This window comes from Lygodium microphyllum, chromosome 26, assembly GCF_053477565.2.
Source record: "Lygodium microphyllum isolate KBCC chromosome 26, Lygodium_microphyllum_v1.1.10, whole genome shotgun sequence".
NCBI classification, from domain to species: domain Eukaryota; kingdom Viridiplantae; phylum Streptophyta; class Polypodiopsida; order Schizaeales; family Lygodiaceae; genus Lygodium; species Lygodium microphyllum.
The window spans coordinates 23,342,642-23,414,730 of record NC_141160.1 but is presented as its reverse complement, the minus strand read 5'-3'; the positions used below and the strand labels follow the sequence as shown (position 1 = coordinate 23,414,730).

The following is a 72,089-nucleotide window of genomic DNA, read 5'->3' as shown; positions in this document are numbered from 1 at the left end:
CCACCCACCTACCTGTTCTGCCTAACAGCCGACCTAACTAGCCACTACGTCCCACCACAGTGCCATGGGACTGACACTTGGCTAGGAGGGGGTAATGTTACCGTGTTCTCGCAGCACAGAGGAGCGAAAAATGAAAACAAATGGAAATAGCAAAAAAGGCGCAGGATAAAAGTAGAAAAAGGCGCCTTGACCGGTACCCAGTCCCTGAAAAATTCAAATGTTCGAGCACGACCCTCAGAAAGCTTCAGTGTCGGCCCGAGGCAAAAAAATAATTAAAATGCAAAAGCGCCCCCGAATCTTTGTAAAAGAGTGCCAGGCTCGCTCCTGTGCAAAGTGTACGCATTAGCCAGGAATAGGATAAATTAGAATGATGGGAAATGGGAAAAAGGGCCTAGGCTACGACCGGCCATATAAAAGAGGGAAAAGAGGATGATCGCCCAAGAAGGATTTAAGGCTTTGTATATAAAGTTGGAAAGTGAATGAGAAGCTCATTCTTTGGTGTGTGGCAAAAAGAGTCTTCTTCTTCCTCTCTTCTTCTCTCCTTCTTGCTTGTGTGTGCTCTTGAGAGAGGGAGTGTGAAAGTGTGAGGGAGTGAGTGTGTGTGAGAGTGAGGGATCAAGAGGGTGAAGCTCTTCACCATCTCCTCTCCTCTTCTTCTCTTCTCTTATCTTCTCTTCTCTTGCGCGTGCGGCTATGGAGGATGGAGCTTGGAGAGGGAGGAGGCTTGAGGATGCTTGAGCTAGCGTCAAGAATCATGGAGCTATCGGAGTGCAAGAGAGAGAAGGGTACTCGATCGAGCATCAAGGTAAGCTCACTACACTCGTAGGATCGATAGCGCGTCGGCTAGGTGAGAGATAGCCATTAGAGCTTGCTTGGAACGCTTGAAACAATAAGCGGTCCGTGGGTCTTGGCGGTTGAGCGAAAGCTCCCACAGTGCAAAATCTATGCACATGGCTAAGCCATTAATCTCAAAACTGAAAAGAAACCATAAATCTTCCCCTTAGTAATGAACCGATTCGTTATCTTCATCATCTTCATCCATAACTTCAACCATTATACCAGAACAAAAGGGAAAAGAAGAATTTGTGCACAAAAGACAGGAGAGAGAAGAGAGAACAACTTTTTGCACCACCAAAAGGAGAATATGCAATTGGACAAGAGAGATAAGGGAAAGAGGCACATAACCACTCGTGCACTCCACCCCACCTCTTCCCCAAAAAGCACACCCCTTCGTATTTTTATTATTTCTTTGACTTTGATACATTTGATATTATAAGACCTTTGACCTTTAATTTTAAGTATTCCTATCCTTTACAAATGCATGCACGTAACACTTTTGTGTATACTATTTATTTATTATGGATGTAGATGTGGATGTGGATGTGGACGTGGCCCCCTCAAGTAAGTGTGTATTTTAGTGATTTTGGAACAATGTACTTGTTATCTTTTTTACAAAAGATGAAATTATGATATATACATGGACATTTTTATGCCTTGTTTTTATGCTTCTTTTGGTGTCATCATATTCCTCCCGCACTGAAACGTGAAGCGTCCTCGCGAACCTTGTCAAAGAAGAACCACTGTCTAACATAAACAACTTTCAAAATTATTAGTAAAACAACTTCGATCATAAGGCCTAGCCATGGTAGGGTATGGGACTCCAAATCCATGACCACCAGAGTAAGGGAACTCCTGCCTCAAATACTCCCACACTGAAAAGTTTGCATACTTGTCAAAGAATAGGGTTCTGTCTTCAATAAGGGATCATAAGCACAACTCCTCGGTCCAATAGGAAAAGAAAGATGATCCCATCATGTATGTCCAAACACACTTGACATTTTATTAGCATTTTTAGCTACGATGATAAAATTGTTTTAGCTAGTTATCCCCTTGGAAAAGGGTTTGCATTGTGATTGCTAGTGATAGGTATCACAAGGATGTGTTTTTAGAATTTTAGAAGATGTGCTTAGGTTTGATGTTTTTAGCTTTTTGTTTCTTTGATAGTGTTATGTCTCAATTTAAATTTGTGACATTATTTGTTCTTTAAAAGGGCATTGAGGGTTGGCTATGTGGACATAAAGATCAAGAAGGGAAAGAGGGGTGAAGCTGTGTTGGCAAAATGGTGAGGGTAAATATATGAGGCCCATGGGAGGGTTTGTTAAGGAGGAGGCAAGGCTAAGGTTAGCCACACAAAGCTTTGACTATGTGAGACAAGTAAAAGTAGAGCATGGGAATGATTTATGCTAACCTTAAGTTCAAACCTGTGAGTGGTTTTGCAACTAGAGGACGAAGGGGTGCAGAATCCAAATCTTGGGTTAAAGTAAGAGGCATTCGAGAAAGTTGGGCAATGGAAGAAGAGTGGATTCTTTTGGACAATGAGGAAGAGGAGGTCGTTTTGATTGCCTTGCTCATCCTCTTCTTCAACAACCCCTACCTCTACTTTTTTTTCAACAACCCCTACCTTTGCCTATGCCTTGTGCCCCCCTTCTCTCTCTTTCTGTTCGTATGTCCTTGTGTCTGTGTGGTGCTTCTTCTTGTCATTGAAATGCCTAACTGGAGAAGTAGCGCACCACATCGACTAGGTTGCCCCTCCATAACGACAATGTCCCTTCTTGTCTAATAGTGTGGGCAAATCAATCGTTGATGCCCTTATATGGCTTACTCAAGCAACTAGACTTGACAATCTTGTCTTGCGTCTGCACAAGCAATTTCATGCACTTGATGGGTGTAGCCACTACCTCATCCATGGTGGACAATACCCTACCCATCAGAATGTCATCCATGAAGGCAGACCCACCCTTCTTCTTCTCCTTGGTCTTGTCTTGCTCAGCAGGGGTGGCCGCAAATACTTGCCTTCTCTCTCTCTTTCTGTCTGTGTGTTTGAATGTTTATTTTCACTTTCATAAGGCCGAGGGGGTGGCCCATGGAGATGCTAGTGAATGCAAAGTCGAGGCAGGAAGAAAATATCAGGGAGGTTAGGGTTTTGCAAGCAAGAGAGAGGGATGTAGGTGAGGCAAAAGATTGGCTATTTCTTCAGAAGAGCATAAGGGAGCCATGATTTGATTCTGAAACGACCTCTCTCTCTTTCTCTCTTTGGAGGAGCGTCTAGGTAGTTGCAGCAAGCCTGCGATACTGGGAGGGTCTAGTTCTACGATTGCGTAAGAAGAGGAAGGAGAAGGTGCAGGCAGCCTTCTTCTTCTTTATCTTCTTCTTTATCATCCTCATTTTCTTCTTCCTCCAAGGACGTCTGCACTGCATAACGTCGATGGTGCTTGAAGTTGGAAGAAGACAAGGGCATGAGGTTGTCACACAAGTTGTTATGCTCACAAGAGTAGGAGGACCACTCACTACGTTCCACTTTTTTCGAAGAGGTGCCACGAAGGTGCCTCGAGGGAGCCAAACTCTTCTCGAATTGATCTACTGTTGACACCTCCCACAGGTTCATTCGTGCAAAGGGTAAAGGCCTTTGTTGGGTCGAGGATATGATGACAATTCTCTGTACTTCCCACCACTCCTCGAGGACATTCTCTCTCTCTCTCTCTCTCTCTTCCACTCTAATCATGGTGCATGCGTGCTAGGAGGAAGAGCCATTGGAAGGCTTGGGGAAGGTAGTTCACCCTTCTCTTCTTTCCCTTCGTAGCATCTCTTTCTTTCTCTTCGTCTTCTTCTTGACATCTTCTTTGTCAATATAAACAAATTGCTTGTGGACTACACGCTGTCATTGACAGAGATCGAGTCGTGCCTCACAATGAGGGCACATGGTGTTGGATTGCAATCCTTTGTCAAGCATCCAGCGAGGAACCTCTGGCTATGTCATGCAGTGAACACCTATTCTCAAAGCTTGCATAGAAACATGATGCACTTCACCCTTTCTTCTTCTCACTGCGACTGAGGATTCTGGATGTCATTTGCATTTAGGGTGGGGGTGGGTCTGACATGTTGTAGCAGGGCACTGGTTTTAGTAGTACAAGAGGGATGCAAGACGTTCCAAGAGGAGGGGCGGGCATAAAGTTTTGTGTTTCTCTTCCTATTCTCTCTTCCATTATGCTCTAGGGCTTGTCCCCCCTGTCAAACCAGAAGTACTAGCACAGATACAGGATCTTGTTGTCCTCTTTTTCTGGATCACAAAAATTGGATACTGCTCCGCCGTGAATTCTCAACACTAAACAAATACATCACCACCATAGATCTTGTGGTTCTTCTTCTCTTTCCCTCTAACGTCTTTTTGCAATGCATATCCTCTGTACATGCAATTTCTCCTTGGATTGTTTTTGTGAGGATAAGGAAGAGGAATAGGGACATGTTGCAGATCGAGATGAAATGAAACATATGCCCAAGGAGGAGAAGAAAAAAAATCTTCCCATGATGTCTTCTTTCTCCACTATCATTTTCTTCTTTACCAAATTGCAACCTCTTGAAAATGCATCCTTTTGACCTTCTCGTTTTAGGAGCATGTACCATGAATAGCCTCAATCAAGACTTGAGATCAGCTTCGTTCCCCGGCTACGCACCAAAATGCAGCAACTCTCCCACATCAGAAAATGAACATGAAACCAAGGTAGAAGCGTGCAAAATCTATGCACATGGCTCAGCCATTAATCTCAAAACTGAAAAGAAACCATAAATCTTCCCCTTAATAATTAACCGATTCGTTATCTTCATCATCTTCATCCATAACTTCAACCATTATACAAGAACAAAAGGGAAAAGAAGAATTTATGCACAAAAGACAAAGGAGAGAGAAGATAGAACAACTTTTTGCACCACCAAAAGGAGAATATGCAATTGGACAAGAGAGATAAGGGAAAGAGGCACATAACCACTCGTGCACTCCACCCCACCTCTTCCCCAAAAAGCACACCCCTTCGTATTTGTATTATTTCTTTGATTTTGATACATTTGATATTATAAGACCTTTGGCCTTTAATTTTGAGTATTCCTACCCTTTACAAATGCATGCACGTAACACTTTTGTGTATACCATTTATTTATTATGGATGTGGATGTGGATGTGGACGTGGCCCCCTCATGTAAGTGTGTATTTTAGTGATTTTGGAACAATGTACTTGTTATCTTTTTTACAAAAGATGAAATTATGATATATGCATGGACATTTTTATGCCTTGTTTTTATGCTTCTTTTGGTGTCATCACCTTGATTTGAATTTATGATCCTAGTAGTTAATTATGGGCATGACACTTTGGGTGAAGATGAGATGGCTTTTTGACCCTATAGGGATATGTAGAGTAGCACATGCCAAAGGATATGCATGTTTGGATGGGGTGAATGTCATGTGGTTATACGTTCAATGCAAGAAAGCCAAAGAAAATACATCTATATAAATACTTCAAATACATGCTTATGGGATACTAACTTGGGATGCAAACTGGTGTAACGGATCCTCATGCAAGGATAGCTATTGGCTCATATGCATGTTGGGAGCACCCTTTTTTTCATCAAGTTTTTGGAAGAAAAAAAAGGTAATGCATTAATGGATCATGCATCTATTTTTCCTTCAGCATCATCCATTTCCCAAATATTCCCATTGTTATTAGGCTACGTGAACTAGAATTACATAAGTGTGATATTAGTTGGAGGTCAAAAAAGCTTGAATCAAGGCCAATGCAACATAGCAAAATGAAGAATTCTCAACCAATATACGTTGAGGTAAAGGTGTTCATGCATCAAGCAAAGAAGAGTCCATCCTTTTTTATTCATTCAATTCCAATGGAGAAGCCAAATATGTTTTCTTATGCATAATGACAAGGTACGTGTGCATGTATTCTTTTCTATGTATGATGTTGGGATGAAAGTGGGTATGTTTGATGGAACAAAATCAAGTATGTTGCTACTAGTCAAAGGGATGTGGAATGTTGCAATGATCCCACACGATCGAGGTGGATTTGCACATTCTGAAATGCTGCAAAGTTTTGATGTGCTGGTGTTACTATTTTATCTTAGAGGGTCTATTGGTTTTATGGAGTTGGATGCCAAGGGTTACATGCTATTTGTGATGTGTGAGCTTTCAATGCCTTGTGATTGAGGTGGGAGTGCTCTAGATAGCTACCTATTTCTAAGGATGATCATGATTTGGATTTATGATCCTAGCAGTAGCATAATATTGGCATGACACTTTGGGTGAAGCGCATCAAGCAAAGAAAAGTCCATCCTTTTTTTTAATGCAATTCCAATGGAGAAGCCAAATATGATTTCTTATGTATGATGACAAGGTACATGTGGGATGTATGATTTTTAATGTATGATGTTGAGACAAAAGTTGGTATGTTTGTTAGATCAAAATCAAGTGGCTTGCTACTAGTCAAAGGAATGTAGAATGCTGCGATGATCTCATATGATTTAGGTGGATGTACATGCTCTGAAATGCTACAAAGGTTTGATGTGTTATTATTACCATTTTATCTTGGAGGGTATATTGGTTTAATTGAAGCTAGATACCAAGGGTTACATTCTATTTGTGATGTGTGAGCTTTCCATGCCTTGTAATCAAGGTGGGAGTGCTCTGGATAGCTACATGTTTCTAAGGATGGTCATGATTTGGATTTATGATCCTAGAGGTAGTATTATTATAGGCATGATACTTTGGGCGAAGATGAGATGGCTTTTTGACCCCATAGGGATGTGCAAGGTGGCACATGTGAGAGGATCTGCATGTTTGGAGGGGGTGAATGTCGTGTAATTATACATTCAATACAAGAAAGGCAATGAAAAGATGTCTATATAAATACTCTAAATACATGCTTATGGCATATTTACTTAGGGTGCAAACTAGTGTAATAGATGCTCAAGCAACAATAGCCCTTGACTCGTATGCAAGTTGGGACAACCCCTAGTTCCATAAAGTTTCTAGAATAAAAACAAAGGTGATGCGTTAATGGATCGTGCATGTATTGCATCCTTCAACATCATCCATTTCCCAAATATTCCCATTGTTACTTGGCTTCTCTACTTAGAATTACATAACCTTGACATTGATTGGAGGTCAAGAAAGATTGAATTGAGGCTAATGCAAAATAATAAAAGGAAGAATTCTGTAATATACATTAGGGTAAAGTTGTTCATTCATTAAGCAAAGAGAAGTCCAACCTTTTTAATTTATACAATGCCAATGGAAAAGCCAAATATATTTTCATATGCATGATGACAAGGTACATGTGGATGTATGCTTTTGTATGTATGATGTTGGGACAAAGTGGGTATGTTTGATAGGGACCAAAATCAAGTGGGTTGCTAGTAGTCAAAGGGGTGTGGAATGCTACAATGATCCCATATGATCCGAGCAGATTTGCACATTTTGAAATGTCGCAAAGTTTTGATCTACTATCATTTACTATTTTATCTTAGAGGGTATATTGGTTTTATGGAGTTATAGACAAAGGGTTACATGCTATTTGTGATGTGTGAGCTTTCATTGCCTTATGGTCTAGGTCGGAGCGAGGATATCGTGTATTCCAGTTATCGTCAATATTTTGATGGGTGCATACCTTAGGCATAGCGCCTACATTTTGTCGCACCTATTTATCAAGGCGTTTGATATTTATTTATTATTTTTGTATGCGCATGGGCGCACGATTTAGATATTTGTATTTGGACATTGTATTGGGTACTCCTGACTTCTTGGGTGCCCACCCATTAGCTTTATTCTCTATTTGGCACAAAAGCAAACTCAAAAGCCAAAAGCATGCTATTTTGTAATTCGGGCTATTATTTGAGCTTGAAGATGATTAATACATAAAATACATGCTTTGTGGAGCGCTCACACAAGGCATGGGGAGAGATTGCACCCAATTTGTCTCTTGTTCATGTCGTGCAAGTCTTCTACATTGATTTGTGTGTAAAAAGTAGAGTTCTTTTGTTCTTGGGGACCTTCTGACGCTCACTACGCGCGCTTACGGCATTCGATCTGTGCACCAGTTACGTTGATGAAGAAGGAAATTTCCACCCCCTTGCTCCTTAACCAGCTCATTAATAGTTCAGGGGTATCTGTTGCCCATATCTCTTCTCCCATATGGAAGCAACTATGTCAATTCTTACAGGACCAGTTTATGTCGACCAAGTCTGTATCCAAGTATCTGTCCAAAGAATTGTTCACAGCTTCTGTGAAGATTCTAGAGGGTGCTAAGTTCAATTGTTTTCTATTATCCAAGATGGATCAATGTTTCCAACGAGTACGAAAGGGTCAAAACAGATATGTCTCCTATGGTGCCTTATTACAGAGAATCCTCACCTTTGCACCTCCTCCTGGTGGTATTCCAGTACCCAATCGTACTCCTTTACTAGTGTAGCCTACATCTTCAATTCCTTCTCCTCGGCCTATGCAACCTAATTCAAAAGATGAAGAGTTCCCTGTTGTGTTTTCTCGCAAGAAATGCCTTCGCACAAAGGGTCCTTCCAATCCTCATATACTAGATTCCTTGGTACAAACATCCACTCCTATTGTTTCTGGCAGTGCCCTTCCTTCATTCCTCTCTTGTACCAATCTATTTGCAGCCCAAAATGAAGAACAGTTAGATTTGTAGATTCCTTCATCTTTATAAACCATATTATTTGGACCTATGCTTCTACAAATGGTTTCAAATGTCTAGCCTACTCTGGAAACCTCCCTCACTTCTTGTCTTCAGACACTCCACACAAGTGTTTACACTTCCATGCAAGACAAGGTGGATTCCTTAACCATTCCGTTGATTAAGGCACTAGAGGATCTATCTTCCCAAAGGGCTACACTCAATGATATTCATAACCAAATGACTACTACCACAGCCTTAATGGATTCACATAAGGTAACTATTCAAGAGCTGGAATCTAAGATTGCTAAATTGGAGGAGGAGAATGCATCTTTGATGAGTGATTGAGAAAAATTCTGCCCTTGAGGAAATGGTCACTTTGGCTAATAAACTTGCTACTAGTGAGGAACAGTTGTAGCACTCTTAGGAAACTGTAGAGTCCCAAAAGAAACTTATTGAAGAACTTAACCAAAGAGTGGTTGTTCTTTCTGTTTCTCCTCCCGCTCCGGTATCTTCTACTTGTCTTCCAAAGAGGAGCTTGATCAGTTGCAACAAAAAGCTAAATTATGTGATGGGTTCTCAGCTAAGGTTGAACACCTTCAGCAGCGTATGGATTGCATATATAATGATTTTGTCCATTATACTGAATTGGTGTCACCTCCTCCTTCCTTTTGGGTGAAATATAACCAACAAAGATTTGCTTTATATATATCCTTAAGCAATGTGGATTTGGAGCCTCCAGAGGATGGATGGTCAAGTCTCTGGCCTCTGCGGATCTCTTGAGAATTGTTTTTGATCGCTTTGTGGATGAGTTGATTTCCCATGAGGTCTAGTTACTATCTTTCATGTATTTTACAAGCCATTTACAAATCTCTGATGAAGAAGATTTGAATGTTTATGTGGGAGATGTCATCTTACAGGCAGTGATGTATGTGCACTCAGTTGACCTTCTGCTAGCAGAGAGTTTGCGAACCTATCATGAACAGACAATTCTATGTAAGGGACATGCTTGGCATCCACCTTTGGAGGATGTTGCTTTGGAGCCTCGTCGACTCAGAAATGTTTTTCATAAATCTGATATCGAGTCTCTACAATCTCAGTTATTGAGCTTTATTGCTAATCACCCGTTATTTACTGAGTCCTTTTTTCAAGACCTTAATTTTCATTGTTCTATTTATCCCTTAGATCTTGCAGATCTTCTTTCTTATTCCCTCATGTCTTATCGTTTCCCTCTTTATGTTTCTCTTCTTTCATCTAGTCCTGACACCATTCCTCTTTTATCCTTTACCCCTTCTTAGGATATCCTCATATTCTTGTTTTTACTACATGTCCTTTCATTGCTGATCCTACATTATCTCCTACTCCTTCTAAACCTCCACCTACCATTCCTCTTATTCCTTCTGTTTTTCCAGCAAAATCCCTTCATACCTTTTTTATGTATTCTCCGTATTTTCCACCTTCTTTATCCCTTCATTTACCTTCCTTTTATGATCTATCCTATCCTCCATTACAATGTTCCCTCTTTATTCCATTGCCCTCTCCATCCAATTACATTAACCTTCCTCCTCAGATAGTGTTGGATACACCAGGGTATGATAATGACATACTTGGTTGACGACAATGGACGCTACATGATTCTATGACAGGATTGGTGTTTAACTGGCCTTTTATTCCAGGGTCCTGGGATACCTCTGTAGCATGTTCGAACTCTTACCTCCATTTTTTATAGTACAAATTACTTCTGGGGATACCATTGTTTGCCTTGCAGCTCATTTTTGCTAGTATCTTGCTTTTATACATCAGCAGTCCACCCTGAATACTCGAAACAGTATCCCATAGTTGTTGATTAATCCAAATGAGGATGTAGCTATTGCTCACATGGATGTTCTGTATTACTTTGCAAAGGCCTTCCCTACTAGGTTCATAATTTTACTGGAAAGGATGTGTTGTCTACAGTTCCTCCAAAATGTACCTCAGTACTTTGTAGATAAGAACAAAGCCTTGGACTGTCTTAAATTTAGTATGCAATTTAAGAAAAAATACCTTCATCATGATTGTATCCTCTCTTTCTTAATGGAAACTTCTTCTTTCTCTCCAATTTTTTGGGGATTTGTGCCATTCAGACTATATTTGTATATGGGCATTTTTTGTGTTGGGTTTTTTTTGTTTTTTATATTGTGAGGAGCTGATGAAGATGAAGCTGTGAAGATTACCGATGATGGTTATAACATTGTTGCAATGAGAATGTGGATGCTGAACTCTTATATCCTTTAATAGTTTGAGTTATTTTGGTTTTATGGTATTGGAATGGTTTTTGGTGTTATTGGTTTTCCTTTCATATGTGTTTTAGATACAGGTTCTATGAAGCTGATATGTTGGGGTCGTGATAATAGCTGGTGATTTGAGCTGGATTGAAGATTCTTTTTAGCCAATATTAGAGCTTTTGTTCATTTTTTTTTAAGGTCGCGAGGACGCTTTCTTTCTAAGTGTGGGGATATGTTGAGTGCTAAAATGATATGTTTTTTGGGCTGATTTTTTGTTGTTTTTATTGCTGAATGGTTGTTTTTGGTGATGGATTGTTTGAATTTGAAGATGTTTTGAATTTTTTGGAATGGTTTAAGTATGTTTGAAGGGTTTATGATGGTTTTTTATGAGGATATATTGTTCTGTAGGGTTTGTAATTTTTCCTGTTTGATTCTGTAACATCTAATTTTCTTCTATTTTCTTCTGTTTTGTTTTATTCAAGCTAATTGAAATGAAGAAGTAGCTGATGAAGATTCACAGAAGGTTATAGAAGAACAGTGACACAAGCCAGATCTCACAAGATACTATGATGACTCTGGTGCCCTTTCATATCAGACATACCTTTTGGGAGGTGTATCCACAACCAAGAGAGGAGAATTGAGTGCCATTCTTGAGTATTGTAGTGAGGCTATAATGTATTATTAAGAGAGAAAAAGTACGTGAGAGATAGAAGTGAGAGAAACTCAGTTCTATACCTAAAAACAATGTATCTACTATGAGAGATAGAGAGAGAACTATGAAGACAATGAAAATGAATACTATGTGATTGATTCCATTCAAAGTGGTGTATTTCTTTGTGTTCTTGTTTGTTATGATGGATTTTTGAAGATGTTGAAGATTATGGTTGATTCTATCAAATCCGTGGGAGATATCTACTATGATGCTGCGTGAAGATTTGTTCTTTTCCTTGTTGTGGTTCTCTAAAGAATGAAACAAAAGCTTGTTGATGATACAAGATAGATTTTATTGCAATGGAAACCCCTTTTCCTTGGTGTCTTTCTTGAGGCTCCAATCTTAGAAGTAGAAAGCATCAAATAGTTTGATAGAAGTTGTATTATAAAACATTACTCTCCAACCAATCCAATCATGTGCTTGAAAAGAAGCATCCAACTTCCATGCCAGGGCTGTAACTATTATAGTAAAATAAAATAGATTTCTATTGCTTGAATATGAGTCTCATATTTTTTTGTAAAAGAAAATGAGAGATGGGCTAAATCTTGTAAAAATTCTTAAATCTTTCGAAGTTAAAATGAAATAGCCACAATGTTCTACAAACTTATTCATTTTTACATGCACCACATCTATGAAAAATTGGAATATAAAATAGAGTACAACTAGCCACAAAGTGAAAATGAATAGAGGGTGTCCATTTGTATATGATGGGTGATATGAGTAAATACACTTTTTGTTCTTGTGTGTAAAGTTTAAGCTTCCACTTCACTTTCTCTTCCACTAAACTTGCAACCTCAATAGCCTAAGGTGCATCACTTGAATTGTGTGGCTACCAATATCTTCTCTTCTAGTTGGACTACAATGAATCTTCTTTATTTTTTCCTTTCCTGGGTTTGAGTAGACATTGATCATCAAAAATTTGGATCTAGAGTATGAGTTGGCAATGTGAGAGCTAGCTTGAGAAATAAGAAGGATTAAACTCTTGAAACAGTAAGAGCTCCACCAATGTCCCATTGTCATGTGTAAGCCATAACAAATGTGAAAAAATATGAAGTCCAAACAAATCAATTGCAAGTAGAATAGTTTACTTTTGGAGTTTTGAATGAGGGTTATCTACATATCAAATCAACTTTTTGGAAAATGGACCTGCTCCTTTATCTAGGTTAGACTTGATTAGCAAGTTAATCTCAAAATTATTTGGCCCTCTTTCCTTGCTTTTGGCTTTGATAATAGGTTCCAATTCTTGTGTTTCGCTTTAGTAACAAAAAGAAAATAGGAAACTATAAAGCTTTGATTATTATCCACAGCATTTTGCTCTTAAGTTCCTTAGTATGATTGTCGATGGAGTTTTAAGTGTCATTATTCTATCAAATAGGACGAGAAAGGAGTTTAGACTCAAAGAAAAGGAAAAAGTTTTTCATTTTGGGAGGCAACTCTTCTCTTGGACAAATGAAGATTGAGCATACATCTCAAATTGATCACCCCCTTTTCATTTGACAATAGGAACATGTTTTAAATAGGAACGTGTTTTAAAAAGGACACTAAAAAGGGAAAAGGGATCAATGGCAACATCTAACATCCACACATTTTCAAGTCATGAATTTTTATTAGCTAATAAGGAAATATTGATGTTTCTCTCTCTCTAAGATGGGCCTTTTGTAGCTCCTAATGGAACTTTAGTGTTAATCACATGCTAACAATATACATTTATCTCATATATCAAGGTCAAAATGCCTATTTGAAGAACATAAATAACATTCTTTAAAATGTATATATTTGACTCCTATGTCCTACTTTTTTTGCTATTTTCCTTATGCAAGTAGTAGTGAAACCATTTTAATGTCCAACTATTGTATATTCTAACTATAATAAGCAATGCATGCAACAAGACATTGAATGATGGTCATCATTACAGGTGAAGCAAATGCAAATATCTCAACATAATTAATCCCATTAGGTTTAGCATAACCCTTTGGAAAATGTTAAGGAGTGTAGCAATTAATCCTAACATCCAAATGACTTTCTTTTGATTCTATAAGTTAGAGGGTCAAATCACCCTTAGTCAATGTACCTAGGTGAGAAGCACCCTTTATGGGCCATGGAACATTGGTACTTTTTGAATATCTCAAGATGTAGTTATGGAGGAAGAGTGCAATGAAGGATAGGAGAGGTTATGATGCTTGGGATTCAATGCCACACAAAAATTAACAAAATGATGATGTTGCAATTATGATGTTGTGACTTTTTTACTCTTGATTTTAAATTAGTAATACTACTAGTAATGTCAATTTGGATCCTTGATTTTAAAATGAGTAATAGTGCTAATAATATCAATTTTGATCGTGCATATTTGATTTGTATTCATGCATATTATATTTTAAATGAGCAATACTACTAATAATGTCTATTTAGATAGTGCATATCAAATTTCATATTCAAGTTAGTGTGTGCAACATGACTTGCTATGATGTGTAGTTTCTTTGCTGAGTACATGGTGATCCTACAACCTTCTTTGTAGCACATTGCAAGCTTGAAGAAAATTTCTAGATCGAGGCATAGTGGTTTTTATTTTGCAAGCAAGTAATGCATGCAATTACGGCAATTATTTCCATGACAAAAAATCCCAACACCTTGTGTGCTAAGAGGGAACCCATTTGCTATAAACTAATAGTGTTTTACAAATCTAGTGTGTTTTTCAATGTTCCTGAGACTTTGCAAATCTCTAAAAATAGAGGTTATTTTCTATAAAATTTAGAGTTTCTTGGATGCAAACAAAGCTTGTTGTATGTGCATCTTGAATGTTGCAAACAAACCCTACAATTTGAGACATAACTATTCATTGTCAGAAAGTGCAATTCTCAATTTTAGGATTTCAAGTGCATATTTTGACATATGACATTGAGGCAGCTTGCATTTAGCATCATACAAAGTAGGTAGTTCATATGTCTTAATGTCAAAGAGTTCAAGTAGCAATTCTAAAAGGTTCCTATGCTGCAATAGTTTAGGCAATCTAATGATTCACATACTTCCATATGGTGCAACAAGTTAGGCAAATGTCTTGTAATTCGAACGATTCAAGACATTTCGCATAGGCTAGACAATTCAAGCAGGTCGTGTATGACACAAGTTTGAAGTATTTCTTGTATTTAGGGACTTTTCAAAGGATTCATGCATCCAGGTCGTGAAATTTGGTTGGTTATGCTTTATTTTGTCTTGAATGGCCAAGAAGAAGAAGAAGAGGTGTCACATATGATTTAAGTCTAGGGATAATGCAAAGATTATTTAACCTTGTAAAGGAGGAAAATTATGCAAGTATTATTGCATGGTGGATCTATGCAGGTTCTATGACATTCAAAACAAGATATAGAAAATAACGAAGAGCATTTCATATTTAAATTTCAATAGAGCACGAAGCAAACTAGAACCTTTCAAGATTGTCTTAAAGAGGCATATGGATGGCATGACGATTATGATGGTGGAAAAATGAAGTCTTGCTTAAATTTAAACTATGTCAATATGTTGAAATGGTAATTTTCAAACTGCAAGATAAGTATGAAGATGAGTTGGACTCAAGTTCAAATGAAAATGATGAAGATGATGATTGGTTTCCTACTATGAGATTGAGGCTATGGAAGTGACAAAGGAAGATAGCAAAGAAAGTCAACCTTGTTTAAGTGCCCTTAACCCAACAAAGGATCCTGCCAATGGTGGAGTAAAGGATTACACTTGGCATTGGAAAATTCAAGGTATCTCTCCTAGATTTTGGTCTATTTTAAACAATCAACCTTAGAAAGTAATCAAAGAGAGATAGATAAGAGCAGTGATCAAGAGGATAAGTTATGATAAGTTATGCATTTGGGAATATGATATTTCAAAAAATGATGTTTAAGGATCATGCTTCTATCAATGAGGATGTTATTGTGGATGGACTAATATGTTCTCTTGTTGATGTGAGTAGGATAATGCAATCATTAAGTTGGATGTTAATCAAGAGGCCTTACAAGTGCAAGAAACGCCTATGCATGTAGTGCAAATTGCAACATCATTGGATTACATTTTCAATAAGCCCATGTTTTCAATATACCAAATGATATCTCAAAAGTTGGATTGATTCAATAAATTTCAAATACTCCAAACATTCAAGTCCACTATCCACATGTATATTTTGTTAAGATAACAAATTACTAGTTTTCAATAATGTTCATATTTGCAAAACTCAAAGAGATCAATTTCTTTACGTTATTTTCTTGGACACCCAAATGTCGTAGGTCCTTTAATTTGAGTTCCCACCTAAGGTGATCCCTTGGCTTTCTTCGAAGCTTCAAAGGGGGAGAAAGGTAGCAAAGATTACAACAATTAGAAGCTCTATCTATAATTCATCAGCTTCAAGAAGAGAAACCACTCTTGCAAAAAGAAAGTTTCTCTTCTCAAGTTAGGGATGTTGTGGATTTGCAATCTTCTTATTGCTTTGAGGTTATTCCTACTCTTCATGACGTTGTTTTGCAAAGAACAATGAGATTGCACATTTACATACTCAAAAATTTCTCACTTTCCATGTCAAGGCATTATTCTTGAGGATCTTTATGCATCAAATGATCATATTATTGATTTTTCAATTGAGAATCATAACTTTTAAGTTTTTGGGAAACCTGATTTGTCTATAAGTGAAGTTGGGGCAAATAAAATTATGCAAGTATCAAAAGTGGATACTTATGCATTTTGGGTTGTTGTAGAAATGTGTGAAATTCAATGTATATTACAATTGCCTAAATCATGAATATTTGAGTTCCATACCTACAAGATGAAGTCTTAGATTTTTTAGAATTTTCAAATTTGCAAGATACTACTATAATTTAGTCATGCCATGTGTCAAATATATACAAACAATTATTCAAATACTAAAATAGCAATACTAAATACAACTAGAATCATTCTAACATACAAAGGACTATAGCAACCTAAAGAACAATAGTTAGAGGAAGCTTAAAACAAACTCGAAAGTAAGCCAATTCAAACTTGAATGGCATTCCAATAGCAAGACCCACATGTGAAGCATCAATTCAAGTTGTAACAATACAAAGAATGCCAATTTGAATGGATGTTGAGAAAGGCTTTACAAATAATGTGATGTAGATTGAAGTTGTGCAAGATTATAATGCAAATGTGGATGTAGTGCTATAATTTTTTCTTTTTCACATTCTCTCAAACTATCTTGCATACACATTTGGTTATGTGATGTTTTATTCGAGATTCATATTGTATGATACATTGTCATATATCTACTATGTTGTAGATCCTAAAGCCTCATCAACAGATCCTAAGATGGAGAGGCTTGATTTTGCCTACATTTTCATTCAATTTCAATGAAGTAGAGGAAACAAAGTGTTGTTAGTTTAGGAATAATCACGAAAATATATTTTTCATTGTTAGTGGAGCAATGATTTACTTATCCATGAGGGATTCCCAACCTGGCATGTTACCCTAAAATGGATGCATTGTATTTCACTTTAGATTAAGGGATATGTGGGTTAAGGTCATGGCTATCAAGCAACTCTCCAAAGGTTTGTGCCTTTTGGATAAGCTAAAATGTTATGGAGAGAGAGCAAAATGAAAGCTAGGAAATCATGTGATGTGTGCAATTCATTGCCATACAAGAATGAATAAAATGGTAATGTCAAAGTATTCTCCATATTATATATGTCATGCTTCTCCCATTCTCTATTTCTGAATGTGTAATAATATTAATAATGGGAGTTCAAGACATGTTGATTAGATTTATAGTTCAAGTTAGTGTGCAACTACTTTGGTGTGGTGTATTAATAATGTCAATTTGGGTCTTGCATATTAGACTTAAAGTTCATGTTAGTGTGTGTAACTACTTTGGTGGTGTATAGTTTCCACCCTAAGTACATTATAGATCCACCTAATACTAATGGTCTTTTTTGCTTTAAGCAAGTCGACCAAATGCCATGTCATTAATTTAGAGGAATCATATTGATTATGATGCCATATGTCATTATTCAAGTAAGGATACATACTCATTACGCAAAGTATGTATCCAATCAACACTTTTTTGTTTCTTCAAACAAGACTAATTATTAGTATTAGCACAAATAGAAGTAACAAAAGCAATTCATCAACAAATCAAGCATGCAAAGGACTTTAAGCATGTGTCATGCTAGGCAAAGCAAAAACCAAGTCACTACCCTTGACAATCTACAACATATTTAAGCATTTGTTTTGAATCAATAAGGGTATAACTCGCTTGAATCACATAAGAGTCCATTTTATCGATCAATCAATTACTGTCAACTATCGCAATGTATAACACTTTGTAGATAGCTAAAAACCACTATTCGGAGCATGCAAATGCTCTCCATCAAAATGGACACCAACACCAACTTAAGGAAGAAGTGTACCAAAGATAGTCTAAGACACATCTCATTTTTTACATAAGAGAGGGGGCTCAACTACATTTTCTACAAACAGAGACCATATCCATACTAACAATACTATTTCACATAATGTGAAGATAAAGTATATAACATTTTCCTTTAATGCTTCATCCACAAAATTCTCTCTTTTTATCATCGTAGTCACTATTTTTTACCAAGAATCATATGTGGAATTAACATTGTGACTTAAGCCACCAACAACGAAGGCCTTCCTTTGCCCTATTGATGACTTGTAGAAAATCCTTAATCAATTCCATATAGGACAAAATAATTTTTCTATATTATTTTTTAATACAACTAAAATCAACTCATCAAACATGGCATTCAAATTGTCCTTGATCATGAGTTAAAAGTGCAAATGCCCAACCCTACTAATAGTCTTATAGGGCATTCAAATTATTGGCAACTAACATACCATCTAAAATCATTTCATCACTTGTGGCAAGCTATTCCTTCAGATCCTTGATTTCTATGGTCTATGTATCCATTGAGTCGCTTTCATATTCTCAAAATCCAATTGTTTCTATGGGCAACTTGTGTCTCATCATCTATTATACCTTCCAGATAAGCAACAGATGACTTGGGCTGCTACTTAATAATTGTAGTAACTTTTATAACCCATCGTTGACCAACATATATTCTACTATATAAGGCCATTATGAATAGTTGATCCAGATCATCACATTCGTCCTCAACTAACAATGTATTGAATACTTCATTGCTCTAAGACATTCTAATATCTCAAATGTATCACTAGAGTGCTCAACTTACACTTACAAAGAATCCCCAATTCACAAAAGCGACATTCTAACTTTGAAAACAAGGATTGGTGTCTTTAATTAGCCCATATGACAAAATTGAAAAAATGGGACAAGTATAGAGAAGACAATCTATATATCTCAAATCTATCACAAGTGTGCTCAAATTACACTTACAAAACATCCCCAATTCACAAAAGCAATATTCTAACTTCAAAAACAAGAAGGATAAGTGTATTTGATTACCCTATATAGCAAAATTGAATAAATGGGGCAAGTGTAGAGAAGACCATACATGAAAAGAAAAGAAAGTTGTTTATGCTAACAGAGTGTAGACATGACATGGAGCAACAATCAATCAATAGAATTGAAAGTTCATGCCTCACAAAGATGGCCACAAAAGTGTTGCCTAACATACCTTTGTAAAAGCTAAGCCCATATCAAATGAACAAGCAATTCAATATCACTTGCACATGGAAGAAGCTTGCAAGAGGAAATTCAAGCCAAAACACTCGTTCTAAAATGATACAAAAAGCAACGGCAACAATAGTAGAAAAGCCAAAACACTCGTTCTAAAATGATACAAAAAGCAATGCCAACAATAGTAGAAAAGCCAAAACTCAAGTTCAAAGAGTAAGAAACAATAGTACAAAAGATGCACAATAAAAAGCTCACGAAAAACTCTTTTATGATGGCTTTGCTACCTCAACAAAGTACCGATATGCCCTCTTTTCTAGCTACCTTTATCTTGGCTTTTCAACTAGGCATACTTGTAAGTCATTCCATGATCAACATTTTTGGAACATTTCAATTGCTTTAGTGCTCCAACTTATCTTACATGTCTCTCAAGTTGTCTAAACATTTTCTTGCTTGGCCATGTGCCATGGGTCACCATATTAACCCTTACTTTTCAAGTACCACTCTTAGTTTAGTTTAATTTAGTCTCTAGCATGTATGACTCCAAACATTCTCAAAAGTCGTCATCATCTAGTTCCTTGTGCTTTTCACCCTACCCATTAAAGAAATGTATGGAAGTATTTCTCCCATGGCCTTGGCTCTCGAGTTGGCTTGGACAATGCTACCAAGCCTATTGAAGAAGCCTTTAGATACATCTCACAACTTCCTAACCTCTTAACAAAGCCCAATATTCAAACCTATTTTATTACATGTCATAAAAGTCATGAATTTCAATTGAGCTTACAATGGCTACCAAATGGATGATAGGTTCATTTTTGGGTGCACTTGTATTTCATTATTGTGCAAAGGGCACAATAAAAAAAGCTCTACTCTAACAATTTCACTCTACTATGAGAATTCCACACTTGGAACTGATTCAACATGTACTGTTTTATACCCACTCCACTGATCCCGCAATCCATCCACCCCACCCCCCGGCCCCCAAAAAAAAAACGCTAACTAGCTATTTGCTTCAGGTACAAAAATATCCCCCCAGGATGGCTGCTCTCATAACTTGTAAACAAAACAACATATGGTGGACACACACACAAGAGCCAATGACAACATGCATGCATGTGTGCACGCACACATGCACACAAAGCATAGAAGTTTGGGGACAAGATTTTACTCAGGAACTTTGGCTGCTTTGATCCATTTAAAAACTCCCAAAGCTAAGCTGTGAATATCATATTGCATTTTGAGAAGCATAAACCCCATCTATAGCTTCTCATTCCTATGGTACATCAATTGATTAAAAATCATTTAAATTTTGTGGTACATGAGCAGAATATCATACACAAGTTTTAAAAACTGCTCTCAACCAAACAAACCCCCAGCGCCCAGTTCAGCCTGTCGTAACTCCCTTTTCCGCTGCTCAGCCAATGGATCAGGACTTTTCATAAGCCTCCGGGACCGTCTGCAGCAGGACAAAGACAACAAATTATTCACTTGCGTGAAAATTTTTGACTGCCATTAAATTACCAAATCAAAAGAAGCATGCACTAATCAAGTGTGCAAGAAGAAAGAAACTACCTCTCATGCTCACTGCGAGCCGGGTAGGTTGGCATCAGCTCTTTCATTTTAGGGAGTGGGACTTCTTTGAACCACTCATGATTAAGAGCCTCTTCCGCTGTTATGCGCTACAGAAGTAACAACAATCCTTGAGAAGTCCTCCAAGCTAAGAAAGAATGCTTTCCAATCCAGAAACCATATTAGCATGTACTGCTGCAGGTAACCATACCTTCTTAGGGTCGTATAATAGAAGCCTGTTCAAAAGGTTGAACCCACTCTCTGACAGAGGTGGTCTTCCTGCAAAGGCTGTTGGTGGAAACTTCTCCCTCAGCCGATTGAAACTGATCAATGCAAAACATAATTAATACACAATAGACCCATCCCTGAAAGTAGGCTTCCATTTTTCATGAAGTGTACGCATACTTACGGTTGCCTCACGAAGTTGCACTTGACACCCGGAAGTTTTGCAAAGTCTGGCCAAATGGTTTCATTTGGAGTCCCCAAGATTTTGAATATCTGCAAATACCAAAACCAAAACGAGCATGTTAAATTAGATGACAAATAGTAATTTGGGACTAATTCTTGATACACAATCCTACCATGACTGGTAAGTGCCCCCATGGAGTTCACCATTCAACAGACAAAAACCACAACTAAATAGTTACCGTAAAAGAAACAAGTTTCAAAAGTCTTTTATTTTGTCAAAACCAAGTGTATTATGAGACCTCATTACATGCTCCAAAATGAATCTGACTTCCATGGTCACAAAGGCTTGGATCACTCTCATTCACCAATCTAATGAACAGTAAAGATATGGGGTACCACAAGCTGGCACTGAAGCCATTACTGTGATTGCTACAAAGCTGACAATAGTGACAGAACACAGATCTCCTCAAATGATGCATATTGTTTCTGCACATGTGCCTCTCACACCAGTGAAGGAAAACAGAAGACGCGCTTTATGAAGTCCTACAAGTGTCTAGACTTGTACACCTCAATGGCTGCCTAGACAGACAGACATTAAGTGACATTCCAATGAAGGTCCAAACCTAGGCAATTCCAATCAATTGAGCCCAAAATGAATGCATCTAAGGCTGGATTTTAATGTACTTAATGATCCCGTCTGCTTGTGGACCAGAGCCATTTAAAAAAACGTCTTTAAAAAAACAGCAATTATGTAAGAACTATATGCACATGAATCTGTAAAGTTTGTCATCTGTCATCTAACTGCAGTGACTACACGTGTCAAATTGTGCGAAGGGGTACAATGGGTCTTTTATTGCCTCTCATGCATCAAAACAGAATTATTGGCTCAAAATTGTCCTTTCAAAAAGTGAAAACTTTATTTTTTCTTATGGAACAGTTTTAAGGTTATAAACAATAAATTGCTTAAGAAGCTACAAAAATAAGTGAGCTGGTGAAACCAGCCTTCCTGTTGGCCCAGGCATGGAGCAATTGTGCAATTAATTTAATGGAAAATGAATAAGAGAGAGACAGAGAGAGAATTAATCAATGCACAACAATACTCAATCATGAACAATGAATGATAGATCAATATTTAAAAGGTATCATGAGTAGAAATGGCTGAATAGCTTCAAACTCTGATGGAGGAATAGCCTTCATATTAAGATCTGTCAAAATGTCTTCTAAATAACAAGCCCAATCACAATCCGTGAATCCATACATAAGTGAAGAAAAATCCTTGAAGAAAAGGCTTGAATCATTGGTGTCGTTGAGGTAAGTGAAGACACTCCACTGTTTGCCAATGATTCATAAGAGGGCTGTCAATTATGATGCTTGATTGGGCATCTGAATACTTTGTTAGTGATGAATACTTTTTCCACGATGGTGGGTTGAAAGGCTTGTTCAATCGCCATGGTAGCATTGTGGTTGAGACGGCTTTGTTCTTTATGCAACAAGAGAGAGACAACCTAGTCAAAGTTGTAGGTAACTTGGTTGCCCATAGTTACCAACTGCAAACTAATAGCGAAACCTTCATATGACTCCAGTAGACCATTAAGAGTGATGGAAACAAGCTAACTATCTAGAACTTTTTCGTCAATATTCAATAATTGTTCGATAAGATCTTTGATGCCGATGAGATAGGCATCCATATTACCTCCTCCTTCCATGCAAAAACCTTCCAGTTGCTTACGTAGGTAAGCAACGCGTGCTTCATTGTGCACTTGATATAATGATGCAAGCTTTTGCCATTCATCCTTGGATGTCTTGCATGATCAGATGTATGGAATGATGGCTCTCCACAGATAAAGTAATTAGGACATGCGCTTGGGCATCATGGCCATCCCATTGAATTTGGCTTTGAGTGGGAGGTGTTGTCGAAGAAGACAATGATTTAGCATCATGAGAGCCATCTCGCAACGTGGAGATGGGAGATGGTGCTTATGTTGGAGAAGTTTGCCTTTGCTCCATGCCATTCACAATATGCCATAAATTCTTTGCAACAAGAACATGTCGCATCATGTAAGCCCACATTGGATAATTGGGGCCATCGAGCAGCGCCAAGCATGCTTAACAAATCATTATTATTGCTAGCCATGAGTGGAAATCAGCAATAACATCATATTTTCCAAGTGAAGAAAGAAAATATATACCCACCCAATAAATCACTGATAGAAAAGATGTTTGCATTAATGAAGTCAAATAATATGAAGAATAATAATTTTTTTCTTCTTGTTTTCTTGCTATGGAGAGAAAAAAATGTGTATATTAATTATTTCCAAAAATTAAATATTACCCGATCAAGACAACAATCAGCATATGCTGAAACCAAACACTAATGGCCCCAATAATGCAGACAGCAGCAGAGTATACTGAAATTTCGCCCAATATTATGCCAAAACAATAAAATTTATCTTCAATGTCATGAAAAAATAGTGCCAGCAATCAAATAATATGATTTTGGAGCACATTGAGGGCCAAGAAAATGAATTGAGGCAAAAGCCCCAAATTTTGGGTGACTTGGTGGTGGAATTGGGAAACAGCCCCAAATTTGACCCACAGATAGAAGAGGAATTAAAATTTTTAGATAAAAATTATACCCACATGTTGTCAAATGCCACGCCACAACGTTAATAGAGCCTTAATATTGATGAATTTAAGAAAAAACCCAAAAATTTCCAAAGAAATTGGAGTGAAATTGGGCTTGAATGATGAAAAGCCCCAAATTTTCTCAAAAATTTTAAGAGAATTTCAACAATTTCTATGAAATGTTTACCCAAAAGATGTCAAATGTCACACTCAATGATGGATTGAGGCTCAATGTCAATGAAGAATCCCAAATTCTCGAAAAGCCCCAAATTTGGTGACAAAATTGGAGCTAAATTGGCCAATTAGGTGAAAAGGCCCAAATTTGATGAAGACCAACAACAAATTTCTTCAATCCAATGTTGAATTCAAGGAATTTGATGGCAGGTCTTGAATTTTCAGCATGGATTGGGGCATAACTGAAAGAATTTTAAAGAAGCCCCAAATGTGGGCGAGTTAATGCTTGGCAAGGGACTAGTGTGTGAACAGGGGCCTTCTAGTTGGAATCTTAAGTGATAAATAATTAATGTACTTTAATAACGATTTGGAAAGGCTTAGATTTTATTTTTTTTAAGAAGCTTGTGTCGGCTGACAAGAGCCACACAGCCGAAAGGTCACTGACGTGGTGCTGCATCCAAGTCGGTGGGAGAGACAAGCAGTGACGTAGAGGGTTTGCCGACTAGTACGGGGTGATCAGACAACAGCATGACGAGGGTGGTAGGGCAAGACTCGTCGCCAGTGTGTCGGCTGATTGGCGCAACCAGCATGGCAAGACAAGACCAACGTGGCGATAGATCAGGAGCAATGATGCCAGGGACTAGTCTGGGAAACACTGGGAGGCAAGACCAACGTGGTGATAGATCAGCAACAATGATGCTAGGGACTAGTCTGGGAAACACTGGTAGGCAGCATGATAGACTGTAACCTTTGATGATTGTTGGCTTGGTGGAGCACGTGATAGCATAGCATGACGATTCTGCAGGAGTAGCGGATCTCGAGTGGTCAGTGTGATCAACAAGCATGAGGGCAGAGGGGCGCGTCCATTTCAAAATGTATGTTGCGAACAATAGGAAGTCACATGTGTGATGGCTAATAGAAATGGGGAGGTGAGTCATGGTGGAAGAGACCAACTAGCAGCAACAATGGCTGGAACGGTGGCATCTGACTGTCCACCACCACTCCATGTTGTTGCAGCACGATAGCAATGGCTTTGAGCAGCAGCCGACCAAGGTGTAGCACTCAATGGCAATGGTTGCATGGAGAGTGATCGCAAGTGATGACAAGTGGAATGAAGAGACTTTACTTTGATACCACTGTTGGCTCAAGCATGGAGCAATTGTGTGATTAATTTAATGGAAAATGAATGAGAGAGAGAGAGAGAGAGAGAGAGAGAATTAATCCATGCACAATGATACTCGAACACGAATGAGAAGTATGTTAGCAAGAGAGAGAGATAGTACAATGCTCATGGCGTTCAAACTCAATAATGCCACACTTTTGCAGATGAGGCAAGAAGTGTCTTTAAATAATAAAAATAAAAGCCTAACCGCTTCACCATTATAGAAAACCCTAAAATAAAGCCCAACCCTAGTATCACTTAGTCCTTAGGACACTAGGGGTGAAAATTGCATTTAACAATAGTTTAAATGCCTAGGGAGCCCAGATCATGGATCAAAGGACATCAACACATAGCCCACAAGACAGCAAACAAAATTCTTCCTTGGAAAGGGTGATAAACAACCTAATTTAACACTAATTAAAGCAAGTATAAAATTCACATAAACTAAAAAAAATGCTCACTTTACTACTTTAATATTGGACAACGGACAACCTGTTGGCCCCAAAACTAGCACCCCTTGCCATATTTCTTTAACTTTTATTACAAATGGATGGAGTACAACTAAGATCCTCTGCTCTCCTCCACTAATCCAAGTGTCTCTTGCTGTCAAAATTGACCAACAATCCTTTGAACTAATTTGCCCCTTGTTTTGCTTGGGGACTGTCCTTTACCCTACTCCTTGAAAGACAAATTCGGCCACAAATCTAATATTGGTTGGCTTGCCTCTTAAATCTCCTTAAAATCCTTTAATTTCAACTACTAGAACTCAAGTCCTAAGCCCTTAATTTTAAGCACACATCCTAAGATGGATATTAAACCCTAACTTGTGTTGTGAATTAGGGTTTATAGTATAGATTTTCTAATATCCCCACCTCTAATGGCATGAATGGCTAGAGTTTACTAAGATAACTTGAGAAATGGCTATAAGACGAGAGAAAATGCTTTAGAGAGAGAAATTTCAAAGTTTCATCACGAGAAAGGCTGAAAAACTGTTGTTGCTTTGCTCAAACAGTCAGAAGTTGTCATCTACAACCTAGGATCACTAGAAAGGTTTGCCCCCTCTTGCATGCTATCACATACACCAGAAGAACCTTGGGTTGCTATCACCTGCACTTGGAGGGCTCCAAACTGTTGTCACTTGCTATAGCACTGACCCTTGGTGACTGCAAATCACATCAACAGCATTTTCTTGCACTCTAACAGCCGCCTCCTTTCTCCCAATGGCTAATAGACTTCCACCAATCCTCAAAAACGTTTTTCCTACTTGTATAGGCAAGTTCTGCCAAAGTAGCAACCTTCCAATCCCATTTTTCAACATTATCCAGCTTGATTTTGAAAATTAATTTAATAATTATTATACTGCTCAAAAAATAATTTTAATATCTAATAATAAAATTGGCTAGACCAATGTGTCTTCCAAGTATCCTTAAGCAATTATTAGCACTTAGACTAGCATTAATTAATTGACTAATGTCACCACTGATATTAGTGGCCAATAAATTGATCTAAGCCAAAATCTAACACCAGATACCACTTACTACCTATCAGATATAACTTGTCACAAGTTTTGCCTTTGGCACCACCTGATATCTCAAGGTCCTAGGTCCCACATTGTGAAATAATTAACTTGCACCTCACATGTGCAAATCACATTAGCACAATTGATTTACTTTTAATCAAATACTAAGCAAAGAATAAAATTTCAAGTCCTCATGACAATTGGGCTCCTTAAAAAAGTCTACATTGTGGTACCACTAAGATTCTAGTAAGAGCAATCAATTGTCTAAGCCCTAATTGTGGAATAAAGGTGTTGTCTCTTCAATTTAACCCCTCCAAAAGTTCAACCTCATGATTAATATAGAACAAGGCTCCAATAAGAGTAGTCAACACTCTAACCCCAAATTGTGGAGTAGATGCCTCCTTTCTTCAAAAGAATTGTCGCTCTTTGCCCAAATATGAAGATCTATCAAAAATGGACACAACTCTAGAGTAGTCTCGAAGGTGCATGTAATCCATGTGACCCATTGCCAGCTAGCAAAAGTGTTACATCCTTGGATATCCAGATTAGCACTACTAGCATTGGTCACCATGGTCATAAAGTGGCCTAGTGAGAATTTACGCTTAGGGCAGCGGAATCCTGTATTTTTTTATAGAACTCAATATCCTAGTGTGGATTGGTGGTATGGAACATCAACTGCTAGTATGTGGTCATGACTTGGTTTGTTACTACCTCCTAGGCTCAAGGTAAACCCATTTGACTCTATGGCAAGGAGGTGAGTCTCATGTTCATTACTTTCATGTTCTTTGTTATCTCATTCGCAAGTTGGATCCTAAGAGGACGTCTCTTTGATATCAAAGTGTCAACTTGCTATATAGATTGCTGCCCTTGGGCATTCTGTACACTCTTACATTCATTCACAAAATTCATTCACATCAAAGTTTTTTCTCTCTGTGTTTATCTCTCTGTTTGAGTTTTGAGTTTTTGCATTTAGGGCTTGAGTTTTGCTTGTCTTTGTCTGAGTCTTTGTGTTCCAATCTTAGTGGTGCATATTGTGTTTCCTCAATGTGAATCCTAGCATATCTTCACGTGATGTCAAAGCCGCGAAAGAGTATCCTACAATGATTGTGGAGGCTAGTCTTTGTGCAAGACTCACACACGACTCAATTTTGACTCATAATGTCTCACCTACCTTCTTCTTCGGATCCTATGATGCCCTATCAAGCTTCTCCGTCATTGGAGGCTTTGAAAAGGTATTATGGTCTCGAGAAGGAGGTAGACATACCTCACATTTACCATCTTTTTCTTCTCGTTTTAATCATCTTATAAATGAAGAGTTTCAGGAGTACTTGCGTATCACGATTGGTTAGACTAGACATCTATCTAATCTTGGAGGGACCACGACATCTTAAAGGGAGGTGAGCCCTAAAGTGAAAGCACGAGCAAGCAGAAGAGCTATGGTGGAAAGAGCAAGAACAAGAGAGAGAGAGACACACACAATGTGGAAACTCCAACAGTCACAATGTGTGACTAGCCTTCCCTTTATTCAAATGTCACGAAAAGAATAAAAAATAAAGTGATAGTGATGGGTACATGTCGCTTGCAGTGTGCAAGCGCGGGTACTCTCAATGTAGTAATACACGGGTGGCTAGACAAAGACACATTTACCCCCAACAATCCCGCTTAAAGGCGAATCTGCCTTAGTGAGGAGTGAAAAGAAAAAAGAAAAAACAATACAGCATATACATAGATACAACATGATAAGGAAAGATGTCATCTATCCAACACCCATCAACCTCCTAAGGAAGGCAAAGTGCTTTGTAGAGAGGCTTTTCATAAGCAAGTCTGCAAGATTATGGTCAGTTGAAATCCTGACAAGGTCAACATACCTGTCTTCAATGACCTCAAGAATGAAGTGATACCTCACCTCAATGTGTTTCATCTTTGCATAGAAGATCACATTCTTTTGGCTAACTAGATAGCACTCATAGAATCTGAATGCAATGTAGGGATAGCATCTGCAATACCAAGGTCAACAACCAAACAAACCAACCAAATGGCCTCCTTACAAACCTCAGTGACTGCAACATTCTCGGCCTCTGTAGTAGAAAGGGCCGTGCATTTCTGCACCCTGGATATCCATGAAACAACACCTTCAGCAAAAGTGAACACATAGCCAAAAGTGGACTTCTTACTATTTGCATATCCTGCATAGTCAGAGCCAGTGTATCCCACGACTCCTATATTCTCGCTACCATAATATATGCACATATCAGCAATCCCCTTTAGGTACCTCATGATACCCTTCACAGCATCCAAATGCCTCTTGCCAAGTGTAGCCATATAACGTGCCACAACACCAACTGCAAATGAAATATTTGGACGGGTGGCTATCATGGCATACATAAAACTGCCCACTGTGGATGCATAGGGAATCTTGGTCATCTCAACTCTTTGCTCATCTATCTATAGGCAATCAACCTATGATACCTTCACATGAAAAGGCAATGGACAGCCAATAGGCTTCACATCCTGCATACAAAAGTGCTCAAGGACTTTATGGATATATTCCTTCTATGACAAATAAAGTAGTCCCTGAGACTTGTATCGCACATCTGTATGCTTTGTGCGTAAATAATGCATGGTATTCTTAGCCTGATACATAGCACTCTGGCTATCACATCCCAAAACTACAGTACCCATAGACATGCCGAGATCATCTGCAAGTTTGCTCAACCAGATAGATTCCTTAGAAGCCTCAGTAGCTGATATGTATTCAGCTTCAGTAATACTCAGTGCAACAATGTTCTCCAACCTGGAACACCAAGAAACAACGCCACCAGCAACTGTAAAGACATACCCGCTGGTGGACCTACGAGTGTCCAACTCACCTGCATGTCTGCATCACAATAGCCCTGCAAACTAAGTGCACCCTGCCCATAGCAAATACTTTTTCTTTGTGTACCCTTAAGATATCGAAGAATACACTTGACAGTCTCCCAATGTGCTTTGCTAGGATTTGATATAAACCAACTAATGACTTCCACTGCATGAGCAATGTCTGGACGAGTAGCAACCATAGCATACATAAGAGAGCCACAAGCTGATGCTTAAGAAACTCCCTTCATAGCATTTGCTTCCACTTCATCTTTCGGGTTGTTGGCTTTGCTAAGCTTGAGATAAGGAGGTAAGGGTATGCCAAAAGGCTTAGCTTCAACCATGTTAAATCTATCTAGTACCTTTCCAATGTACTTTTCTTGAGATAAAAACAGCAATTTCTGCATTCTATCTCTAAGAATCCTCATGCCCAAAATATGCTCTGCATTCCCCAAATCTTTCATGGACAAAGCTGATTTCAGCTGATTTTTTAGAGCATCCAAGCTAGTCTTTCCTTTCGCAGCTAACAACATATCAGCCACATACAAAACAAGTATGATGGGGCTACCATCTGTATCCTTTTTCATGTACAAGCAATGATTTGCGTGGCTACGTGTAAACTCATGAGATAGCATAAAAGTGTCAAACTTTTTGTACCACTGCCGTGGTGCTTGCTTCAACCCATACAGGCTGCGTTTTAGTTTACACACCATTTGCTCTTTACCAAGAACTACAAAGCTGTCAGGCTGTTTCATGTAGATTTCCTCGTCAATGTCACCATGCAAGAAAGCTGTTTTTACATCCATTTGACGAAGCTCTAAATCTAAAACAATAGTAAGAGCAAAAAGCACACATAAAATGGTCATCTTCACAACAGGTGAGAATACCTCTTGGAAGTCAATCCCTTCCTTTTGTGCATACCCTTTGGCAACTAGCCTTGCCTTGTACTTGGGTTTCCCATCAATTGTCTTTACTTTGTACACCCATTTGTTTGGAAGTGGCTTCCTTCCCTTGAGTAGTGACACAAGATCCCAAGTATCATTTGCATATAGAGATTTAATCTCTTCCAACATAGCCAGCTCCCACTTACTGCTGGACTCACATGACTTGGCCTCTTTGTATGCAAAAGGCTCACCCTCATCTGTAAGCATCACATAATGCAAGGAGGGATCAAACCTATGTGGTTGCCTTCTTACGCGTGTAGACCTGCATACTCAATGATCAACATTTTCACGAATTTGGTCTACATCTGGAGGTATATTATTTTCAGCATTTAATGGCTGCTATAAGCCATTTTCAACATGTTGTTCGTGTTGTACAGCACCTTCATTTTCATTTCCAGCACTTGCATTTTCATAATCAGCAAGCCTGTCTTGCTATCCATAACCTCCCTGTGTATTTGCTGTCCATCATCATCTGGCTTAAAAATAACCGGCTGATCATCAATTTCAGCTTGTGGTACAGCACCTTGAGGCTCATTTTCTGAAGTAATGGGTGGCTGTAAACTCAGAAATTTCACCTTTTTCAGATCTTCATTGGAGGCTAAAGTGCCTTTCAGCAATTTTGCCTCATTAAACACAACATTACAGCTGCGAATAATTTTCTCGAACTGAGGTAACCACACTCTGTAGCCAAATTCACCCTCATCACCATAGCCCATGAAAATGCCTTTGGTGGATTTTGGGTCAAGTTTGTTCCTCAACTCATCCCTAACATGTACGAAAGCATCACAACCAAATATGCGTAAATGGTCATATGAGGCCGATCTGCCACACCAAACCTCTTCTCATGGATGCCATTATTTAAGGACCTATTTGGAGAGCGGTTGCAAATGTGAACTGCTCTCCAAAGTGCCTCTCCCCAAAATGCATGAAAAGTTTTAAAAACACCAAACACTTCACTCTTTCACATAAAGTCCTGTTATATCTTTCAGCCACCCCATTTGAAGAAGGATTGCAAGGGGCTATAAGCTCCCTCTTAACACCATGCAAGTCACAAAAGGACTTGAATTCAGTTGATGTGAGCTCACCCCCATTATCAGTTCTCAAGCATTTCAGCTTTCTACAAGTCTAAGTGGTCACAAATGCATGAAAAGTTTTAAAAACACCAAACACTTTACTTGTCTTTTTTAGCAAGTACACCCAAATCTTCTTAGAACAATCATCTATAAAGGAGATAAAATATGCAACACCACCCAACGATTTCATGGGCATACTACATACATTAGAATGCACTAAGTCCAAGACATTGGACTTACGAGAGACACCAAAGTAAAAGGAATTTTTTATTTGCTTCCAAACTAACACTCATTACAAAAGTCAAGTTTAGAGCCTTTTTCCATCAACCCTCTTCAAAGAGGTAAGAACATCAAGTCCTTTTTGGCTCATATGGGCTAATCTCTTATGTCATAACTTCAAGTGGCTGCAAATTTCAGCAACTGCAAGAAACTTGCCATTTCAGGCTTTGCAGTGCAAACAATACAAAGTGTCCTTCTTGGTTCCTTTTGCAATCAGCATGAACCCCTTTTTCACCTTCCACAAACCACCACCAAACAATGTGTTGTAGCCATGCAAATCAAGCTGACCAACAAATAGTAAACTCTTTTTAATGCCAGGTACGTATCTAACATCTTTTAGCACAAGCTCTTGACCATTGTCTAAAGACAAGTGTACTGTGCCAATCCCATCCATGTTGCAAGCATGGTTATTTCCAAGATACACCTTTCCATGGCTGCCTGCATGAACATAGCAAAACACTCCAAGCAAGGAGTCACGTAGAAAGAGGCACCAAAGTCTACAATCCAAGTTTGAGTGACACCATCATCAACTGACAAGAGTCCATCAATCACATCAACCTTGGTAATCTGCATATCCTACATGTGACATACAAGGCCATCATAATCAACTGCGCATAATACATCAACCTCTGTATCTGAAAGCTCCTCTATGACCACACTAGAGGCCACATTAGCCTTTTCTTTGCCTTCGGTTGTCTTCGATGCATCTGTCTTTTCTTCCTTCTTCTTTTTATCTCCGACATTCTTTTTTCTCCCTTGTTCCTTCTTGTAATACCTGCAATCAGGTTTCTTGTGGCCCTTCCGACCACAGTGATAGCAAGTGATGTCACTCTTATCCTTTCCTTTGCTCTTGCTCCTGTTTCTATGTCTTACATTTGCATTTTTCTTTTCAGCCCTACCTCTTACATTGTAAGCTAAGTTGTTGCCTTCTTCACTAGACATACGTCTAATTTCTTCATTCAAGATAGAACCCTTCACCCCATCATATGAAAGATTGGGGTTATTGTTGAGTGAAACCACTAAGGCTTCTCAGGAGTCCAGTAGTGTCATGATCAAAAAAATTACCCTCAACTTATCATCAAAGTCCAAATTTGCATCTTTGAGCTGATTTAGAATCCCTGTAAATGCACTCAAGTACTCAGCTGCAAGCTTTGACTCATCTAGTTGCATATTCACCAACTTGCACATTAAATGCACCTAATTAACAAGTGTGGTGATCTCATACATAGTTTTCAGTTTCTCCCATATTGCATAACCTATGTCTAAACCCATAATGTCTGTCAGAATGTCATCAGTGGGACCCATCTTTATGTAAGCCATAGCCTTTTTATTCACTCTAGCCCAATCTGCATCAGACATTAGTGCGGGTTTATCTTCCTACAAAGCATCCTCACAATCCTTTAGGAACAAAATGCCCTCCATACAATCCTTCCAAAGGTCAAAGCCATGACCATCCAACTGTTTAATCTCCATCAAACTCTTGATGTCTGAACTGGAAGAAGTTGCAGTCATTTTATCACGGACACAGGAGTAAATGCACTAATCTGCAAAAGTACAAGCTGAACCAGCAAAATGCACTACTGTTCTTTCTCAACCAGAAAATAAATCTCTATTGTTTCTACATGAACCAACCACCAAACGGGTAAAAGTGCAGAAATTTACCAAATTCTGCATAGATCCCCAAAATTTCAAGTCCAAAATTACATGTATGTCAGCCAATCTAACCCAGCTGAGCAAAACTTTGCCAATACATGAAAAGCCCCAAATTTCTAGGATCCAATGTTAGGAAATTTTGCCAAAAGAGCGAAAACCCAACAAATTTGGCAAAATCCCCAAATTAATTGAGGTCATTGCTCACAATGTCAGCCATTTTTGACACGAATGTCACTGACAAGCCTAGATGAGATCAAATCTAGGAAAAACCCCAAATTTTCTGGCCAGATTTGCATAGATTTGGAAAACTATGCTTCCACGCATGAACTCTATCAGAAGAGGAGAAAAAAAGGGATTTTTTTCAAAAAGAATTTCTGATTTTTAAAAAAACGGCAGAAGGGGATCCGTTGACCCGTCAGGCGGGTTGCATGACGCTACCTGCTTGTTGCGTGGCGTCCGGCTACGGGCGCACTGACCTATCGTGTGGCGCCCGTCGCCTAGTCACCCGCCTCTCACCCAATCGTCCGCCTGGTCATGCCGGTCCCTAGCTGCAACAAGTCGACACTCGTGTGTTGCCAATCTGCAACCTGGTCACGCCACACGCCTGTCTGGTCACCTCAAGTAGTATTCTGCTCATCTTTTGCTTGGCTGCTAGCCTTGTTCACAGGAAGCGTGCACAGAAGTCAGCTCTCATACAAGTTGTTGGAGGAAGAGGAGGCACAGCAAAAAGAGAGAGGGAGGTCAACCTGGAGTAAGCGTGAGAGTGTGACGGCTAGAGAGAGTATAAGCAAGGTGAAATATACGAGTCGATTAGAGTATACCAACAATGTGTTGGTACATAAAGAATAAAATGTATTTATACTTGGGGCACATAAAGGGTGTGTTCACATGTGCAATGTGCGTGTACTATACACAGAGGTTATCGGGCCTTTACCCCAACATATAAGAGGCCTATTGAAACCGGTCTATGACTCACATAAAGCGGTAGTTCCTTCAATTAATACTTGGTCTTTTCTCACACACATAAACATAGAGACCTCACTTCCTAGCTCAACACCAGATTAGCCCCGAAGACCGGCACCCCTCTCGGTATTTATTTATCAATTAAAAGATGGAAATTTACAAAAGGATAATGTTCCAAAATACATAACCTGTGAACACTTGGTTTTCATCTCTTCTGAGTAAATCCCAGCTATCTAAGAATAGTACAGCATATCCAGATCAACATGCCTTTTAGGAAAAGCATTTTCTGTGACCAAAACTCAATAAATCCTGTGCAGAATTGCAGTTTGCAGATCTCTGGATTCACTGTTCTTACTGTCCAGGATGTCCCGAATTCATTGTTCTTATTGTCCAGCATGTCCAGATTTCATTGTTCTTACTGTGCAGCAAGTGCAGAATTCACTGTTCTTACTGTTCAGCATGTGACCAAAACTCAATGATTAGTGTGCATAATTACAATCTGCAAATCTCTGAATTCACTGTCCTTACTGTCCAGCATGTCCAGAGTTCACTGCTCTTACTATTCAACATGTGCAGAATTCATTGTTCTTATTGTCCAACACACTGTTCTTACTTCGATGGAATAAGCCCATCATGCGAAGCATTTCCTCTGAGGATAGAGAGAGAGTTGATCAGAGGGAGCAAGCTCTACCTCCGTCTTGATTCAGAGACGTAGAAGTACTCTCCATGGCTGATTTTCTTGCAGCAATCTACCCTCAACTCCTCAAAACTTCATTCTCCCATCTGCCTCTTATGCCTGTTACGGTTTTTTTTTTTTAAATGCTCTCTCTCTCTCTCTCTCTTTTGGGAATTTGTACCACATGGCATACATGTAGCAATTATCTCGTTTAGGCCTTCTCGTCTAAAATTCTCCATGATCAGTGCAAAATTTGACCTTGGCACAGACCAGAGAATTAATCCTCGTGCAAAAACGAAGATAATGATGCAAACAGATTCTGGGGTCCAAAAATAGTAACTCCCTAAATTTTAGGGATGGTAACCCCTACATTCCTCAAGTTGTTCTAAGCAACTTTAATCATTGTGACCGCATCAAAAAGTGTAATGTGACTCATGGATAGCCAATAGACTTACCATCCTACACATGTAATCACTAAAGTACTCTATGAATGCACTCCTTCCTAGGACAAGTAGAGAAGTTCCTTAGAGCAATTGCGCATAATGCGTATACCAAGTATGTGTGAGGCTTGCCCCATCTCATTAATCTCAAAGCTCTTCTTGAGCTAATTCTTTAAAGGATCGAGCTCAGCATGAGCACTCCTAGAAACAATCATATCATCAACATACCAAGATAATAAGGCTATCATCACGAGCCTTCTTCTATATAGACATGGATCCATATCATTGTGAAAGTATTGAACTTATGGTACCATTCCCTAGGTCATGAATGAGCATTTATTCCAATTTGTCCAATTTGTCCCAATGGCTACCTCTTCTGGCCATGTAAAGATCCCGGCTTATTCCAAGAGAACTCAACGGGGGTAAGAAGCAACAGCAACAAAAGAAAAGAAAACTAAAATATTTATATAAGTAAATAAGAAAAGTAACTGTAAAAAGTATCACCACCTGGTGACATACCTCCCTCTTGAAAGAAACAAGCGACCTCAATTGCATGCCACACATGCTAACAAATGACACAGGGCGATAACAAGATTCTCCATTTTATTTTACTAGTGTCATCACATGTATCACTTGCTAACAGATGACACGAGGCGATGATAGGAGTTTCCCCACTACCATTTGTGTCATTGCAAGTTCAAGTCTCACATAGGTGGAGGATTACATCATGTATCCAACTATGATTACTAGGAGCCTTTCTAATATACATGTTTCCGGATGCAACACAGGGCAATAGCACGTATGTGCGGACTATTAGTGTCACAACATGCATATTCATTCAACTGAAGTGTAACAAATACAACTTCAAAGCACTGAAATTTCATTCAATGATACACATGATAATACTAAATGTAAACCATACATTGTGCATTATTCAATGAGATGTAATATTCAATTGTACAATAGAGAATGTACATTGCTTCAAAAAGCATTCTAAGTCACTGTAGATTCCAGTAAGAAAGCTTCTCGATAAAGTTGCAATAACTAAGGCGAATCTGTCAATTCAACCTCTTCCATCCATTTGGCATCCATTGGTGAATAGTTCTTTAACTTCACCAAAAATCTTCTTATAACTCTACCTTTCACTTTCCTATCCTTATGTGCCAAGATCTGCTCAGGAGCTAGAATCTCATCTAATTCCTCTACTTCAAGCTATTCCTCTTGAACCATATCTTCTAGCACTTCACCAGTAAAAGGCCTCAATAGGCTCACATGCATTATGAATTTTCCAATTCTTTGGCAATTTCAGCCTATATGCTACGCCATTGATCTTCTCTGAGACTTGAAAAGGGCCATAGTAACACACATACTCAACTTTGGAAACAAACGTTCCTTGCCCTTCTGTTTTCTCAAATGTGCCTTTTCAAAACACAATAAGACCCAATCATCCTTTTTGAACAAGAGCTCCCGACGATGACAATCAGCAGCTCTTTTCTGTTTAGCTTGTGACTTTTCTAGGCCATACTTGGCCTTTTTATATGCTTCTTCCCAATCTTTTACATAACAATCTGCTTCAAAGATGTTATCTTTTGTCTGCAAAATGAAAGGCAATTTCTTTTCACCTTCCACAATCTCAAAAGGTGCTTTGCCAGTAGATAAGTGCACTGTATTGTTGTATGCATACTCAACCAATGGCAAGTAGTGTTCCCAAGAAGTCTTATGATCTCAAACATAACACTTCAGTAGATCTAAAACAGTCGAATTTGCTTCTTCAGACTATCCATCAGTTTGTGAATGGAAAGAAGATGAAAATTTCAGCGTAAAACCCATGTTTTTAAACAATGCTTTCCAAAACAAGCTAGTCATTCTTAGGTCTCTACACTCACAATTGACCGTGGCATTCCATGGTACTTGAAGATATTTTGCATAAATATCTTTACCATATGTTCTAACTTAATCTTTTTCCTTACAGGAATAAAATGTGCATGTTTGCTGAATGTGCAAATGATAGTCCAGATTCCATCATTCCCTGAAGAAGTTCTTGGAAGATAAAAAATAAAATCCATGGTGATACTTTCCCGTGGCCTTTCTGGAATAGGCAGTGGTTGCAATAACCCTGGTGCCTTCTGTCTATCAAATTTGACCTTTTGACATACAAGGCAAGATCTGACATATGCATCAATATTAGATCTCAAGGCCAGCCAATAGAAAAAAGTCTCTACCGCTTTGACTGTAGCATCAATACCACGATGTCCTACATACAGTGGAGCATGACTTTCTAATAAAACTTTTGGCCTTAGTTGTTTTGTAACGCATAGTCTTCCATGCATCATGATCAAGCCTTCTTTGAACACATAATGATCATGATGTTGGCCATTGATCAACAGTTCATAGATTTTAGAGAAATCTTCATCATCAACATACTGCTCTTTCATATCATCCAATTCATAGTGATAAGGAATTAAAACAGCTGACACCTGTGGTTTGCGAGATAAAGCATTTGCAACTACATTCTTCTTGCCTTCCACATGCACTATCTGAAAATGAAACATAGATAGAAAAATTGCCCAACGCATGTGTTTCTCTAATAATTTAGTCTGTGTGAGAAAGTATCTGTGTTTGATGATCCATTTGCACTACAAAATCAGCACCAAGCAAATAGTGCTTCCAACTAGAGAGTGCATGGATCACAGCTAATAATTCTTTCTCATAAATTTGGTAAGTCCTTTCAATAACAAAAAGTACTCTACTCTCGTATGCCACAACTCAACCATTCTGCATTAATACAGCACCAATGTTGTTTCCACATGTATCACACTGCCCTACGAATGGCTTAGACAAATCTAGCAAAATAAGTACTGGATCTGTAGTCATTTTTCCCTTCAAACATCTAAATGATGATTTCTCTTTGTCAGTCCATTGCCATTTGACATTCTTCTTTTCAAGTGCATGTAAAGGATAAGCAATCTTTGCAAAGTGTCTTACAAATCTTCTGTAGTAAGAGCATAGACCAAGAAAACTGCAGACATCATGAACAGTTTTCAAGTCTAGCCAAGAGACAATTGCTTCTATCTTTGCAAGATCCATCTTCACACCATCTTTGGAAACTATGTGCCCGAGGAAGTGAATCTCTTCCAAAAAGAATTCACTCTTCTTACCATTAATGAGCAATCTATTACGCTTAACCTCATTAAAGACTGCAACTAGATGTTTTCTATCTTCCTCTTCATTCTTTGAAAATATAATCATATCATCAAAGAATGTGCCAACGAAACTTCGATAAGGGCGGAAAATTCTATCCATCATCCTGTTAAACGTAGCAGGAGCATTGGTCAATCCAAACGGCATGACTAAAAATTCATAGAGACCAAATGTCGTTCTAAAAGCAATCTTACGGATATCCTCTAGTTTGATTCTGATTTGATGGTATCCACTTTTCAAATCTATCCTGCTGAACATTCCTGCTCCTTGCATTCGATCAAGAATGTCATCTATCCTCGAAATTGGAAACCTATTCTTGATTGTGTTCTTATTCAAGGCTATGTAGTCAATACACATTCGCCAAGAGTCATCCTTTTTCTGAACTAACAACACAAGTGAACAAAACGGAGAACTACTGGGCTGAATTAGTCCCTTCTCTAAAAGCTCATTAACCTGTGTCATAATCTCTTTTTGTTGCACCGCACTGACCCTGTACAATGGCCTATTGGGTGGACTAGTCCCTAGAATAAGATCTATGGTATGGTCTTCACGCCTCTCAAGGGGTAACTCTCCTGGTAACGAATCTGAGAAACAGTCACTGAGTTTACCCAAGAAAGCCCTTCTACTTTCATCTAGTACAGACGCATTATAGTCAACTTCATTAACTTGCTTTGCAAAAACCAAGTATGCAGAAATATGATTTTTCATTACAGAAGTAATTGCAGAAGCAGAAACAACTGGGACAGACTCTCCTTTAAGCTTCACATCTAACACATGAATCTTGCCCCTATGTATAAGAGTAATCGTTCTATTGTAAGTATCCAAGATAGCGTGCTTCCTGTGGCACCATGGGATACCCAACAGAACATCACAGCCCTCTAAAGGCATAATATGCAACTCCTCTGTGTCCACATAGCTTTGAATATGTATACAAAGTTTGCCAAGAATGGGGGTGACAGGTTCAGTATGTCCTCGGCATGCCAAATCAGCATGTCCAACTGGTTCCATTTCCTCGGGATGTATGCCCAGTTTAGTTGCCAATGCCAGTGAGATAAAGTTTGCATGACCTCCAAGATCAAAGAAAATAAGCACTGTGGAATCTCTGATCTTTCCCCAAGCTCTGCACAATTCTATAGCATCATTAGCTAATTGATCTCCCACCATATCAAGCACTAAGCCAATGCTGGGCTTCTTTTTACTTGGTGCATCTTTATCCTCCGCATCTTTAGAAGATTGTTGTGGGCACTTAGAAGCAATATGGCCTTTCTGTTCACATATAAAGCATTTACCATCCATCGTTAAAGCCTTTTTTTCTTCAAATGATTTGCCAAAAAGTGGTCTCTTCTGTCCTTTACCCTATTTAAAAGAAGTCTGAGGTTGCTGCTGAAATCTTTTCTTCCAAAAAAACTTCTTTCTAAAGCTTGTCTTTTCTGGAAATTACTTCTTCTTCTTGCCAAGATCCTGCTTGAATTGAGAATCCTTCTTTTCAGTGCCTTCAAAGCTGTCAGCTTTTCCTTTCAACAACGCATTTGCCACACCAACATTTTCAATTAACTGTACCATATTTGTAACCCTAGTCTTGGTACAATAATCCCTGATGGCTTTGGGCAAGCTGCAACAGTACTTTTCAATTTGTTCTGACAGCAGCACTGTCCTATAACGACTCACGGGCAAAAGTGCTTCCCTAAATTTCTTATTGTACTCTTCTAAATCCGTACAATTTTCCACATCCAATTTATGCCATGCAGTCATGACATCTACTTCATACGTGTTAGTTAACCATGAGGCTACAAACAACTGTTTAAAATGGACCCAAGTGGCAGGTGCATATCCTTGCATCAACAATATGTTCCACCATTGCAAAGCATTACCTTTCAAAAAAGTTGCAGCCTTCTGCACCTTAGAAGTCTCAGTGAAATTCCCTCCTATGTAAGCTGCATCAAACTGTTGTGTAAATGTCAAAACTTTCAGCTTATCTTACATACCACTGAAGGTTTCAAACTTTATTGCCTGACCACCCTCTTTATAGTCTTTAGGCTTTGCACTTTTTGGTTTCAGGTTGTCATAGACAAGTGGCTATAAAAAGGGAAGTCCCTTACGCGCATTATCAGCATTCATTTCACATGTCTTAGCTGCCATATGTCCACTAGGCTGAAAAAAACCAGCCGCTGCATTTTGTATTCCAGGCATCAAATAAGGACTCTTCAAAGTCTAATAACAGCGCTGTAGACCAATATTAGCATAAAGTGGGTTCACTACCTCAATAGGTATCATTCCTCGTGGCCCTCTAGGCAAGTATCCCTGATAACCTATGGATAATCCAGCCATTGCTTGAAAAACTAACCCACCACCAAAGTAACCAAGATAGGTAGCAAACTAAGGAGGAATAGTATGATGTGTCACTTCTACATTACTACCTTGACCATTCACTCCTTGGTCCTGTGCTCATGCTTCTTGTTGCACTGGACCTGTCTCCATGTTTGGTGTCTTTTCCACATGCTCACGCACATTAGAAGTTTGCCTTTTTGAGCGCTCAATGGTATGATGTGATGACTCAGCCTGAGAATCCTCATTATGTGACTTCAAAAAATTTTGCATCCGAGGATTCTTTACAAGCTGTTCGAAAGAGCCAACCATACTGAGGAGTTGTGCCATAAACAAGTCCTCTTGTTCTTGCTCCTCATCCTGTGGTTCAATGTCAGTTCTAAAAGATGCTAACACCTGTGCACCAATACTCTCTCTTTGGTGTCTACGAGCAGAAGAAAAACTCTCTTCTTCATGAGGGAGTTTTCCTTTGCCTTTATCCATGTCTGCCATCTCTCTAATCCTGTAATCTTTGTAAAACCTGTGTGTATGGCCTTTTCACCCAAAACTGTCCGAGCTTAAATTCTTACAAAAAAGAATTCAAATCTCGAGGATTAAACCATGAAACCAGTCTATGACTCACATAAAGCGGTAGTTCATTCAATTAATACCTGGTCTTTTCTCTCGCACATAAACACAGAGGCCTCGCTCCCTAGGTCAACACCAGATTGGCCTCGAAGACCGGCGCCCCTCTTGATATTTATTTATCAATTAAAAGATGAAAAATTACAAAAATGATAATGTTCGAAAATACATAACCTGTAAACAATTGGTTTTCATCTCTTCTAAGTAATCCCAGCTGCATAAGAACAGTACAGCATGTCCATATCAACATGCCTTTTAGAAAAGCATTTTCTGTGACCAAAACTCAATGATTCCTGTGCAGAATTGCAATCTGCAGATCTGTGAATTCATTGTTCTTACTGTCCAGCATGTCCTAAATTCATTGTTCTTACTGTCTAGCATGTCCACAGTTCATTGTTCTTACTATCCAGCATATTGTTCTTACTGTCCAGCATGTGCAGAATCCATTGTTCTTACTGTTCAACATGGGACCAAAATTCAATGATTCGTGTGCAAAATTATAGTCTGCAAATCTCTGAATTTACTGTCCTTATTGTCCAGCATGTCCAAAGTTCACTGTTCTTACTGTTTCACCATGTCTAGAATTCACTGTTCTTATTATCCAACACCATCTCGAGTGGCTAAGCACACAGTCCCAAACCACTGGCATTCTATTTTTCAGTGCTCATTCAATATGGAACTGGTCCCAAGGCTCAGACAAACCATTAGTCCAATTCATCTCAATGCGTGCCTCTTCTAGCCATGCAAAGATCCCGACTTATTCCAAGAGAACTCTGGGGGTAAGAAGCAAAAGCAACAAAACAAAAGAAAAATAAAATATTTATATTAGTAAATAAGAAAAGCAGCTATAAAAAGTATCACCACCTAGTGACACCTATCCCAGATCTTTCATCTCAAAGCTTTTCTTGAGATGAGCCTTAAAAGCATCTAGCTCATCATGAGCTTTCCCTGCTAAAAGCATGTCATCCACATACAAAATCAAAATCAGTAATGAGCTTTCTTTTGTACAAGCACAAATCCATAGCACTATAGCTATAGCCTTGTGACTGCATAAATGCATCAAATTTGTGGTGCCATTCCCTAGGTGCCTACTTCAAGCCATTGAGACTCTTCCTCAATCTGCACACTAGGTATTCCCTGCCAAGCTCTGCAAAGCCTTGAAGCTGCTCCATGGATATCTCATCATGCAAGTCCCCATGTAAGAAAGCCGTTTTGACATCCAACTGATATAAGTCCAAGTCAAGTTGTGGAGCCAAAGCCAAGACAAATCGTAGGATGGTCATCTTAACCACAGGAGAGAAGACCTCATCAAAGTCAACACCATGCTCCTACTTAAAACCCTTTGCTACCAATCTGACCTTGTATGCCGTCCTAGGGTGTCCAAGGGTACTTTTCAACTTACATGCCCATTTGCAAGGCGAAGCCCTCTTGCCACTAGGCAAGGAAACCAAATCCCACGTACGATTCTTATGCAACAAGTCAATCTCAAATCATAGCCTCATCATAGATGAGAAGCTCTCCTACATTTGTAACCAAGACATAATCTATGGAGGGCTCATAGGGGTCAAGAGGTCGTCTATCTCTAGTAGAACGCCTCAATGCAGGCTGTGCTACCTGTCCAACATCTTGTCTACCATCCTGTCTAGCATCCTCGCCATAAGGATCGGCTGCTTGTGCAAGTTGTCTAGCTAGTTTTGGGAAGCACGGGACTCCTCCTGAAAGATAACCTTGCATATCTCAACAACTTTCTCAAACTGCATATGCATTTTGTCCTCATGAAACACAATGTCATGACTGCGGATCACTTTTCACACCTACGGATCCCAAAGACGATATCCCATCTCATCTGCATCTCCATAGCCAAGGAAAATACATTTTTCACTTTTAGAATCCAAATTATTGCGTTTGTCCTTGGGCTTATAGCAGAAGACCTCATATCCAAAGACACGCAAATGAGCATATGAGAGAGGCTTTCCTATCCATACCTCCTTTGCAACCTAGAAGTCAATACCACTACAAGGTGACCTATTAATGAGATGCATGGCAGTAGAGACTACCTCAACCCAAAAATGTTCTGGTAAGCCTGCTTGGCTAAGCATACTACAAACCCTCTCTTGGATAGTCCTATTTATACACTCAGCCATACCATTCTAGGAAGGGATGTAAGGAGCGGTCAACTGACGCTTAATACCCTACTCATCACAAAACTACTTAAAGGCACGTAAGACGTACTCCCTCCCGTTATCGTTTCCTAGGCATTTCAACCTATGCCCAAACTCATTTTTTACAAGAGCAAGCCAACGCTGAAAAACGGCTAATGATTTCTGCTTTATGGAATAAGCCTAAACCTTGCGTAAATAATCGTTAATAAATGTGACAAAGTACTTCGCACCCCCTAATGACTGATAGAGTATGTGTCCACATATATTTGAATACACAAGAGCCAAAGACTCACCCGTGCGTGGAATACCAGACTTTTTATGCGAATTTCTAGTCTGTCTGCCATATAAACAATAATCACACAACTCAAAATGCGAGTAATCAAAAGGCGGAAGATACTACAAAGCACTGAGCATTTTCATTCCCTTAAGCACCATATGCCTAAGACGAGCATGCCAGAGAGATACATGTGGGATAGAACCCATTGACAAAGCATGGTCAATAGTACCAGATACAACAAAGAGATAGAGGCTACCAGACTTGGCACCTCTTGCAAGAATAAGCTTACCATGAGTTATCTTCCATGCAGAATCACCAAAGCATATATGATAACCTGTATCATCAAGCTGCCCAACAAACATAAGGCTTTTAGTCAGTGTGGATACATGGCGTACATTATGCAAAACAAAAGTGCTACCAGAGAAAAACTATAGAGTAACATCACAATGCCAACAATAGCATGAGACCGATCATCACCTAAGCGCACAATATCAAATACACTGCAATAGATATGAAACCACTCACAGTAGGGGGTCACATAAAAAGATGCACCCAAATCCAAGAGCCAATACTATGCATGCATAGATTGAGCTTCAATCAACTGAGAGGTATCACATGAAGAGACTGCTAAGATGTAGTCACCATCAAATTCCTTAGACTGCATGACATTTATCTCCTCATCTTTACACTGGACTTTGCAAGTATAATACTGTGATCATTGGATTTCTCTTGCAGTTTTTATTTCCCCTTTTCTTTGCACTTGTCATCGTGCATCTTATAGCACTGCGGTAGTATATGTCCTGATTTCCCACAATAATCGCATGTAAAATCAAACTTATATCCACGAGACTTGTTGCGTCCACGTGACTTAGATTGGGACTTCTGAGAGTCGTTCCCATGGCAATCATTATCTTTCTTGTCACTTCTACCATCTCTAATGGATAAAGCATGTCAACTACGAGAAGCATTATTGTTTTTCCTGTTAATTTCTTCAGTCAAAAGAGCATTCTCTACATCTTTCAATTTAAGCCCATCAAGTTTGTTGATACAGATCGCAGTGCGAAATACATCCCAAGACTCGAGTAAAGTGCCAAGCAGAAACAAAAGATACAGATTATCTTGAAACTCAATATCTGGTTGAAGCATATTCTTCATGATAGAATGAAACTAGTTAAAGTGAGTAGATAAATGGAATCCCCTCCATGCAGCAATCCATCAACTATTTAAGCCAATACATCTGTGAAGCAGGGCTCTACTTTGCATAAAGTTCCTAAATCTTTTCCCATAGATTCCATACACTCTGATATTCATCTTCAACAACATTATTGTGGACCTCTTCAGAGAGTGATAAAATGATAGTGGACTTGCATAGTGCATCTAAATCAGCCCAGTCATCATCATCCATGTTCTCGAGTTTAATACATTTGTTTCTTAGTAGCTTAATCTACAATTTCTGTACCAAAACCTGTCATATTTGAGACTTCCAATAGCCATAGTTGGTGCCATCCAACTTGGCAATGTTAAACAAAGCCGTATCTTTAAGATAATCAGCCATAATGAGTCAAACAAAGGCTGACTATGCAAAAAACAGCCTGCTGTAATTAGCAATAAACAAGTCAAAACCATTGTCAAAACAAGCTGAAAATAAAAGAAACTGCTAAAATGACCAGTTGTTCACCAAATAGTACCAAAAGTACATCGAAATGACATGATTAAGCTCAATAAATACATCACAATCCGCATAAAACAGCTTGTTGTAATAAATCACAGTAGTGAGAAAAAGAGAGCAAACAATGAGCTGACAGCGATCCAAAGTGAAGTATGATTGCCAAGTCAGATCCTGCATGAAGCAGGCATGTAACAAACACTGTAGCAGCCAAGAACCATGAGCCAAACATCCAAATGTGTCAGAGCAATCGATGTGAGTAGAAGAATACAAGCCCTAGCATAAAGAACTTAGAGAATAAGCCAAGCTAGGTATATGCCTAACTGATATGACCTAACAAAGGTCGGTGTATGCTCAAAGAGAATACGGATCAAATCAGCCCAAAAACATCCAATGCAAACAAGTATATATCAAGAGCATAGACATGTAAGAGATCCCAGTCTCATCTACTCAAGAAGCTCAACTACATAAACCACTCCAAAGATAGCATGAAGCTCCCACTCGCAGAAAGATCGATGTCAATCGCGCAACTAAACTCAAAGATAGCATGTGAATACATAAGGCATCATGGAGCCAAGACCGTATATCAATAGAGCATCCAGAGCAAGGGATTGGTCAAGCATCACCTATAACATCCAATACATCATGTAACAGTCAATGTCAAATCTCTGACAATCCAAATAAGCATCCAAGAGCTCCAAAGTATACAAATAAAAGCCCAACTGAAGCTCCAAGTGACAATCAAACACAAACAATGTAAGGAGCATGCATTTCAAACATATGCATCAAAGCATGTACCGAAGGGTCAAGCATAGATCATAGGCATAATGACTATCACAAAGTATGCCACTGTAGACCAATGTCAATCAAATGCCAACCGAAGCGGAGCTCAATCGAAGCTCAAAAGGCATTCCGAAGCAATACAAGACATGTGCCAACCTCTGTATACATCCGTGTAGTCATATGAGTCACCTAAGAAGCACCTGTGACCAATAGGTAAAGCATACACTGACCAAATAGGCTTCAGCCCTAGTTATTACAACAATAAAATCACTGTCAAAACTGAGTAAATCAGTCCTCAAATCAAGCTCAAAGCCACCTCAAATCATAGGCATATGATATACCAATGTACTAGCATCAATGATATGCATCATTAGTGCATATAGAATACCCGAATCATGGCCAGGAACAATAGGCATATAAAATCCCTATTAAAAGAGGTTCAGCCTTGCTGTATACAGCAATGAATACACTTTCAAACCAAGCTATTTCAGTATCAAAATCAGCTCCAAATCCAATCCATAACATGTGCATAGCATTCCCATACACGTAGACATCAACCCAACATAACCGGGCATCATTAGACCAACAATGTTGACCATAGAAGCATCAAATAGCGTGCTGCCCTGTATTTCCAGCCAGCAAATCTCAGCCAAAACAAAGTAAATGAAGTGGTTAAATCAGTCCAAAATCAACTCCGAGCAATGACATAGTATCCCCGAATATATAAGCATCAACCGAGCATAACCGAGCATCATCCAACCAATGGCAATGAGTGTAGATATCTAAGATAAGTGCTGCCCTATTTTATGACAGTCTGTGGACTGTTATAATAGTCCAAAACTGAAGCTTAGCACTCAAATCGAATGCCAATAGTGGAAGGATCAATGCTAAGTATCAAAACCAAGTGCATAAGTACTTGTATAGCTGCCCAATGAAGAAGATATGTTGTAGGAGATAAAAAACGTGAGCTGCTGCTAAAAAAAGGGTCTATTTCACACAGTGTGATGCTACACTAGTAGGGTGAGGGCTATGGGGGGCTGCTCCAACTTGCTCAAGAAGGCTCAAAGAGTGCCCAAGAAGAATGCAACCTATAGGGAAGCTCGAATGGAGTGCCTATGGCTGCCAACAAAGTAGGTATTCAAATGGAGGCTAAGAGTGTGCCAGACCAAGCTCGAGCTCACAAAGAAAAAGGCTGTGATACTAGTTGAAGGGAGGTGAGCCTTGAAGTGGAAGCACGAGCACAAGCAAGAGCTATGGTGGAAGGAGCAAGAGTAAGAGAGCGAGACACACAATGTGGAAACTCCAACACTCACAATGTGTGACCAACCTTCCCTTTATTCAAATGTCACTAAAAGAATAAAAAATGAAGTGACAGTGATGGGCACCCGTTACCTGTACTGTTAGTGTAGTAATACACAAGCGGCTAGACAGAGGCACCTTTATCCCCAACACATTTGGCACATCTCGCGATCCATCTCCTTTATCCCATTCCAAGTTTGTATAACCCTTTTAAGTCATATGGAGCAAAACCCCCTCTTGTTCTTTTTGTGGTGTAGGATCCGGATGATTTTTAGTATATTAACTTTAATAGAGAAGACTCTCAAAGTAAACACCCTTCATCAAGTATGTCTCTACCATCTGTTTCACTTGAGCAAGTAAACCACACTTCTCAACTCCCTCCCATCCACCACTATCTTCCACACATTCTGATCTACTCACATCTTCATTCCCAAATCTTGGATTACATTCCACTTCCGCTCAAAGCACATCAAGGGTTGGATCTTCCATCTCCGCTCCCAACACCACCTCATTCTCCCTCCTACCATCTACCTACCTTCATTCACTCCACCTCTTGGTGCATCGTTGGGGAAAATGCCACCCTTAAACACTATACCTTCCACCTACCCCCACTTTACCACATCCTTCCACTATAGAATGGTTGTGACACCATCCCCCTCACTACCCCCGAACACTTACAAAACCCCCACACGACCTTTCAAACGCAAGGATATCCATTCTCTGCTTATGGACTATCATCACACATCCCTTGGGTCACTTCTACGTAGGAATTTCCATCCACTCCTCCCCGTGTCCCTATCTCTCCACCTTGGGCTCCACAGGCGATTACCATGCCTATACCCAATCCACCCTTGTCCACATTTAAATCCGCTATGCACACTTTTCATATGTATGGTAGGCACTCTGGGATTACTTTCCAAGTGTACTCCACTCCATCTCCCTATCCACCCTACCTCCATTACACACCTCCATCTCCTAGCACTACCATTCATGTTGCAACAGCCATAAATGCCTTCACGAATAAGACACGTTTAATCGGGTCGAATTCCACCACTTGGTCGAACTTCATGTAACAAGTGCTCGAATCTCAGGGACTTTGGAACCTCGTCGTTGGTATCAAGTCCCTCCATTAGCTCACCTTGATCACATCCATTAATGGAGAGGCCCCAATGTCACAGCCAATGTTGAGTTAATGCAAGGGTTGCTTCTTGAGTTCCACTCTCAATTCCAACATTTTCCCCTCACGTTTGAGCATTGGAGTCATCTCATTGGCCACTATGTGTCTTGAGATCGCACTTGACGTATCAATTTCGATTTTAAGCTTTAGGAGTTTTCAATTAAAGAAGGGGTTAATTTGAAAGTCAAGTTGGCCAAATATCGGTGGTTACCCATTAAGTTTGCTACTATTGGCTTCCTAAAGTCAAACAACAATCAAGTCATATTCTTCTTGAACAAATTGCCTGACAAATACTTCCATTTTATCCAGCACATTATCTCACAACCTAGATTGCGACCTTTGCATTTGAGTGGCTATTCTTGCATTACACAACACTGCATGATCAAGTCCACAAGAAGTCCTCCACACACATCCATTCAAAGGGGCGAGGGTTGATTGCCTCTTCTTCAAGAGGAAAAACTAACCATGACAATAACTCGCAAGATACGAAGGCAAACCAAAACAAGAGTGACACCATTTTCGCCGACAGAAACAATGAAACACGACACCTTTCGCAACAAATCCCTAAGAAAAATAGATTTTTTACACAATGCTAAACGTCGGGCTATGTGGACGAGGAGTGTTGTACAAAGGCCCAAGGTCTTCCTCCTAGAAAACCACCGCAAATTGCGAGAACTACCTCCACTCCAACTGGCCAATCCATTGGGGCTACACCTCCCGCTCCTGCACCATCTACCCCAACTGCTATTGGATATGTGGCCCACGGACAACCTCAACAACCTATCTCCTTCACTACTCTTGAAGGATTCACTGATTGATCCACTAGTGGTTCCACTATTGCACTTTACGCATTCATTCCTAGAATATCCATTGCACCTTCTAGGACCACTTTCCCACCTCGCCCTATGCAATGATGGCCACACACTTGGCCTTTCCTTTTTTAGACTTCCGTCGCATACTTACATGCTCATTGCATTGCACTTAGCTTTGCTCTCTTTTATTTTCAGTTTTGTTTTTGAAGCATCTCACTCCTCACCTCTGTGCTTGCAATTTTTTTCTCTTTTGTAGAGTTTTGTATTTCAATGTAGGACTAACATACAAGCTTGTACCAATACTTCCTAAGCTGGAGACAAGAGATGTGCATTGTTCCTTTCATGGTTCCATCTACTTGAAGTTTTTCTCTATTACCAACGTGGAGGCTTCCCCTCCAATGGCGGATCATGCAACATCTCTCTTGATGCTATCATGGTGGTGCCTTCTATCTTTGCTCTTCCAGTAGGGATGCTTCATCATTTTTATCCGCACGGTTCTCGGCACCACATAAAGACCAGCATCCTCATGCTCCTCTTCCTTCTTCCACATCAACCTCCAAGTTAAGAGGGGGTTTCTACCCTTCTAAGTATTCTACAAGTTTTGACACTTGCCTTCCAAATCGTAGCCTTTCTTCCCTGTTGTACCCTCCTCTATGCATTGCATAATTTCATCATCTTTGTACCAAGGCGCTTGGGCAAATGAACAATTTTCCCATGAGAAACATTATCTAGCACCTGTTGCATGAGCATTCTTCAACATGTAGCATACTATGCATCCAATTGTACAGAGCACCACTAGAATCCTAAGTTGTTTCCATCGGCGGATTACACTATCATTCTTCTTCCCATGATACTTCATCACCTTCCCCTCGTCATCGACATCCTCGAGTGGTTAGGTAAGCTTGTATTGTTTTGTGATGTGTTAGATATACCATCCCTACTTTCGTCTTTTGGGTCACTATTACTTAATCGACTGCCACCCCTAAATTTCACTTTTCACCCAAAAAAAAAAAAAGTTCAATGTGATTCCATCCGCCTTTGTAGGGCTTGGTAGGCCACTAACCAGTCAAAGAGTACCCTTTGTCCGATGCCGTGTCCTCTCTAAGGTGACTACTTGGACTCCCTTGGTAAGATAACCATCACCTCTATAATCTTGATAAACACCTAGGTAGCTAGCGTGCACCCCTTGTCCAATACCCTAGCTGCTTTGGGGTGGGACGCCTTGGGGTAAACATTGTAGGCCTTCCATTTACGCTCAGTTTTGGGCTTGAGAGGAGGTGTTGAGCTAAAACACGCGTTACAACTGATTAGCATTTTTTAAACAATCCCAAAACACACTTAATTAATGGAAAACGCTAATTTGGTACGTGGTTTGAGAGAGTTTTAGTGGTCCCCCAAACCCTAAATTTCTGGGACACCCTTCAACATCTATAAATAGACAAGCTACCCAGCATTCAACTTCATCCTTTTGTGCAGGTTTCTCACTCTACCGTGTAAATTTCAACCATCAGCCACCTACCATCTACTATTCAGCCATCACCAACTACAACCCATCAATATCCAACCCTAGACGGCCTATTTTCAGCCATCGCCTTGATGTTTGGAGATTTCCATCTACTGCATTATCATAACACTTGATCGGCCTGCGTTTTCAGCATCTCCTGCTAAGTGACAAGCTATTGTCATCTCTCCCACCATGACTGCTACAATATCTGCGTTTTTGCTGTCAACAAGCAAGTCGTCTACAGCACCAAACACCTCTCCTATTGTCACCTCAGTTTCCTAACACTGGTGATCAGCATTTGGTGTTTCTTGCACTCCAGCACTCCAACTAGTGGTCACAACACTTGGGATCCATCTCCAGTGGACATCACTCTCCCACACTGCATTGCTCTGCCCTTCAGCATTCTGTACACTCTTACATTCATTTATAGCATTCATTCACTTCAGAGTTTCTTCTCTTTGCGTTTAAGTTCTAAGATTTTGCGTTTTGCATTTTGCATTTAGGGTTTGAGTTTTGCTTGTCTCTGTCTTCGTGTTTCAATCTTGGTCGTAGATGCTCGGTTTCCTCAGTGCAAACCCTAGCATATCTTCATAGATGAGTAGGTCGCCAAGCTATGTCAACTCAAAATGCAACAATATGGACTGTCTAGAGCTGATGGTGATGTGAAGAAGACCTCCAAAATGAAATCACCTCCTTGTAAGGCATCATGACCAACTGGACAACACCACGAACTAAGATATCCACCAAAGTAGAGGTGTGGACAACAAGGGTAGAGGGTTGAGGCTAAAGGTGTTGTGGGGAAATGATAAAGAATGAATGAGAGAGTAAATGTAGAGTGATGAATGCCCATGCCCTATTTATAGGTACATGAATCACTAAACTATCTAGGGTTGCACACCCACTCTATCGAAAGGTGCCTAGGCACTAATAAATGACAAAACTAAAGCTTTTTGGGTGTTGTAAATGGAGACAAAAATGAAGTAATGTAATACAATGAACTTAATGACTTTGATATCTCAACAACACTACCCCAATTGCATCCGTTCCAACTAAGAGATTGACATAGACATTCCTTTACCAATCTGGTTGGTGCAAATTTTCCAATCTTTAGAATACTTCTTTTACCTTTAGAAAGCCTCTTCACATTTCTCAATCTGTACCAAGGGATCCAACCTTACATCTTGTTGAAGACGAAAAAGCAATTGGTAAGCTAGTGAAATAAACCTAGACAAATACTTAACATTTTGAATAAATGTCATTACCTTTCTTCCATCTTTGAGAGAAGGGAGTCACATCAAAGCCTTTACTTACTCAAAATCCACCTCTATTCCATTTTCGAAAACCACGTGTCCTACTAGCTTCACCCTAGCCTAAGCCAATCTACACTTCTTAAAACTTAGTCGAATCCCAAAGTCATCTAGTCTCCTATCGGCCATATCAATCTTTTCACAATGATTAGCTTTGGCACTATAGCCAAAAAAATCAACGATGAATACCTTATAAACTTTCCCAAGTAGGGGGCCAAAACTGTATTTACCCTTTTCGAAAACCAAGCTAGGCCCCTAGATAGACCATAGGGTAACACTCTATAATAAAAACATCCCCATAGCACTATGAAGGTTGTCTTATTTGAACCTTAGAAGAAATTGCCAATTGAAAATACCTTGATTATCCATCACATAGACTATACCTCTCATAGCCTACTATCTCATCCAGAATCTCATCAATGAAGGATAATCGATAATGGTCTCTTTGTGTAACAACATTTAGGGATTAAAAATCCGCACAATTTCTAAGCATGTAAATCCAACCTTCAGTAGTTTATCCACTCACCAAGCTATCCTTGAATCTCTTCCTATGAAGTGACAAATAGATCTGAACACTTTCCAAGTATACTTCTATAAGTTTCATTGTGAGAGTGCATCATGGAAAGGAAAATGAACACAAAGAGAAGACTAAATGAAACACAAGAGAGAGAAGGAACAAACTGACTTGGCAGAAGGATACAAGGTTGCAATGTTCAGTCCCAACACACAAAACTGAACATTAATGTGCACACTAGTCAATGGCAAGGGGATGAAGGAAAATGAAAAGGGTTGGCTGGATGATGATCACAATGGACTTTGCACAACCATAAAAGTAGTTTGTTCCATCTAGCTTTGTAGATTCTAGTACAAAGGGTAGGACACACACTTGCATAAGGGGTGCCATCATTGCCAATCGAGAACTAGTAACCCTGGAAGATTGTGAGGGAAGAGAGATAAGTGTCAAAAGTGGATGCAGCAATAATGGAAGCATATGCGTATGTTGAAATAGACTACTCAACACAAGACAAAGAGAGAAGAAGAACACTACAAAAGAAGAGAACTCAAAATAAGACTTGGGAAATGGAAGACGTGAGTCACTGGCTGCATGGGCACTCGCAGTGGCTCCTCTCTCCAACAGGACCTCTTGGTGATGAATGATGATGAGTGAGGAGGAGGAGCACAATATATAGGCAATAAATATGCCACAAACAACAACTGCTCGATCAACATTAAATACTAGCTTACTAGTACAAAATACCTAAAATGCCGCAAATAAAGCACAATAAAAATGCCTAAAATATCTAACACGTGCCCAACCCAATCTAGTATGCACAGACACACATGAGCCAATATATTTGCTAACACCCTCTCTCAAATCATGGGTGATCTAATACAATACAATATACAATGATAATGTTCCATCGTAGTAAATACAACAGTGTCCACTAGAGTAGAACCAGAGATACCCAAGCAATGGGTGCACAAGCCACCATCAAGGTGCCTTGAAGAGAACCTGATTTCGATGCCAATCGTACCAACTCTTGAAAAGAGATAAGAATCAAAGCAGCTCTCAATGTCTATCAACAATGTCTCACTGTAGCATACAAGACCGTCCTATTAAAAATGCCTTTGTACATATGTGCACATGGATTCCCCGTCTTTGGCTAGATCACCAAAGTGTCTCCTCATGTGAGCACAAACTAGGAGTCAATCCCTCTCTCTATCAAAGACCATCTCATCATGAACCTAGATACCAATCCCAGCTCCAGGATCGAAACCTGCTAGACTTCGATCGATGTCCCATGGACTTCTCTCTCTGAAACTTGTGCACTGATATACTTGTATAGGTGAGGTTCACCACCCCATCTCACCACCCTCTCACACTCCCTCTCTGGGACCAGAGAGTTGTGAGGAATGACCGCATCACCTCCTGTACTAGAAAGCGGAAGGACGAGGGGCAATCAAATCCTTCCCTCAATCGAAAGATGAGGATCCTTGCCATGCCCTGGCCTTTGCCTTGGCTAGAGGATCTAAATCAAAGTCTGAGGAAGAGGATGACTCAATAAAAGAGTCCGGACCCTCTTTCTTCTTCTTCTTCTCCTTCTCCTCCTTCTTAAAGCCACTAAATCCTTGTAATCCTTCCGCAAGTGTCCCTTCCTACCACAATGATAACATTGGGCCTTCGACTTCTTCTTCTTGTCACCCCTCTCTGAAGCTACAAGAGCCTCACCAAAACTTGCATAATGAGAAGCCCACCTTGTAGACGCAAAGATGCCCTATGCTTAAGCAACAACAAAGACATGTGGATAAAACTCACAAAGGTAGAGAATGTCTACGCACCCAAAGCATTGGCCACTCCCTCAAACTCCAAGGGAAGCTTGTAGAGCACCATCCCTACAAGGTGTGACTCTGGAAGAGCAGACAACTTGTGTCGAAGCTGGTCCTATACATATGTAACATAGAGCAAAAATGACTAAATTGTGTCCTTAGGCTTGAACCTCAATTGTTGAAGCTATCCATAAAGTATCATTGCATGCATGGTGAAAGGTGCCTCGTACAACATCTGAAGCTTCAACCATACTTCTAGGCATGTCTTGCATGAGATAACTGCCGGTAGAACAACTTTAGCAATACATCAAAGAAGAGCAAAATAGGCACGAGCATCATCTATATCTCATGCAAGCACGGCTTTCTCTTAATTGTCCTCATTAAAATCTTCTAAAGCTAGAAAAGGACACTGAGGACGTGGAATAGCTCCACAAACAATGTATCATAATCACTTTTGCACGAACCAAGCTTTCATAATAGCAATCCATGTTAGATAATCATGGCCATATAACTTATTAACAATAGAAGTGCACAAAGGGGCCATGTGGAGAGGGAACAGGAAGAGAAGATAGAGGATAGAAGATAGACAGAGAGAAAAGATAGCCAAACCAACAACAAAGACTCCATAAAATGAGAGTTCACACACAATGGAAACCAAAATCTCTTCAAAACAGAAGAGCAACTGCAGCGAGACTGAAAACACAGCCAAAAAATGCTGAAAACTGCAAAAACAACCTATAGACAGTCTCCCAGCCAGCAATCAAGGTTCGGAAACCAAAACGCAAGCTGATGTGAGCAATAAATGCAATAAACTAACGATTACAGGTCAGACAACTGTCACAGGCTGTAAACACAAACTTTTGTACAAAAAATATAGGCTACAATAGACCACAAACATGTCGGAAGCAATCAGCAGCAGGTCGCCTAATCAAAAGAGGTATTAGAGACTTGTAATCAACAGCAAAACATTAGTAGGAACTTAGGTCCTACAATCTGATACCATGTCAAAAGTGGATGCAACAATGGAAGCGTATACGTATGCTGAAATAGACTGTTGGACGCAAGACAACGAGAAAAGATGAACACTACAAAAGAAGAGCACTCAAAAGAAGACTCGGGAAATCCAATCCATATACTAACACATGAGACAGTCACATACAACAATAAGTCACTAGCTGCGTGGGCATTGGCACTGGCTCCTCTCTCCAACAAGACCTCCAAGTGATGAATGATGAGTGAGGAGGAGGAGCACAATAAATAGGCAATAAATATGCCATAAACAACAGCAGGTCAGCCAACATTAAATGCTGGGCAACTGGCACAAAATGCCACAGATAAAGCACAATAAAAATGCTTAAAATATCTAGCACATGCCCAGCCCAATCTCACATGCACAAACTCACACATGAGCTAACATATCTACTAACTATCAAATGGTGGTCCAAAAGGGGCCCGCTCATGGTCAGTCTAATGATCCTCACGGTCACAACCTTCACGTTCTCAATCATAGCTTTGACGGTCCTCACGGTCCCAATCAACATGTTCCCCGTAGTCATACGCATCAGCCATAGATGTCCTTCAAGGAAACCTGCAATAAGAAACACAAGAAAATGCTGCAGGTGTTGGAGAAGCCAGCATATAAAGAGTGTATTCCACCTGTTCGAGGCTCACTGGCTGCTGTGCAGCAGAAGAGATTATGGCAGCAGTAATGACCAAAGAATATCCAAGGTAGGAAGCACAAAGCACTGCTGATTCATGAGTCTGGACTGAAATCAAGAAAACAGCCTGTGCAACAGGCTGCAGCTGATCAACCTGCCGAAAGGAGTCTTCCCTGCAGAAAATGCAATGTACCAGGATGACATCAGCAGATAAAGAGGTCACCCAGCACAGTATGGTACCACCCATGCTGCAGATTGAGCTGCCCAGCAAGGGGGTATCAGTCTCTGCACAAAATGCAGTATAAAATGGGCTGCCTGCACAAAAACGCACACAGAGAATGGCTCGTCCCCACAAAAAAGAAGGTCCCCCACACAAGAAATGACACCACCCAGCAAAGATAAAGGGTCCTCTTGATCATCTACAGGGTGAAGAGATGAAGTCCAGCACTAAAAACTCTAAAGGTAGAAGGCAGAATTCAGGTCGCCCTCTGCTGTTTGACTAAAACACACAGTCTGGTCCACCTGCAAATGTCACCTTGCTGGCTGGAAAGGTGGACAGCTGATCCTCTTTGAAGACTCCAGTTCCCAACTTGGTAAAAGCTACCATGTGAGAGCGCGCAGCAGAAAGAAAAGTAAACATCGCGCGAGAAGAGACTCGATGAAACATAAGAGAGAGAAGGAACTGTGAGAGTGCGCTGCGGAAGAGGAAATACGAACACGGAGGGAGAGAGAGAGAGAGAGCAGAAAATAAGGAAGAGAAATCTGCACTGACTAAAATGAATGCTGAATACACTGAAATGGACTGATCAGTCCCTGCACGCAGCCCACAGCATCAGTGAGGGCACCAGATCAGGCTGATGATGATGGCAGCACCACCACGGGGGAGAAGGAGTGTCAGAATCTGCAAGAAGACAAGTGATCAAGTGGGGAGGGGGGCTGCCTATAAATAGGCAACGGACAAACCCTAACCCTAACCCTAAAATGGGCGCAAACCCTAAAATGGGCGCAAACCCTAAAATTGCCCTAAAATGGGCGCCCCACAACAGTGACCAAAAAGTGGCCGGGCAGCCAATGGCTGCCCACTAAAAGAGGCCAAAAAGAAATACACATCCTAAGACAGCCAGTCAAGAGTGACTAGCCTCCCCCATCATAACACATGACAGACATGTCAGAGCTCCTAATGTCCTCGTCTGACTCAGACTGAGGCTCACAGGCAGGAGATGACAAGGCATGACAAACATGACTGCTAACACCCCCTCTCAGATCCTGGATGTGGCTGAAGGCCGAAGAGGAAATAGATCCTGGGGTGGCAAGAGGAATGCCAATGTCGATGAAGTCCGTCGATGTAGACTACCATTGAAGGAGCTCCTCACGATCCTGGGAATCCCCCTCTAAAACACTAGGGCCCAGGGAATCCACAGCCGCATCACCGAGATCGTCCCCCTCTGAAAGGGATGGGGGGTACGAGGGAACCACCGGAGGAGAAGGTGGGGGATGGCAAGGAACCTGTGGAATAGAAAGTGCACAAGCGGGAACGGGTGTAGCAATAGACTGCCTCGGAGGACCCTGCATCGAAGAAGGGGAATGGAGCCTGTAAAGCCCGCTCTCCTGCCAACCTGTAAATAAGACAACTCCTGTAAAAGAATCCTCAATAACAACGGCATGCTCGGTGAAGATCACTCGTGTGCCAAGCCACGTAAGGCCATAAACTGAGAGGAGGGAAAGGCCCAAATCCGGAACATGTAGGGCCTGTGAAAAGGAGCTCGAAGGTTGGTCGGTAAACAAAGGCAATGTGCCAACACCACTAATAGGACCGATAAAATGTCACCAACAGTGACTGAACCCTTTGATGGACGGAGATCCTGTAACAAATCAACTCGGGGAGTCATATGACTTGAAGCACCACTGTCCACTAACCAAGGCTGCGCAGAAGACACTGCAGCCACGGAAGAAGGATCCTCCTTCAAAGCATGGATATGAAGGAACACTGACTCAAGGGTAACAACCGGTGTAGAGGTAGAAGAAGGCTCCAATGTAGATCCACCCTTCGCTCCCGGACGAAGGTAAGGGTACTTCTTCCAACATTTCTCCTCTGAATGTGTCCTTTTCCCACATTGTGGGCACTTCAGTCTCTCTGAATCTGAGTCAGAGCCTGAAAAACTGTCATTCTTCTTAGCCTTTGACTTCTTCTTCTTCTTCTTCTGTCCTCCCGAACCTGCAACAAAGGCTCTAGTGGAGTCGGATCCACTAGCACTGACCTCTCTGAGTCGCTCGTCATGCTCCAAGACAAGCGGGGATAGCTCCTCCCATAGAAGCTTCTCACGGGTCCTCGATGTAAGAAGGCTGGTGTAGAAGACATCAAACCGAGGCGATGGCAGCTCAGCCAAAAGAATCATAGCCATGTCTTCAGAAGATATCGTCCGACCGAGGGATGCAAGCTCATCCCTCATATCCTGTAATCTGTTGATGTGGTCCTTCATGGAAGGACTATCATCAATAGCGAGCATCCGCAACTTCTTTTCAAGAGATATCCGGTGGGCAAACGTCTTCTGTTGATAGAGAGACGCGAGCTTTCTCCACACATCCGCTGCAGTCTTCAACCTCTGAACATGAACAAGGACAGAATCCTGCAAACTCGGAAAGAGGAAAGATCTGGCTCTAGAATTAAGCCGATCCCATAAGGTTGCACGATCCATAGATGTCCCATCTGCGGGATCCACCTGAGGCCGGGAAATAGGAACAGAAACAAGCTCCCAAAGATCGAAGGAGTCCAAGATACACTCCACCTTGCAGGACCATAGAGAAAAGTTGGAGCCATCCAACCGGTCCTCTTTGGGCAACTGAGGAAGTACGGGTACCTGTACAGGGGGTACCAAAGGCTGCATCGTCAGCCCACTGGAAGAGGCTCGCCGAGATACATGAATAGAAGGGGGACGGGAAAGAGGAATAGACTCTGGACGACGGTCCTCATGATAGAAATCACGCCTCCGTTCAGATGAGTATCGAGACAAAAGCTCGTCATCTGAGTCATCAAAGCCCGTAAACTGATGAGAAGACATCTTCCAATCTGCAAGACACCAAAGAAAACTTTGCCGATGCCGAATAATGACCAGCAGTATGGTCACCAATCACCAAAACGCAGGCGGGGGAGGCCTACAGACACCTGGAGCTGCAAAACACAAGGTTGTCTGATGAATATCACCAAGATAGAAGCTGCCAACACCAAAACGTAGCCTGGGAATAGATCGCCAACAGGAAAAGAGCCGCCTGGAGATGGAACGACAACCAGATCAGTAAAACGCAGACTGGAGGAGTGTCGCCCAGCTGAAGAAGTGGCCACCCTGACTGAAAACGCAAGCAGGAACTGGTTTGTGATGACGTGGCAGCCTCTGGAGGGGGGCGCCTTCAGCAAACGCAAGGCTCGTGACACATGGCAGCTTCTGGAGGGGACGCCTGCAGCAAACGCAAGGATGTTGACCTCCTGGAAGGGCCGCCTTGACTGTTGGGGATGAGGCCAACAGCAAACGCAAAGATTTGGGTGATCTCCCGCGTAAATCTCAGCTCCGTGTACTCTCCTTCGGCTCCGATACCATGTGAGAGTGCGCTGCGGAAGAGGAAATACAAACACGGAGGGAGAGAGAGAGAGAGAAAGCAGAAAATAAGGAAGAGAAATCTGCACTGACTAAAATGAATGCTGAATACACTGAAATGGAGTGATCAGTCCCTGCACGCAGCCCACAGCGTCAATGAGGGCACCAGATCAGGCTGATGATGATGGCAGCACCACCACGGGGGAGGAGTGTCGGAATCTGCAAGAAGACAAGTGATCAAGTGGGGAGGGGGGCTGCCTATAAATAGGCAACGGACAAACCCTAACCCTAACCCTAAAATGGACGTAAACCCTAAAATGGGCGCAAACCCTAAAAATGCCCTAAAATGGGCGCCCCACAACAGTGACCAAAAAGTGGCCGGGCAGCCAATGGCTGCCCACTAAAAGAGGCCAAAAAGAAATACACATCCTGAGACAGCCAGTCAAGAGTGACTAGCCTCCCCCATCATAACACATGACAGACATGTCACATCTCCTAATGTCCTCATCTGACTCAGACTGAGGCTCACAGGCAGGAGATGACAAGGCATGACAAACATGACTGCTAACAGGAACAAACTAAAAAATGGCTGAAAGTTACAAGGCTGCAACGGTCAGCCCCAACATGCAATAATGAGCATCAATGTGAATGCTAGTCACTAGCAGGGGATGAGAGAGAATAAGGAGAGTTGGCTGAACAATGATCACAATGGATGAATGATGGATGAATGATGGATGGATGAATGAATGAGGGGACAGGCTGTCTATAAATAGGCAAACTAGGCCACAAGTGGCCAAACCCAAAATGTGGGCACCCAAGACAATCTATAATGCCCAAAACGAAACGCATTGATGTACCCTCCATCTCTAAGTGTTTAAAGCACATAAAGTGGCAAACAATGACAATGTCAAAGCTCCTAACATCCTAGTCTTGAGGTTCATAGGTGAGAGATGATGTCAAAAGTGGATGCAGCAATGGAAGCATGAAAGAATGCTGAAATAAACTGCTGAACACAAGACATGGTATCAGATTTCAAGATCTACACTCCTATGTCGTTTTTGCTGATTACAGGTCTTTTGCTGCTGATCATTGACTGTTGCCACCTCCTTACAGCCCGGTGCCACCTGTTTGCTGCAAATCACCATGTTTCCAGCCTCTGCAATCTGTGTTAACTGCATTACTTGCTCCAGTGTTTTGTCTCCAGCAGTCTATGTTATCAATTTCTGCATTCTTTTATTGTGATACTACTGCATTTAGTGCCTGTTTTGTTTGCATTTTGACTCATACAAGCTAGGCAACTGTATTTTCAGGTTCTATTGGCTGTAATCTTCACTTTTGTCTCTGTTTGATCGGATTTTGTCCTTTTGCAACAACTATTTTGTGATCAGCTATCTCTACATTGTGTGTGAACTTTGATCTGTGCAATCTATGCTATGCTTGGCTTTCCTGTCCCTCTCCTCCTTTTCTTTCCTTTATTTTCTCTTTCTATCCTCTCCAAATGGCTCCCCCCTATTGTTCTACTCATGACAAATTGCACAATCTTGATTACCTAACATGGAGTGCTGTTATGAAAGCATGGTTTGTGTAAAAGCAGTTATGGTACATTGCTTCTAGAGATTTTGAACGTCTTGAGCATCCCACTCTCTTCTTGCTGATTTCAACAAGGACAACTATGAAAAAGTTGTGCTCACATGGGATAACAATGATGCCCGTACATATTCTACTCTTCTTCGCAATATCTCTAAAGAAGTTCTTCCAACATTCACCTCCTACAGAACCACTTGAACAATATGGGTGAAGCTTCACATCTTGTACGAGTATCCCTCAACTATGCCTGCAGTTACCATTTATGGACAACTCCAACAGATGAAGTTTGACCTGAAGGATACTCCATACATCTGGCTCTTAAAAATGGTCAAGAATTGATCCTTCATGATATTGATGTTAGGTATGTACTTGGCATTAAGAAGAGTTTACTTTCTGTTGAGCAACTGGACAGCAAGGATTACTTCACTACCTTTAGTGGTGGAATGTGGAATATATAAGAAAGGGTCTATGCTACTCACTAAAGGTGATAAAAAGGAAACTCTATATTATCTTCACTACAAGGCACTTCCTGGAAAGTTTATTACAGTTGCTGAAGTGCAATTACACATGGAGTTATGGAACAAGCATCTTGGACACATGAGCCAAAAGGGTTTACAGTCACTTTCTTCACTTGGAAGAGTTGATATGAAAAACTCAAAACTTGACTTTTGTGATGAATGTGTTTTGGGAAAACATGTAAAGAGTTTATACTCTCATGGAGCCTCTAGGAAGGCATGTATCTTGGATTTAGTCCATTCTGATGTATATACTGTGCCAATAAAAACTCAGAGTGGTTTTCATTATTTTGTGTCTTTTATTGATGACCATTCTAGAAACCTATGGGTTTACTTGCTTAAGTAGAAAAGCAAGGCATTGGACACCTTTAAAAGGTTTTATGCATTTGTTAGTACCCAAAAGGGCTTAAAATTAAATTGCATGAGAACAAACAACGGGAGAGGGTATATATCTAAAGAATTCAATAAGTTTTGTGATGTCAATGCGATTAAACGAGAGCTTACAGCTCCTTATAATCCATCATCTAATGGTGTGACTGAGCGAATGAATCACACTTTAAGTGAGAAGATTCCGTGCATGCTGTTCACAGCTAATCTCCCACAATCATTTTGGGAAGAGGCGCTTAAAACCGCGGTGCATATTTGCAACCAATCTCCGTATCATGCACTTAAAAGTGGCATCCTTGAAGAGATTTGGTCGGACAAACCTACTTCATATGACCACTTAAAGGGTCTTTGGCTACAAATGCTATGTACATGTACATGTTGATAGCAGAACCAAACTTGACATGAAATCCCATAAAGGCATCTTCATGGTTTATGGAGATGAAGGTGAAATGGGCTATAGAGTTTGGGTTCCAAGCATGAATAAGATGCTAGCAACCAAGATGTGGTATTTAATGAGTCAAAGCTACTGAAAAAAGCCACATCTAATAACTTGCACAAAAAGAAAGTGAAATTTCAGCATGATCAACCACTTGAACAACCATCAGCCCCACTAAAAATTCAGCTCTATTCGATGCTGGTTATGATAAGCAACGTGTCATTATTGAGCCAGAATAAAATGGGTAGCAAAGGGATGCTGAAAATCAGTTTGGGCAACAAAACCAACATGCTGAAAATGAATTATAGCAACCTAAAAATGTATTACATCAACCTGAACATGCAGTTCAGCAGCCAAATAATAAGGTTATTGAGATTCCTTTGGATGTGGATCCATTGCCTGATAACATAGATCACTGGGTAAGGTCTACATGTGCCAAGAGACCCATACAGAGGTTTGATCCCTCTTTGGACTGCATTTTGCTCATAGATGAGCGTGAGCCTCTCACATATAAAGAGGTATCATGTGAGCTAAAGAAAAAGTGGGAGCTAGCTATGCAAGAAGGAATGAAGTCATTGTATCAAAATAATACTTGGGATTTGGTTCCATTGCCCAAAGATAGGAAAGATATTCTGAAAAATGGATCTATAGAATCAAATGTGGATGGCAAACCCAAATACAAAGCCAAGCTTGTGGCTAAGGGCTATGCACAAAAAGCGGGGATTAACTTTTAGGAAGTCTTTTCACCTATTGTCAAAATGACCACTCTTCACGTATTGCTTGCTATCGTAGAATCTATGGATCTTGAACTTGATCAGATGGATATTAGAACTACGTTCTTGCATGGTGATTTAGAAAAAGAGTTGTATATTACACAGCCAGAAGGCTTTGTTATTCCAAGAAAGAAGCACTTGGTGTGTAGGCTTAAAAAAAGCTTATATGGTTTAAAACAAGCTCCAAGATAGTAGTATAAAAAGTTTGATGCCTTCATGCTCTCACATGGGTTTAAAAGAAACAATGAATATCATTGCTTATATATAAAGAAGGCCGATGATGGAAGCTTATAATACTTGTGCTTTATGTGGATGATATGCTTATTTCTGGTAAGCATAAAAGCCAAGTTAATGCATTGAAAGATAGCTGAATTCCGCCTTTTCCATGAAGGACTTGGGTGCAACTGAACAAATTTTGGGCAAGCATATGACAAGAGATAGAGAGTAGTAGTTCTTATTTCTCTCACAAGAAAAGTACATCAAAATTGTACTTTATCATTTTTCTATGGCAAATGCTAAGCCACTTCGTGTTCCTTTACCACCATACCTTAAGTTTAGCAAAGTAGATTGCCCAAAAGATGATAAGGCAGCCAACTCTATGAAGGGTGTTCCTTATACTTCAGCTTGTGGTTCACTCATGAATGCTATGGTTGCTAGAAGACCTGACATTGCTCATGGAATGGGAGTTGTGAGCAGGTTTATGTCAAATCCTGGCAAAGCACACTAGGAAGCAGTGAAATGCATCTTCTGGTACCTTAAGGGCACATAAACAAAACGTATTTACTATGGAAAGGGTATGTTAGATCTATTGTGATGCAGTGACAAGTGACTTGGATACTTGCAAGTCTACTAGCAGGTACATATTTACCTTGACTGGTGGGGCAATTTCTTGGTGCTCTAGATTGCAAAAGATAGTAGCACTTTCTACCACTAAGGCTGAATATATTTCAACCACTAAAGCTTCGAAAGAAGATATTTGGCTTGGTCATTTAGTCAAGGATTTTGGGCTGCCCACCAAAACACCTATACTTGGATATGATAGCTAAGAGTGTTGTATGCTTGGCTAAGAATGCCCTGTTTCGGACACATACCAAACATATTGGTATGCGGTATCACTTTATCAGACAGGTTCTCGATGATGGTCTAGTCACACTGACTAAGATCAAAACGCAAGATAACCCTGCAGATGTTCTTACTAAAAGTCTTGCAAAGGCTCAACATGAGCATTGCATTTAACTAGTAGGGGTTGGTTAAAGATTCGCTTAGGACCTTTAAGAGGGAGGTTGTTAGGTGTAAAGGCCCTTACACTACTCCTGTATATATTAATTTACACGAACACACCTTTGTGAGTGTAAGTGTACCGTACCCCAAGTATAAATACATTATTTTATTATTTATGTATACCACACTAGTACACATCTCTCTCTCGACTCTTCACTCTCACACTACACTGAACAACTGCACACACCTCAATTGACACACATTTCTCGAATGCTTCCTCACGTACTCTTCAACAGCGTTACGGAAGAAGCAATCGAAGAAGAAGAAGAAGAAGAGTAGTAGTAAAGACTTCTTCGGAAGTCTATCATCATCTTCTCGTACAAATTCCAATTCTGACGTTTCGGCCAAGGTGAAGGCCAAGGCCTCAACAAGCTCATCTTCTGCAAAGAAGACAAAGCTGCAAAGGCCATGAAGACCTCCTCCGCCCTCCAACCCTAATGATGCTACTATCCCTCATGACTCTCCAATGCCAAAGAGGGAGTGTGAGAGGGTGGTTGTGATGGGGCTTCCTAGCCTTACCAATATGCAAGTGCAATGTGAATAGAGTGAGGCTTCTCACACGCATCAAACTCTAGTAGGTATGAAATCCTCGAGTTGCAGTTGACATCCATTTGCTTAACAAAGAGTGTCCTTTGCTCCTAGTCTATGTTCACATGAGACACTTTGGCGATCTAGTCAAAGGCAAGGAGTCCATGGTCATGAAGAGCTTTCAATGAAGCTAGTTCTTGACAAGCATTGAATCTACTATGGCTACTTTCTCCTTTCAAAGATTCATATAATCAACATCAACATTAGAGCCTTTTCAAGACACTTGTTGGTAGCTTGATCACCAACTGCTCAGGTATCCATGGTTTTCTCCAAGTGTCATCAATGTATGTACTATGATAAACCATTATTGTTTGTATTATGCTGATCAGCCATAATCTATTAGTGTTAGCAAATTGTACATCTCATGGAATAGAGTCTGTGCTTTAGTGGGCATTTCTATATTTTGTGCTGGGGAGGGATGAGGCTGGCCACCCTGCTTTTTGGGGACAAGTTCTGAACTAACTAAATTACCCAGTATGGGCTGCCCAACTAGCCATCTACTTAGGTACTCTTGTTGTCTCTTTACAGGCAGCTCCCTCCTCATTCATTCACTTCTATTGCTTCTTGGTGAAGAGAGGAGACCATGCCCACTACTAATGAGTCCGAACCTAGAGCTTTGAGTTGTCTTGTGCCTTGGTATATGGATTCTATTTCTTGAGCATATTCTTTTTGAGTTATTTAGTTCTTTGTAGTATTCTTCTTTTTTCTTTGTGTTTGTGTAGTCTATTACTGCAGTTTCTCACACTTCCATTGCTGCCCCCTACTCTGACAAATACTTTATGCTAATAATTCATTTCCCATGTTGAAGGTCCTTCCTTTGTTTCCTCAAATAATGAGGACTCTCTTTCCATACCTTTTTTCCTCTTCTTCACTTTTCTCTTCCAAAGCTCTTTAGATTACGATGCTGAACAATTTCTTCATATCTTCCATGTCATGAAGAGTAATAATCACATCAAGATCCTCTTATAATTATATTTGCCTCTCTCTTCTTAGGGTAACTTTTGGGCCTAAGAGGGAGTATTGAAAAACCAAAACCATTAGATGCAATAGCCCCCTTGTACTTAAATGCCATCAAGACCATGTCACCATTATCCTCAGCTCCTGCATTTGCTGCCAGCAGGACTTCACAACTGCCTTCACATACATTCTCAATTCAGTGTGCCACCCTGCTGTTCACCAGTTATCAGGAGCATTCTTGGGCTACTGGTCATCATTCCTTCTCAGCCAGATCTGTACTTTGCAGATTTTGGTCTGATCCCACTGCTCCCAACCTTATTCAGAGCAGCTCTCATCTTCCTCCTTGCCTATAGCTCTTGAAAACTGTTTCATTCCCTCTAATCCTGTCCATCATCAACCAGTGTCTTCTCCGACATTCTCTTTCCTAGAGGACTGCATCTCGCACCCTCCACAAAGCATCCTCATCCACACATGTTGCCACCTGATCAACTAGGACAATGAAATCATTTTCGAGCTCTACTCAACATCATCAACTCAACTCTACTCACCTCAATACTGATCCTAGGGACAACAAACCCCAAGGCTCCTCTGTCGTATAAGCACTACATGATTCATCATTTTATTCATCTTCTATGTGTTTAGAGTTCTGTGTCTCAATGTTTCCCATACACACTTTGTGTTCCTCCCCACAAACCCTACAATTTCTTTTTAATTATGTCATATGAATTACAAGATCTTAAAAAACAACAAAATATCCTTGTGAAATATTGGTCACATGAACATAGAACATCAATTCTGGAGACACAAGCATTACAATATCAGTTATGGAGGCACAAGCTTATGCATAATCATGAAGCACATAGAATATCAATTGTAGAGGCACAATCTTATGTCATGCAGATTACAAATGAATGAAGATACAACCCTGCATAATATTGATCACCTGAAGAACATAGAATACCAGTTGTCGAGGCACAATCATGTGTAGTGAGGCTTATGTAAAATCTGCAATTCTGGTGTATGTAGTATGGATTACAAAACAGCCATGTAATACGAGTTGTTAAACACACCCTGATATGTATACTTTGACATCAGATAAAAAATGCATCCAGATTTACAGGCTCAAATAAGGTGCTAAAGTGGACATACCTTGTCAAGTTGATCCACCTCACTTTTCCCATTGAAAAGAGGCTCCTTTGCCAGGAACTCTGCCATAATGCAGCCCAGAGACCACATATCTACAGCTGTTGAGTATTGCTTGGCACCAAGGAGTAATTCTGGTGCCCTGTCAAGTTCCAATATTTAAAAATTTCAGGTTTTATGACAGGTATCAAATGCACTGATCAGAAGATCCAACTTCATCCTACTTGTCCATCAGAAAGTACAGTTTACCTATACCAAAGAGTAACAACCATGTGTGTATATGTTTTAAGAGGGCTTCCATACTGCCTTGCTAGTCCAAAATCACATATCTTAAGTTCACCGCGATTGTTTAAAAGAAGATTTGAAGTCTTCAAATCCCTGTAAAAGAGGCTTATCAGATATCTGCTCCAGAGTTCAATAATTTGCAACTCAACCATAAAGCTCTTCTTTTTTTCTTTTTTTCTTTGTGTGTGCGTGTTTTGCAGGGTTTTTTTTCCCCCTTTTCTTTTGTTTGGGAGGGCAGGGAGGCTTTTTGGGTGTGGGGGGGGGGGGGGGGGGGGGGGGGGGGGGGGTGGTGGCGGGGCGGGGGGGGTTGGGGTTGGTGTTTAGGGTGTGCACGCAGGGAGAGAGCAAAAGAGAGACCTGTGCAAAACCCAGTTGTCATGTAGATATTTGACACCTTCAAATAGCTGCAGCATTAGGCATTTCACCTCACTCTGGCTGAATGGCTGTTTTATTGTTTCCATAAGCCCTTTCAAATCATGCTCCATGTATTCCATTACCATATATATACTATCAAGGTTACTGCCTACTACAACTTCTTTGACATCCACAACAGAAGGATGGTGAATTGAAAGTAATACATTGATCTCTCTCAAAGAGGTCATAGGGAAACCTTCCCTCTCTTTCTCCATCTTTACTTTTTTCAAAGCAACAATCTCTCCTGTTTTTTTATTTCGAGCCCTATAAACTACACCATAAGTACCTTCATCTATTTTGTTCAATTTTTCAAATTCATCAACACTTCTGCACCCTTGCAGCATATTAATCATCCGCTGAGGTGGAGCTGGAGGTACAGGCGGAGGTTCTTCCTCTTCAGAGTCGACCTCTGGATGCTCTTCCTCCTCTTCATCATGTTCGGCTTCATCATCAATGTCCATGAGCTCCCGTTCATTCAATTCCCTATCATACTGTTCATCTAACCTGAATATCAGTAATTGTTAGTTCCACAATGTCACTATGATTCCAATACAATGCAGCAATTGATGAAGATCATTAACTACAACAAATAAAAGCTTGAAACTTTAGAAAAACTGCTTTGTCACTTTTTTGAGGAATACTGACCGGACATCCGGCTCCTTAATTCCACCTGATCCTTCTGCCAGGCTCTCAAACTTATCTTTCACATATTCCCCAGGTTCAGGGGACATACTGTTTTCACTAGCCTGCCGGCCTCCATTTTCATCTGATGATAAATGACCTTCATCACTCTCTGAACTATGAGGGTGTCTAGCCTTTGACTTTCCAATGCTTGTATATGGTGATCTCCCTTCACTTGGGGATGCAGTCTCCTCTGCCCAACGGGATGCTGCAATATTTATGCGGGGGACCGGGCCCATCTCAGCTTCATCAACTTGAGGAGGTGTATCAAATAAGTGGCCCAGAAGAGGCTCATCCTGTGTATATGGACTATTCATCTGTGTCTCTGCTTCTTTTTGGTCTTTATCTGCACTGCTGTCAGAATAATGTGTGTGCTTTGGTGACGGAGGAGATGGGGTGAAAGACCGACTTGATTCAGATGCCTTCTGCGATGCTGCTGCCTTTGAAGGTGGCAAATGGAGTGCCCTTGCAGCTGAAACATTTGCACCAGAAAAAGGAGGTGTAGAGCTTCGACCAGTGGAGCTTATAGGTGGCGTTCCCCGTGCAACATTTGAGGGAGGTGTATTGTGTTTGGGAGTGGCACTGCGTGATACGGGCAGAGGGGGTGGGGGAGGAAGAGGTAATTGTGGTGAAAGAGATGCACTTGGAGGGGGAGGGGGCAAAGGAGGCGAAGCTAACTGCCGTGACTTTGCAGGGCTTGCCTTTGACAGCGACGCCCCAGCCGTGCTGGAGAAGCTTGAGCCTTTCTGCAAGTGGGGTTTTTCATCGAGGTCCCAGACAATTGGGGAGAACTTTCTTTTCTTGGGTACTGCAGCAGAGCTGGGGCTGTCTCCTTTGCTCACATCACCGTCATTGCCTCCTTGATGATGTTGGGAACGCTTCGAGGCCGACCGTCCTGAGGAGCGCTGTCCTGCAACGGCACCATCCCCTGCCTCCTCTGACCTGCTGCCGCTAGACAGCTCACCTGGCTCTCGTTCTGTGTCCTTTTCCCTTTGTCCAGATAAGCTGCTACTGCTATCCGGTGAATCCTCACTTGACAAAGACCGAGAAAGCCTGAGAAAGCCTGCCTTACTGCTTGTAGCACCTGATGACGGTCTATCCGTTACTGCACGGTTGAAATCTGCATCATCTTGCCTGTATCTCCCTCTGTCTCTATCTCTATCTCTATCTCTATCTCTTTCTCTTTCTCTGTCCTTATCTCGATGCCGGTCTGAGTCACGGTCGTGAAGCTTATCCCTGTCCTTGTCCTTACTATGGTAGGGATCTCTACCATCATGATGATCCCTGTCACGATAACTGTAGTCTCTGCTGCTGTCACGTTCTGCAAAATACGAGGAGGAGTTGGAATTTACCCTAGAACGAGAGGAGGACAATGATTGGGAATGGTGCCGACCTGCCATGAGAGCTTTGCTGCAACCGATCAATCAATACTGTTGATCATGCCGGTGTCTACAAATCCAGGCAAAACACACCTGCTTCACCGAATAGAAATGCTGGCAAATACAAGATGTCGATGGAGTAGGGTAGCGAGAAGTTCACTGACACAGGATTCTGTACAGTCTTCCTGGCATGAAATTGAAAGGGCCAAAGGGAGGGAGGAGAGGGTATAGGGCGACCCTTTATGGACTCCTCTGGTGTCGCGCTTTCGACCAATGGCTGGTTTTTTTAACTTGACTAATATTTTGAAAGTTACTGAATTTTATATAAAGGCTTTCTTTCCTCTCTTATTTTTGTGGATTTTTTTAACCCTAAACTAACACTAGGCGCTCTGCGCCTAGACTCGACCCGGTGCTTCTCGTGGGAGCGGGCGCAATTTTTGAGGCGAGGGCAGGTACTGGACGCGTGGTACCCGCCCCGCATTTCTTTGTGGGGAGGTTGGGGCTGCCACATGGCACCTGCCCCCACCTCCCCTTAACTAATAGTAAAGATTTTGAAGCTTTGGAAACGTGAAATTAGAAAGAAGCGTAGAGTGTTTTACTGCATTGGTTTGAAAGTTGTGCTTATGAGTAGAGTTTGACTTTGATAATCATTTGTCAGAGTCGATGCTATAAGTTCTCGTGCTACAAATTACAATAATATAGGAGAATCGGTGGTTCAAGGGAGGCTACAATAAGATTGAACCAAAGGTTCGTTGAGTCTCGAGGCAGACACGATGCTACAAAGGGCAATATAGAAGTACAATGTGAAGATCTAGTGGTGGTAAGGGTGTGCCCTAGTGCTAGGGCACATTGTGTTGCCTGCATTGGTACAACCATTTGAACCCTAGTGTGGAGCAGCATTGTGGTAATTAAGGACACTACCTTTTTGGCTACCCATAAGTGCTTGAGCAATTTTTCAATGGCCATCACCCTACCACACTAACAATGCCATCACAAACCAACCAACCAACCCCGTTCGTCTGTCTTCTCTAACATCGGGACTGCTTCCACAAATAGATGTCACCTCATCCACTCCCCCGGTCATCAACTCGCACTTGTGCCTAACACTAGCTACCAATAGCCCCTCCTCAAGGGATTACAAAAGGGTACCTCTTGTAGAATTCCTAACAAGTCCCATTCTTGCTTCATAGTCATCAAACATCTTTAGCAAAACGTAGGATTTATCCATACAATTGTGTAACATATCCCCTTGTCTACTTGTAGGACACGTCTTAGCAGCCCATCAGGAAGAGAGTCTAAAAAGCGCCGCCCGACACTTCCAAGGAATGTCACGGGGTTTGCGATCTAGGTCGTCCTGAGTCTGCCATGAAGCGGAAGCATTCCTACTATTCCCACTTAGGACCAACTTGAATCAGGGTTTCCCTAATGGTCAAGTTCCTAGGAGGTAACTAGCGGTGAGCGAACTACTTTGTGCAGAAACA

The 72,089-nt window shown here is 40.5% G+C and overlaps 1 protein-coding gene across 3 annotated transcripts; it reads right to left on the bottom strand.

The window, feature by feature from the left end:
• Nucleotides 1–20,322: 20,322 nt before the first annotated feature.
• On the bottom strand, nucleotides 20,323–70,849 carry LOC148013049 (Protein kinase superfamily protein). Of its 3 annotated transcripts, XM_087667626.1 has the most exons (8): nucleotides 69,194–70,846; nucleotides 68,492–69,052; nucleotides 68,099–68,227; nucleotides 67,856–67,991; nucleotides 21,107–21,195; nucleotides 20,909–21,020; nucleotides 20,701–20,807; nucleotides 20,323–20,584 (listed from the first exon to the last, which is right to left on the bottom strand). In XM_087667626.1, the coding sequence occupies exons 1-8, from the start codon at nucleotides 70,627–70,629 to the stop codon at nucleotides 20,485–20,487; spliced, it is 2,670 nt and encodes an 889-aa protein (XP_087523752.1). In that variant the 5' UTR covers nucleotides 70,630–70,846; the 3' UTR covers nucleotides 20,323–20,484. The 3 variants fall into 3 exon arrangements, 2 of the variants coding, with proteins under 2 accessions (XP_087523752.1, XP_087523753.1); XR_015688802.1 differs by lacking the exons at nucleotides 20,323–20,584; nucleotides 20,701–20,807 and adding an exon at nucleotides 67,650–67,719 and having other exon boundaries at nucleotides 69,194–70,849; XM_087667627.1 differs by lacking the exons at nucleotides 20,323–20,584; nucleotides 20,701–20,807; nucleotides 20,909–21,020; nucleotides 21,107–21,195 and adding exons at nucleotides 44,388–44,405; nucleotides 67,650–67,719 and having other exon boundaries at nucleotides 69,194–70,849.
• Nucleotides 70,850–72,089: the final 1,240 nt, after the last annotated feature.

Bases quoted from the DNA above. Each gene is read 5' to 3' on its own strand.
- LOC148013049 (XM_087667626.1), bottom strand. From the start codon at position 70,629: ATGGCAGGTCGGCACCATTCCCAATCATTGTCCTCCTCTCGTTCTAGG. The intron at 68,228-68,491 runs GTCTCTCTTTTG...CCTCTTTTACAG, and splicing joins GACAACTGGGTTTTGCACAG to GGATTTGAAGACTTCAAATC. The intron at 20,808-20,908 runs GTATGGTTACCT...TTACTTCTGTAG, and splicing joins TATTATACGACCCTAAGAAG to CGCATAACAGCGGAAGAGGC.